This window comes from Papaver somniferum, unplaced genomic scaffold, assembly GCF_003573695.1.
Source record: "Papaver somniferum cultivar HN1 unplaced genomic scaffold, ASM357369v1 unplaced-scaffold_107, whole genome shotgun sequence".
NCBI classification, from domain to species: Eukaryota; Viridiplantae; Streptophyta; class Magnoliopsida; order Ranunculales; family Papaveraceae; genus Papaver; species Papaver somniferum.
In genome coordinates, this window is record NW_020619603.1 from 2,255,180 (window position 1) to 2,327,268 (window position 72,089).

Sequence of the window (72,089 nt, forward strand, 5' to 3'; positions counted from 1 at the left end):
TATACATATAACGGCTCAATAGAAACCTTACAGATCCTAGAACAATATCATGTGTGAAAATCAACAAAATGTTTCAGGCCATTTTTACAAAAACATAGCGGGAACCGCCTACGCTTTTCATCAAAAATTCGTTTTTGCTCTTTAAACCTTCAATTCCAATCAGAAATAGACAAATAACGGCTCAACAGAAACCTTAACGATCATATAACAATATCATGTGATAAAATCAATGAAATATTTCAGTCCATTTTTACGAAAACAAAGCGTATACCGCTGCCTACGTTTTTCGTCAAAAATTCATTTTTGCTCTTAAACCTTCAATTCCAATCAGAACTAGACAAATAACGACTCAATAGAAACCTAACAGATCCTAGAAAAATATCATGTGTGAAAATCAACAAAATATTTCAGGCCATTTTTGCAAAAACAAAGCGTGTACTGCTGCCTAAGCTTTTCGTCTAAAATTCTTTTTTTCTCTTTAAACCTTCAATTCCAATCATAACTAGACAAATAACGGCTTAATAGAAACCTTACAGATCAAAGAAAAATGTCAAGTGTGAAAATTACCAAAATATTTCAGGCGAATTTTACGAAAACAAAGCGTGTACCGCTGCCTACGCTTTTCGTTATAAATTCGTTTTGCTCTTTAAACCGTTAATTCCAATCAAAACTATACAAATAACGGCTCAATACAAACCTTACAGATCCTAGAAAAATATCATGTGTGAAAACCAACAAAATATTTCATGCCATTTTTACAAAAACATAGCGCGAACCGCTGCCTAAGCTTTTCGTCAAAAATTCGTTTTTGTTCTTTAAACCTTTAATTCCAATCAAAACTAGAAAAATAACGGCTCAATAAAAACCTTATAGATCCTAGAACAATATCATGTGTGAAAATCAACAAAATATTTCAGGCCCATTTTACAAAAGAAAAAAAAAAGCGTATACCGCTGCCTACGTTTTTCGTCAAAAAATCGTTTTTGCTCTAAAACCTTCAATTCCAATCAGAACTAGACAAATAACGGCTCAATAGAAACCTTACAGATCCTAGAAAAATATCATGTGTGAAAATCAACAAAATATTTCAGGTCATTTTTGCAAAAACAAAGTGTGTACTGCTGCCTAAGTTTTTTGTCTAAAATTCTTTTTTTCTCTTTAAACCTTCAATTCCAATCAGAACTAGACAAGTAACGGCTTAATAGAAACCTTACAGATCAAAGAAAAATATCAAATGTGAAAATTACCAAAATTTTTCAGGCGAATTTTACGAAAACAAAGCGTGTACCGCTGCCTACGCTTTTCGTTATAAATTCGTTTTGCTCTTTAAACCGTCAATTCCAATCAAAACTATACAAATAACGTCTCAATAGAAACCTTACAGATCCTAGAACAATATCATGTGTGAAATTCAACAAAATATTTCAGGCCAATTTTACAAAAAAAAAAAAAAGCGTGTACCGCTGCCTACGTTTTTCGTCAAAAATTCGTTTTTGCTCTTTAAACCTTCAATTCCAATCAGAACTAGATAATAAACGGCTCAATAGAAACCTTACAGATCATCGAACAATATCATGTGTGAAAATCACAAAAATATTTCAGGCTAATTTTACAAAAACAAAGCGTGTACCTAGCGGCCTACGCTTTTAGTTATAAATTCGTTTTGCTATTTAAATCGTCAATTCCAATCAAAACTATACATATAACGGCTCAATTGAAACCTTACAGATCCTTGAACAATATCATGTGTGAAAATCAACAAAATGTTTCAGGCCATTTTTACAAAAACATAGCGTGAACCGCCTACGCTTTTCATCAAAAATTCGTTTTTGCTCTTTAAACCTTCAATTCCAATCAGAAATAGAAAAATAACGGCTCAATAGAAACCTTACAGATCCTAGAACAATATCATGGGTGAAAATCAACAAAATATTTCAGGCCATTTTTACAAAAAAAATAAATAAATCGTGTACCGCTACCTACGTTTTTCGTCAAAAATTCGTTTTTGATCTTAAACCTTCAGTTCCAATCAGAACTAGAAAAATAACGGCTCAATAGAAACCTTACAGATCCTAGAAAAATATCAAGTGTGAAAATTACCAAAATATTTCAGGCGAATTTTACGAAAACATAGCGTGTACCGCAACTGCCTACGCTTTTCGTTATAAATTCGTTTTGCTCTTTAAACCGTCAATTCCAATCAAAACTATACAAATAACGGCTCAATAGAAACCTTACAGATCCTAGAAAAATATCATGTGTGAAAACCAACAAAACATTTCATGCCATTTTTACAAAAACATAGCGCGAACCGCTGCCTAAGCTTTTCGTCAAAAATTCGTTTTTGCTCTTTAAACCTTTAATTCCAATCAAAACTAGAAAAATAACGGCTCAATAAAAACCTTATAGATCCTAGAACAATATCATGTGTGAAAATCAACAAAATATTTCAGGCCCATTTTACAAAAGAAAAAAAAAGCGTATACCGCTGCCTACGTTTTTCGTCAAAAATTCGTTTTTGCTCTAAAACCTTCAATTCCAATCAGAACTAGACAAATAACGGCTTAATAGAAACCTTACAGATCAAAGAAAAATATCAAGCGTGAAAATTACCAAAATATTTCAGGCGAATTTTACGAAAACAAAGCGTGTACCGCTGCCTACGCTTTTCGTCAAAAGTTCGTTTTTCTCTTTAAACCTTCAAATCCAATCAGAAATAGACAAATAACGGCTCAACAGAAACCTTAAAGATCATATAACAATATCATGTGATAAAATCAATGAAATATTTCAGTCCATTTTTACGAAAACAAAGCGTATACCGCTGCCTAAGCTTTTCGTCAAAAGTTCGTTTTTCTCTTTAAACCTTCAAATCCAATCAGAACTAGACAAATAACGTCTCAAAAGAAACCTTAAAGATCATATAACAATATCATGTGATAAAATCAATGAAATATTTCAGGCTATTTTTACGAAAACAAAGCGTGTACCGCTGCCTACGTTTTTCGTCAAAAATTCATTTTTGCTCTTAAACCTTCAATTCCAATCAGAACTAGACAAATAACGGCTCAATAGAAACCTAACAGATCCTAGAAAAATTCATGTGTGAAATAACAAAATTCAGGCCATTTTTGCAAAAACAAAGCGTGTACTGCTGCCTAAGCTTTTCGTCTAAAATTCTTTTTTTCTCTTTAAACCTTCAATTCCAATCATAACTAGACAAATAACGGCTTAATAGAAACCTTACATCAAAGAAAAATGTCAGTGTGAAAATTACCAAATATTTCAGGCGAATTTTACGAAAACAAAGCGTGTACCGCTGCCTACGCTTTTCGTTATAAATTCGTTTTGCTCTTTAAACCGTCAATTCCAATCAAAACTATACAAATAACGGCTCAATAGAAACCTTACAGATCCTAGAAAAATATCATGTGTGAAACCAACAAATATTTCATGCCATTTTTACAAAACATAGCGCGAACCGCTGCCTAAGCTTTTCGTCAAAATTCGTTTTGCTCTTTCAACCTTTAATTCCAATCAAAACTAGAAAAATAACGGCTCAATAAAACCTTATAGATCCTAGAACAATATCAGTGTGAAAATCAACAAAATATTTCAGGCCCATTTTACAAAGAAAAAAAAAGCGTATACCGCTGCCTACGTTTTTCGTCAAAAATTCGTTTTTGCTCTAAAACCTTCAATTCCAATCAGAACTAGACAAATAACGGCTTAATAGAAACCTTACAGATCAAAGAAAAATATCAAGCGTGAAAATTACCAAAATATTTCAGGCGAATTTTACGAAAACAAAGCGTGTACCGCTGCCTACGCTTTTCGTTATAAATTCGTTTTGCTCTTTAAACCGTCAATTCCAATCAAAACTATACAAATAACGGCTCAATAGAAACCTTACAGATCCTAGAACAATATCATGTGTGAAATTTAACAAAATATTTCAGGCCAATTTTACAAAAAAAAGGTGTACCGATGCCTTCGTTTTTCGTCAAATATTCGTTTTGCTCTTTAAACCTTCAATTCCAATCAGAACTAGATAAAAAACGGCTCAATAGAAACTATGGGTGCACAGGAACCGAGCCGGACCGACGGACCGAACCGGAACCGATGGAATCGTACCTGATTTTGGACCGAACCGAGGTACAAGGTACAAGTACCGGTCCCAAAAATAGGAACCGAGCTCTGGGGGTACAGGTACACGGTCCAACACATGAACCGTCTCGTACCGGACCGAAGTCCCGAATAATTCTGACCGTTAGATATAGGGGATAAGGGATCTGTCTCAGCCATTGGATTAATATGGGGTATATAAGCTCACATTATTAGATTAGGGTTTCAGTTACCTTAGTTTTTTCTCGCCTCTTCTCAGTACTTCTCTCTGAGAAGTAGAAGAAATTCTCCCCTTCTTCTGATCTTCATCTTCTATGTTAACCTTCAATCAAACGATTAAAAGTTCAAACCGTATTACTTCGTCTGTCTCTTCGTTTTTAATTCCGGTGTGAAGAAAATTAGAAGAACAATTCCGGTGGTAAGTAATTTTTAATTTTTGATTTTAATTTTTGTATGCATGTCTGTGAATCTGTGATTGAGATTAACGGATTTTTGTTTTCTCTAGCGAGTAGCGGCTTAAAGGATTTTCTTCATCTTCCACCAAACCTTCATAGCGAGTAGCGGCTTAAAGGATTCACTGCAATCACCGTAAGATCTTTTTCTTCTTCATATGGATGTTGTTTCTTTTACACTTCTGAAACTAAATCTAGGCTTTTAGTGTTCTGTCACATTTTTGGATGATTTTTTTCTTTTAGAACTTTGATTCATGAGCAGTAGTTTAGCCGTGAAGATGGAAATGCTATTCTAAATCTAGGGTTACCTAAAAATTTCTGTAATAGACTAATAGTTGTTTTTTAGTTTTGTGAATGATGATAAAATGTTAACATGGGTGTTGAATTTGACTCTGAGTATTTAGTTTACCATTCTTTTGATTGAGTTAGTTTAAAGGCTATTGATGAATGTTTTTGAACAGTTATTATGAATCATACTTGAAATAGAAAGCTAAATTGTTCACTTCCAGAGGTATTTGTATGGATTTTCACAAGTAATTAGATAACCAGTTCACAGAACCTTGTGTAGCCCAGTTCACAGAACCTTGTGCACACAAAGCTGGCTAAGGAAGCCAATACAACTTGATCTTCTATCTGATTACATACCAGATGATGATGTTGAAATTGAAGAAGGTAACATATTACATTATTACTTGTGTTTGGCAGTAATAGATATAGTCTAATGGTTACTAACTGCTATTATTATTTTTTTGCAGGGTTACTTGGTCCTATCAACAATGATGACACCACAAGTGCTGCTGACATGGATTAGAAGATCAATATTCAAGGCTACTGCAGCACTGCTAGACTGCTAGTTGTTCTTTTATCAGATTTTCTCATTTTCAAGACTTAGTGTGTGTCTGTGACTACTGCTACTTCTTTTTTAAGATTTTCAAGACATTGTTTGTTTGGTTTGCTAATAATATTGCTACTTATTAGTTATTGCTTTGAGATATTGAAAAATAGGTCAAAAAAAAAGGTAAAAAAGTAAAAAACAGGGCAGTAGATTTCTGTTTTTTTTTCCCTGAAATGGAACCGGAACCGAGGTACTCGGTACCGGGACCGGTCCATTTTTTTGGTACCGAAGGGTGTAAGGTACAGGTACTCGGTCTCGTCAAGAACCGAGCCGAACCGTACCGTGTGCACCCTTAATAGAAACCTTACATATCATAGAACAATATCATGTGTGAAAATCACAAAAAAATTTCAGGCTAATTTTACAAAAAAAAAAAGCGCGTACCTAGCGGCCTACGCTTTTGGTTATAAATTCGTTTTGTTCTTTAAATGGTCAATTCCAATCATAACTATACATATAACGGCTCAATAGAAACCTTACAGATCCTAGAACAATATCATGTGTGAAAATCAACAAAATGTTTCAGGCCATTTTTACAAAAACATAGCGGGAACCGCCTACGCTTTTCATCAAAAATTCGTTTTTGCTCTTTAAACCTTCAATTCCAATCAGAAATAGACAAATAACGGCTCAACAGAAACCTTAACGATCATATAACAATATCATGTGATAAAATCAATGAAATATTTCAGTCCATTTTTACGAAAACAAAGCGTATACCGCTGCCTAAGCTTTTCGTCAAAAGTTCGTTTTTCTCTTTAAACCTTCAAATCCAATCAGAACTAGACAAATAACGGCTCAAAAGAAACCTTAAAGATCATATAACAATATCATGTGATAAAATCAATGAAATATTTCAGGCTATTTTTACGAAAACAAAGTGTGTACCGCTGCCTACGTTTTTCGTCAAAAATTCATTTTTGCTCTTAAACCTTCAATTCCAATCAGAACTAGACAAATAACGACTCAGTAGAAACCTAACAGATCCTAGAAAAATATCATGTGTGAAAATCAACAAAATATTTCAGGCCATTTTTGCAAAAACAAAGCGTGTACTGCTGCCTAAGCTTTTCGTCTAAAATTCTTTTTTTCTCTTTAAACCTTCAATTCCAATCATAACTAGACAAATAACGGCTTAATAGAAACCTTACAGATCAAAGAAAAATGTCAAGTGTGAAAATTACCAAAATATTTCAGGCGAATTTTACGAAAACAAAGCGTGTACCGCTGCCTACGCTTTTCGTTATAAATTCGTTTTGCTCTTTAAACCGTTAATTCCAATCAAAACTATACAAATAACGGCTCAATACAAACCTTACAGATCCTAGAAAAATATCATGTGTGAAAACCAACAAAATATTTCATGCCATTTTTACAAAAACATAGCGCGAACCGCTGCCTAAGCTTTTCGTCAAAAATTCGTTTTTGCTCTTTAAACCTTTAATTCCAATCAAAACTAGAAAAATAACGGCTCAATAAAAACCTTATAGATCCTAGAACAATATCATGTGTGAAAATCAACAAAATATTTCAGGCCCATTTTACAAAAGAAAAAAAAAAGCGTATACCGCTGCCTACTTTTTTCGTCAAAAAATCGTTTTTGCTCTAAAACCTTCAATTCCAATCAGAACTAGACAAATAACGGCTCAATAGAAACCTTACAGATCCTAGAAAAATATCATGTGTGAAAATCAACAAAATATTTCAGGTCATTTTTGCAAAAACAAAGTGTGTACTGCTGCCTAAGTTTTTTGTCTAAAATTCTTTTTTTCTCTTTAAACCTTCAATTCCAATCAGAACTAGACAAGTAACGGCTTAATAGAAACCTTACAGATCAAAGAAAAATATCAAATGTGAAAATTACCAAAATTTTTCAGGCGAATTTTACGAAAACAAAGCGTGTACCGCTGCCTACGCTTTTCGTTATAAATTCGTTTTGCTCTTTAAACCGTCAATTCCAATCAAAACTATACAAATAACGTCTCAATAGAAACCTTACAGATCCTAGAACAATATCATGTGTGAAATTCAACAAAATATTTCAGGCCAATTTTACAAAAAAAAAAAAAAGCGTGTACCGCTGCCTACGTTTTTCGTCAAAAATTCGTTTTTGCTCTTTAAACCTTCAATTCCAATCAGAACTAGATAATAAACGGCTCAATAGAAACCTTACAGATCATCGAACAATATCATGTGTGAAAATCACAAAAATATTTCAGGCTAATTTTACAAAAACAAAGCGTGTACCTAGCGGCCTACGCTTTTAGTTATAAATTCGTTTTGCTATTTAAATCGTCAATTCAAATCAAAACTATACATATAACGGCTCAATAGAAACCTTACAGATCCTTGAACAATATCATGTGTGAAAATCAACAAAATGTTTCAGGCCATTTTTACAAAAACATAGCGTGAACCGCCTACGCTTTTCATCAAAAATTCGTTTTTGCTCTTTAAACCTTCAATTCCAATCAGAAATAGAAAAATAACGGCTCAATAGAAACCTTACAGATCCTAGAACAATATCATGGGTGAAAATCAACAAAATATTTCAGGCCATTTTTACAAAAAAAATAAATAAATCGTGTACCGCTACCTACGTTTTTCGTCAAAAATTCGTTTTTGCTCTTAAACCTTCAGTTCCAATCAGAACTAGAAAAATAACGGCTCAATAGAAACCTTACAGATCCTAGAAAAATATCAAGTGTGAAAATTACCAAAATATTTCAGGCGAATTTTACGAAAACAAAGCGTGTACCGCAACTGCCTACGCTTTTCGTTATAAATTCGTTTTGCTCTTTAAACCGTCAATTCCAATCAAAACTATACAAATAACGGCTCAATAGAAACCTTACAGATCCTAGAACAATATCATGTTTGAAATTTAACAAAATATTTCAGGCCAATTTTACAAAAAATAAGCGTGTACCGCTGCCTACGTTTTTCGTCAAAAATTCGTTTTTGCTCTTTAAACCTTCAATTCCAATCAGAACTAGATAAAAAACGGCTCAATAGAAACCTTACAGATCATAGAACAATATCATGTGTGAAAATCACAAAAAAAATTCAGGCTAATTTTACAAAAACAAAGCGTGTACCTAGCGGCATACGCTTTTAGTTATAAATTCGTTTTGTTCTTTAAATCGTCAATTCCAATCAGAACTATACATATAACGGCTCAATAGAAACCTGAAAGATCCTAGAACAATATCATGTGTGAAAATCAACAAAATGTTTCAGACCATTTTTACAAAAACATAGCGTGAACCGCCTATGCTTTTCATCAAAAATTCGTTTTTGCTCTTTAGGCCTTCAATTCCAATCAGAAATAGACAAATAACGGCTCAACAGAAACCTTAAAGATCATAGAACAATATCATGTGATAAAATCAATGAAATATTTCAGTCCATTTTTACGAAAACAAAGCGTGTACTGCTGCCTACGCTTTTCGTCAAAAGTTCGTTTTTTCTCTTTAAACCTTCAATTCCAATCAGAACTAGACAAATAACGGCTCAACAGAAACCTTAAAGATCATATAACAATATCATGTGATAAAATCAATGAAATATTTCAGGCTATTTTTACGAAAACAAAGCGTGTACCGCTGCCTACGTTTTTCGTCAAAAATTCATTTTTGCTCTTAAACCTTCAATTCCAATCAGAACTAGACAAATAACGGCTCAATAGAAACCTTACAGATCCTAGAACAATATCATGTGTGAAATTTAACAAAATATTTCAGGCCAATTTTACAAAAAAAAAGCGTGTACCGATGCCTACGTTTTTCGTCAAAAATTCGTTTTTGCTCTTTAAACTTTCAATTCCAATCAGAACTAGATAAAAAACGGCTCAATAGAAACCTTACATATCATAGAACAATATCATGTGTGAAAATCACAAAAAAATTTCAGGTTAATTTTACAAAAAAAAAGCGCGTACCTAGCGGCCTACGCTTTTAGTTATAAATTCGTTTTGTTCTTTAAATCGTCAATTCCAATAAGAACTATACATATAACGGCTCAATAGAAACCTTACCGATCCTAGAACAATATAATGTGTGAAAATCAACAAAATGTTTCAGGCCATTTTTACAAAAACATAGCGTGAACCGCCTACGCTTTTCATCAAAAATTCGTTTTTGCTCTTTAAACCTTCAATTTCAATCAGAACTAGACAAATAACGGCTTAATAGAAACCTTACAGATAAAAGAAAAATATCAAGTGTGAAAATTACCAAAATATTTCAGGAGAATTTTACGAAAACAAAGCGTGTACCGCTACCTACGCTTTTCGTTATACATTCGTTTTGCTCTTTAAACCTTAAATTCCAATCAAAACTATACAAATAACGGCTCAATAGAAACCTTACAGATCCTAGAAAAATATCATGTGTGAAAACCAACAAAATATTTCATGCCATTTTTACAAAAACATAGCGCGAACCGCTGCCTACGCTTTTCGTCAAAAATTAGTTTTTGCTCTTTAAACCTTTAATTCCAATCAAAACTAGAAAAATAACGGCTCAATAAAACCCTTATAGATCCTAGAACAATATCATGTGTGAAAATTAACAAAATATTTCAGGCCCATTTTACAAAAGAAAAAAAAAAGCGTATACCGCTGCCTACGTTTTTCGTCAAAAATTCGTTATTGCTCTTAAACCTTCAATTCCAATCAGAACTAGACAAATAACGGCTCAATAGAAACCCTACAGATCCTAGAAAAATATCATGTGTGAAAATCAACAAAATATTTCAGGGCATTTTTGCAAAAACAAAGCGTGTACTGCTGCCTAAGCTTTTCGTCTAAAATTCTTTTTTTCTCTTTAAACCTTCAATTCCAATCAGAACTAGACAAGTAACGGCTTAATAGAAACCTTACAGATCAGAGAAAAATATCAAATGTGAAAATTACCAAAATATTTCAGGCGAATTTTACGAAAACAAAGCGTGTACCGCTGCCTACGCTTTTCGTTATAAATTCGTTTTGCTCTTTAAACCGTCAATTCCAATCAAAACTATACAAATAACGACTCAATAGAAACCTTACAGATTCTAGAAAAATATCATGTTTGAAATTTAACAAAATATTTCAGGCCAATTTTACAAAAAATAAGCGTGTACCGCTGCCTACGTTTTTCGTCCAAAATTCGTTTTTGCTCTTTAAACCTTCAATTCCAATCAGAACTAGATAATAAACGTCTCAATAGAAACCTTACAGATCATAGAATAATATCATGTGTGAAAATCACAAAAAAATTTCAGGCTAATTTTACAAAAACAAATCGTGTACCTAGTGGCCTACGCTTTTAGTTATAAATTCGTTTTGCTATTTAAATCGTCAATTCCAATAAGAACTATACATATAACGGCTCAATAGAAACCTTACAGATCCTAGAACGATATCATGTATGAAAATCAACAAAATGTTTCAGGCCATTTTTACAAAAACATAGCGTGAACCGCCTACGCTTTTCATCAAAAATTCGTTTTTTGCTCTTTAAACCTTCAATTCCAATCAGAAATAGAAAAATAACGGCTCAATAGAAACCTTACAGATCCTAGAACAATATCATGGGTGAAAATCAACAAAATATTTCAGGCCATTTTTACAAAAAAATAAATAAATCGTGTACCGCTACCTACGTTTTTCGTCAAAAATTCGTTTTTGCTCTTAAACCTTTAGTTCCAATCAGAACTAGACAAATAACGTCTCAATAGAAACCTTACAGATCCTAGAAAAATATCAAGTGTGAAAATTACCAAAATATTTCAGGCGAATTTTACGAAAACAAAGCGTGTACCGCTACTGCCTACGCTTTTTGTTATAAATTCGTTTTGCTCTTTAAACCGTCAATTCCAATCAAAACTATACAAATAACGTCTCAATAGAAACCTTACATATCCTAGAATAATATAATGTGTGAAATTCAACAAAATATTTCAGGCCAATTTTACAAAAAAAAAGCGTGTACCGCTGCCTAAGTTTTTCGTCCAAAATTCGTTTTTGCTCTTTAAACCTTCAATTCCAATCAGAACTAGATAATAAACGGCTCAATAGAAACCTTACAGATCATAGAACAATATCATGTGTGAAAATCACAAAAATATTTCAGGCTAATTTTACAAAAACAAAGCGTGTACCTAGCGGCCTACGCTTTTAGTTATAAATTCGTTTTGCTATTTAAATCGTCAATTCCAATCAGAACTATACATATAACGGCTCAATAGAAACCTTACAGATCCTAGAACAATATCATGTGTGAAAATCAACAAAATGTTTCAGGCCATTTTTACAAAAACATAGCGTGAACCGCCTACGCTTTTCATCAAAAATTCGTTTTTGCTCTTTAAACCTTCAATTCCAATCAGAAATAGAAAAATAACGGCTCAATAGAAACCTTACAGATCCTAGAACAATATCATGGGTGAAAATCAACAAAATATTTCAGGCCATTTTTACAAAAAAATAAATAAATCGTGTACCGCTACCTACGTTTTTCGTCAAAAATTCGTTTTTGCTCTTTAAACCTTCAATTCCAATCAGAACTAGATAAAACACGGCTCAATAGAAACCTTACAGATCATAGAACAATATCATGTGTGAAAATCACAAAAAAAATTCACGCTAATTTTACAAAAACAAAGCGTGTACCTAGCGGCCTACGCTTTTAGTTATAAATTCGTTTTTGCTCTTTAAACCTTCAATTTCAATCAGAACTAGACAAATAACGGCTTAATAGAAACCTTACAGATAAAAGAAAAATATCAAGTGTGAAAATTACCAAAATATTTCAGGAGAATTTTACGAAAACAAAGCGTGTACCGCTACCTACGCTTTTCGTTATACATTCGTTTTGCTCTTTAAACCTTAAATTCCAATCAAAACTATACAAATAACGGCTCAATAGAAACCTTACAGATCCTAGAAAAATATCATGTGTGAAAACCAACAAAATATTTCATGCCATTTTTACAAAAACATAGCGCGAACCGCTGCCTACGCTTTTCGTCAAAAATTAGTTTTTGCTCTTTAAACCTTTAATTCCAATCAAAACTAGAAAAATAACGGCTCAATAAAACCCTTATAGATCCTAGAACAATATCATGTGTGAAAATTAACAAAATATTTCAGGCCCATTTTACAAAAGAAAAAAAAAAGCGTATACCGCTGCCTACGTTTTTCGTCAAAAATTCGTTATTGCTCTTAAACCTTCAATTCCAATCAGAACTAGACAAATAACGGCTCAATAGAAACCCTACAGATCCTAGAAAAATATCATGTGTGAAAATCAACAAAATATTTCAGGGCATTTTTGCAAAAACAAAGCGTGTACTGCTGCCTAAGCTTTTCGTCTAAAATTCTTTTTTTCTCTTTAAACCTTCAATTCCAATCAGAACTAGACAAGTAACGGCTTAATAGAAACCTTACAGATCAGAGAAAAATATCAAATGTGAAAATTACCAAAATATTTCAGGCGAATTTTACGAAAACAAAGCGTGTACCGCTGCCTACGCTTTTCGTTATAAATTCGTTTTGCTCTTTAAACCGTCAATTCCAATCAAAACTATACAAATAACGACTCAATAGAAACCTTACAGATTCTAGAAAAATATCATGTTTGAAATTTAACAAAATATTTCAGGCCAATTTTACAAAAAATAAGCGTGTACCGCTGCCTACGTTTTTCGTCCAAAATTCGTTTTTGCTCTTTAAACCTTCAATTCCAATCAGAACTAGATAATAAACGTCTCAATAGAAACCTTACAGATCATAGAATAATATCATGTGTGAAAATCACAAAAAAATTTCAGGCTAATTTTACAAAAACAAATCGTGTACCTAGTGGCCTACGCTTTTAGTTATAAATTCGTTTTGCTATTTAAATCGTCAATTCCAATAAGAACTATACATATAACGGCTCAATAGAAACCTTACAGATCCTAGAACGATATCATGTATGAAAATCAACAAAATGTTTCAGGCCATTTTTACAAAAACATAGCGTGAACCGCCTACGCTTTTCATCAAAAATTCGTTTTTTGCTCTTTAAACCTTCAATTCCAATCAGAAATAGAAAAATAACGGCTCAATAGAAACCTTACAGATCCTAGAACAATATCATGGGTGAAAATCAACAAAATATTTCAGGCCATTTTTACAAAAAAATAAATAAATCGTGTACCGCTACCTACGTTTTTCGTCAAAAATTCGTTTTTGCTCTTAAACCTTTAGTTCCAATCAGAACTAGACAAATAACGTCTCAATAGAAACCTTACAGATCCTAGAAAAATATCAAGTGTGAAAATTACCAAAATATTTCAGGCGAATTTTACGAAAACAAAGCGTGTACCGCTACTGCCTACGCTTTTTGTTATAAATTCGTTTTGCTCTTTAAACCGTCAATTCCAATCAAAAATATACAAATAACGTCTCAATAGAAACCTTACATATCCTAGAATAATATAATGTGTGAAATTCAACAAAATATTTCAGGCCAATTTTACAAAAAAAAAGCGTGTACCGCTGCCTAAGTTTTTCGTCCAAAATTCGTTTTTGCTCTTTAAACCTTCAATTCCAATCAGAACTAGATAATAAACGGCTCAATAGAAACCTTACAGATCATAGAACAATATCATGTGTGAAAATCACAAAAATATTTCAGGCTAATTTTACAAAAACAAAGCGTGTACCTAGCGGCCTACGCTTTTAGTTATAAATTCGTTTTGCTATTTAAATCGTCAATTCCAATCAGAACTATACATATAACGGCTCAATAGAAACCTTACAGATCCTAGAACAATATCATGTGTGAAAATCAACAAAATGTTTCAGGCCATTTTTACAAAAACATAGCGTGAACCGCCTACGCTTTTCATCAAAAATTCGTTTTTGCTCTTTAAACCTTCAATTCCAATCAGAAATAGAAAAATAACGGCTCAATAGAAACCTTACAGATCCTAGAACAATATCATGGGTGAAAATCAACAAAATATTTCAGGCCATTTTTACAAAAAAATAAATAAATCGTGTACCGCTACCTACGTTTTTCGTCAAAAATTCGTTTTTGCTCTTTAAACCTTCAATTCCAATCAGAACTAGATAAAACACGGCTCAATAGAAACCTTACAGATCATAGAACAATATCATGTGTGAAAATCACAAAAAAAATTCACGCTAATTTTACAAAAACAAAGCGTGTACCTAGCGGCCTACGCTTTTAGTTATAAATTCGTTTTGTTCTTTAAATCGTCAATTCCAATCATAACTATACATATAATGGCTCAATATAAACCTTACAGATCCTAGAACAATATCATGTGTGAAAATCAACAAAATGTTTCAGTCCATTTTTACAAAAACATAGCGGGAACCGCCTACGCTTTTCATCAAAAATTCGTTTTTGCTCTTTAAACCTTCAATTCCAATCAGAAATAGACAAATAACGGCTCAACAGAAACCTTAAAGATCATATAACAATATCATGTGATAAAATCAATGAAATATTTCAGTCCATTTTTACGAAAACAAAGCGTATACCGCTGCCTAAGCTTTTCTTCAAAAGTTCGTTTTTCTCTTTAAACCTTCAAATCCAATCAGAACTAGACAAATAACGGCTCAAAAGAAACCTTAAAGATCATATAACAATATCATGTGATAAAATCAATGAAATATTTCAGGCTATTTTTACGAAAACAAAGCGTGTACCGCTGCCTAAGCTTTTCGTCTAAAATTCTTTTTTTCTCTTTAAACCTTCAATTCCAATCATAACTAGACAAATAACGGCTTAATAGAAACCTTACAGATCAAAGAAAAATGTCAAGTGTGAAAATTACCAAAATATTTCAGGCGAATTTTACGAAAACAAAGCGTGTACCGCTGCCTACGCTTTTCGTTATAAATTCTTTTTGCTCTTTAAACCGTCAATTCCAATCAAAACTATACAAATAACGGCTCAATAGAAACCGTACAGATCCTAGAACAATAACATGTGTGAAATTTAACAAAATATTTCAGGCCAATTTTACACAAAAAAAGCGTGTACCGATGCCTACGTTTTTCGTCAAAAATTCGTTTTTGCTCTTTAAACCTTCAATTCCAATCAGAACTAGATAAAAAACGGCTCAATAGAAACCTTACATATCATAGAACAATATCATATGTGAAAATCACAAAAACATTTCAGGATAATTTTACAAAAAAAAAAGCGTGTACCTAGCGGCCTACGCTTTTAGTTATAAATTCGTTTTGTTCTTTAAATCGTCAATTCCAATCAGAACTATACATATAACGGCTCAATAGAAACCTTACAGATCCTAGAACAATATCATGTGTGAAAATCAACAAAATGTTTCAGGCCATTTTACAAAAACATAGCGTGAACCGCCTACGCTTTTCATCAAAAATTCGTTTTTGCTCTTTAAACCTTCAATTTCAATCAGAACTAGACAAATAACGGCTCAACAGAAACCTTAAAGATCATATAACAATATCATATGATAAAATCAATGAAATATTTTAGGCCATTTTTACGAAAACAAAGCGTGTACCGCTGCCTACGCTTTTCGTCAAAAATTTATTTTTTTCTCTTTAAACCTTCAATTCCAATCATAACTAGACAAATAACGGCTCAATAGAAACCTTACAGATCCTAGAAAAATATCATGTGTGAAAATCAACAAAATATTTCAGGCCATTTTTGCAAAAACAAAGCGTGTACTGTTGCCTACGTTTTTCGTCAAAAATTCGTTTTTGCTCTTTAAACCTTCAATTCCAATCAGAGCTAGACAAATAACGGCTTAATATAAACTTTACAGATCAAAGAAAAATATCAAGTGTGAAAATTACCAAAATATTTCAGGCGAATTTTACGAAAACAAAGCGTGTACCGCTGCCTACGCTTTTCGTTATAAATTCGTTTAGCTCTTTAAACCTTCAATTCCAATCAGAAATAGACAAATAACGGCTCAACAGAAACCTTAAAGATCATATAACAATATCGTGTGATAAAATCAATGAAATATTTCAGTCCATTTTTACGAAAACAAAGCGTGTACCGCTGCCTAAGCTTTTCGTCAAAAGTTCGTTTTTCTCTTTAAACCTTCAATTCCAATCAGAACTAGACAAATAACGACTCAACAGACACCTTAAAGATCATATAACAATATCATGTGATAAAATCAATGAAATATTTCAGGCTATTTTTACGAAAACAAAGCGTGTACCGCTGCCTACGTTTTTCGTCAAAAATTTATTTTTGCTCTTAAACCTTCAATTCCAATCATAACTAGACAAATAACGGCTCAATAGAAACCTAACAGATCCTAGAAAAATATCATGTGTGAAAATCAACAAAATATTTCAGGCCATTTTTGCAAAAACAAAGCGTGTAATGCTGCCTAAGCTTTTCGTCGAAAATTCTTTTTTTCTCTTTAAACCTTCAATTCCAATCAGAACTAGACAAATAACGGCTTAATAGAAACCTTACAGATCAAAGAAAAATATCAAGTGTGAAAATTACCAAAATATTTTAGGCAAATTTTACGAAAACAAAGCGTGTACCGCTGCCTACGCTTTTCGTTATAAATTCGTTTTGCTCTTTAAACCGTCAATTCCAATCAAAACTATACAAATAACGGCTCAATAGAAACCTTACAGATCCTAGAACAATATCATGTGTGAAATTTAACAAAATATTTCAGGCCAATTTTACAAAAAAAAAGCGTGTACCGATGCCTATGTTTTTCATCAAGAATTCGTTTTTGCTCTTTAAACCTTCAATTCCAATCAGAACTAGATAAAAAATGGCTCAATAGAAACCTTTCATATCATAGAACAATATCATGTGTGAAAATCACAAAAAAAAATTAGGATAATTTTACAAAAAAAAAGCGTGTACCTAGCGGCCTACGCTTTTAGTTATAAATTCGTTTTGTTCTTTAAATCGTCAATTCCAATCAGAACTATACATATAACGGCTCAATAGAAACCTTACAGATCCTAGAACAATATCATGTGTGAAAATCAACAAAATGTTTCAGGCCATTTTTACAAAAACATAGCGAGAACCGCCTACGCTTTTCATCAAAAATTCGTTTTTGCTCTTTAAACCTTCAATTTCAATCAGAACTAGACAAATAACATCTCAACAGAAACCTTAAAGATCGTATAACTATATCATGTGATAAAATCAATGAAATATTTCAGGCCATTTTTACGAAAACAAAGCATGTACCGCTGCCTACGCTTTTCGTCAAAAATTCGTTTTTTTCTCTTTAAACCTTCAATTCCAATCATAACTAGACAAATAACGGCTCAATAGAAACCTTACAGATCCTAGAAAAATATCATGTGTGAAAATCAACAAAATATTTCAAGCCATTTTTGCAAAAACAAAGCGTGTACTGTTGCCTACGCTTTTCGTCAAAAATTCGTTTTGGCTCTTTAAACCTTCAATTCCAATCAGAACTAGACAAATAAAGGCTTAATAGAAACTTTACAGATCAAAGAAAAATATCAAGTGTGAAAATTACCAAAATATTTCAAGCGAATTTTACGAAAACAAAGCGTGTACCGCTGCCTACGCTTTTCGTTATAAATTCGTTTAGCTCTTTAAACCTTCAATTCCAATCAAAACTATACATATAATGTCTCAATATAAACCTTACAGATCCTAGAACAATATCATGTGTGAAATTCAACAAAATATTTCAGGCCAATTTTACAAAAAAAAAAAGCGTGTACCGCTGCCTACGTTTTTCGTCAAAAATTCGTTTTTGCTCTTTAAACCTTCAATTCTAATCAGAACTAGATAAAAAATGGCTCAATGTAACCTTACATATCATAGAACAATATCATGTGTGAAAATCACAAAAATATTTCAGGCTAATTTTACAAAAAAAAAAAAAATCGTGTACCGCTACCTACGTTTTTCGTCAAAAATTCGTTTTTGCTCTTAAACCTTCAATTCCAATCAGAACTAGACAAATAACGGCTCAATAGAAACCTTACAGATCCTAGAAAAATATCATGTGTGAAAATCAACAAAATATTTTAGGCCATTTTTGCAAAAACAAAGCGTGTACTGCTAGACAAATGAAGGCTCATTAGAAAGTTTACAGATCATAGAACAATATCACATATAAAAATCAAAAAAATATTTCGGTTCATTTTAACGGAAACAAAGCGTGAACCGCTACCTAATCTTTTCGGAAAAAAATTGTTTTTTCTTTTTGAACCTTCAATTCAGGTCAGAACTGAACAAATGAAGGCTCATTAGAAATCTTACAGATCATAGAACAATATCACATATAAAAATCAAAAAATATTTCGGTTCATTTTAACGGATACAAAGCGTGAACCGCTATCTACGCTTTTCGGCAAAAAATTGTTTTTGCTTTTTGAACCTTCAATTGAGGTCAAAACTAGACAAATGATGGCTCATTAGAAACTTACAGATCATAGAACAATATCACATATAAAAATCAAAAAAATATTTTGGTTCATTTTAACAGAAACTAAGCGTGAACCGCTACCTACGCTTTTCGGCAAAAAATTGTTTTTTCTTTTTGAACCTTCAATTCAGGTCAGAACTGAACAAATGAAGGATCATTAGAAATCTTACAGATCATAGAACAATATCACATATAAAAATCAAAAAATATTTAGGTTCATTTTAACGGAAACAAAGCGTGAACCGCTACCTACGCTTTTCGGCAAAAAACTGTTTTTGCTTTTTGAACCTTCAATTCAGGTCAAAACTAGACAAATGATGGCTCATTAGAAAGCTTACAGATCACAGAACAATATCACATATAAAAATCAAAAAAATATTTCGGTTCATTTTAATGGAAACAAAGCGTGAACCGCTACCTACGCTTTTCGGCAAAAAAGTGTTTTTGCTTTTTGAACCTTCAATTCAGGTCAGAACTGGACAAATGATGGCTCATTAGAAATCTTACAGATCATAGAACAATATCACGTGTAAAATGGAACAAATTATTTCAGGTCATTTTACACGTGATATTGTTCTATGATCTGTAAGATTTCTAATGAGCCATCATTTGTCCAGTTCTGACCTGAATGAAGGTTCAAAAAAGCAAAAACACTTTTTTGCCGAAAAGCGTAGGTAGCGGTTCACGCTTGTTTCCGTTAAAATGAACCGAAATATTTTTTTGATTTTTATATGTGATATTGTTCTGTGATCTGTAAGCTTTCTAATGAGCCATTCATTTGTCTAGTTTTGACTGAATTGAAGGTTCAAAAAGCAAAAAAACAGTTTTTTGCCGAAAAGCGTAGGTAGCGTTCACGCTTTGTTTCCGTTTAAAATGAACCTAAATATTTTTGATTTTATATGTGATATTGTTCTATGATCTGTAAGATTTCTAATGATCCTTCATTTGTTCAGTTCTGACCTGAATTGAAGGTTCAAAAAGAAAAAACAATTTTTTGCCGAAAAGCGTAGGTAGCGGTTCACGCTTAGTTTCTGTTAAAATGAACCAAAATATTTTTTTGATTTTTATATGTGATATTGTTCTATGATCTGTAAGTTTCTAATGAGCCATCATTTGTCTAGTTTTGACCTCAATTGAAGGTTCAAAAAGCAAAAACAATTTTTTGCCGAAAAGCGTAGATAGCGGTTCACGCTTTGTATCCGTTAAAATGAACCGAAATATTTTTTGATTTTTATATGTGATATTGTTCTATGATCTGTAAGATTTCTAATGAGCCTTCATTTGTTCAGTTCTGACCTGAATTGAAGGTTCAAAAAGAAAAAACAATTTTTTTCCGAAAAGATTAGGTAGCGGTTCACGCTTTGTTTCCGTTAAAATGAACCGAAATATTTTTTTGATTTTTATATGTGATATTGTTCTATGATCTGTAAACTTTCTAATGAGCCTTCATTTGTCTAGCAGTACACGCTTCGTTTTTGCAAAAATGGCCTGAAATATTTTGTTGATTTTCACACATGATATTTTTCTAGGATCTGTAAGGTTTCTATTGAGCCGTTATTTGTCTAGTTCTGATTGGAATTGAAGGTTTAAGAGAAAAAACGAATTTTTGACGAAAAACGTAGGTAGCGGTACACGATTTTTTTTTTTTTTTTGTAAAATTAGCCTGAAATATTTTTGTGATTTTCACACATGATATTGTTCTATGATATGTAAGGTTACATTGAGCCATTTTTTATCTAGTTCTGATTAGAATTGAAGGTTTAAAGAGCAAAAACGAATTTTTGACGAAAAACGTAGGCAGCGGTACACGCTTTTTTTTTGTAAAATTGGCCTGAAATATTTTGTTGAATTTCACACATGATATTGTTCTAGGATCTGTAAGGTTTATATTGAGACATTATATGTATAGTTTTGATTGGAATTGAAGGTTTAAAGAGCTAAACGAATTTATAACGAAAAGCGTAGGCAGCGGTACACGCTTTGTTTTCGTAAAATTCGCTTGAAATATTTTGGTAATTTTCACACTTGATATTTTTCTTTGATCTGTAAAGTTTCTATTAAGCCTTTATTTGTCTAGTTCTGATTGGAATTGAAGGTTTAAAGAGCCAAAACGAATTTTTGACGAAAAGCGTAGGCAACAGTACACGCTTTGTTTTTGCAAAAATGGCTTGAAATATTTTGTTGATTTTCACACATGATATTTTTCTAGGATCTGTAAGGTTTCTATTGAGCCGTTATTTGTCTAGTTATGATTGGAATTGAAGGTTTAAAGAGAAAAAACGAATTTTTGACGAAAAGCGTAGGCAGCGGTACATGCTTTGTTTTCGTAAAAATGGCCTGAAATATTTCATTGATTTTATCACATGATATAGTTATACGATCTTTAAGGTTTCTGTTGAGATGTTATTTGTCTAGTTCTGATTGAAATTGAAGGTTTAAAGAGAAAAAACGAATTTTTGACTGGAATTGAAGGTCCAAAGAGCAAAACCGAATTTTTAACGAAAAGCGTAGGCAGTTGTACACGCTTTGCTTTCGTAAAAATGACATGAAATAATTTGCTTTCGTAAAAATGACATGAAATAATTTGTTCCATTTTACACTTGATATTGTTCTATGATATGTAAGCTTTCTAGTGAGCCATTATTTGTCTAGTTCTGACTGTAATTGAAGGTCCAAAGAGAAAAACCGAATTTTTAACGAAAAACATAGGCAGCTGTACATGCTTTGCTTTCGTAAAAATGACCTGAAATATTTTGTTCCTTTTTACACTTGATATTGTTCTATGATATGTAAGCTTTATAATGAGCCATTATTTGTCTAGTTCTAACTGAAATTGAAGGTCCAAAGAGCAAAACCGAATTTTTAACGAAAAGCATAGGCAGCTGTACACGCTTTGATTTCGTAAAAATGACCTGAAATATTTTGTTCCTTTTACACTTGATATTGTTCTATGATATGTAAGCTTTCTAATGAGCCATTATTTTTATAGTTCTGACTGGAATTGAAGGTCCAAAGAGCAAAACCGAATTTTTAACAAAAAGCATAGGCAGTTGTACACGCTTTCCTTTCGTAAAAATGACCTGAAATAGTTTGTTCCTTTTTACACTTGATATTTTTCTATGATACGAATCTTTCTAATGAGCTATTATTTTTCTATTTCTGACTGGAATTGAAAGTACAATGAGCAAAACCGAATTTTTAACAAAAAGCATAGGCAGTTGTACAGCTTTCGTAAAAATGACCTGAAATATTCTGTTCCTTTTTACACTTGATATTGTTGTATGATATGTAAGCTTTATAATGATCCATTATTTGTCTAGTTCTCACTGGAATTGAAGGTCTAAAGAGCAAAACCGAATTTTTAACGAAAAGCATAGGCAGTACACGCTTTGCTTTCGTAAAAAATGACCTGAAATATTTTGTTCCTTTTTACACATGATATTGTTCTATGATATGTAAGCTTTCTAATGAGCCATTATTTTTATAGTTCTGACTGGAATTGAAGGTCCAAAGAGCAAAACCGAATTTTTAAAAAAAAAAAAGCATAGGCAGTTGTACACGCTTTGCTTTCGTAAAAATGACCTGAAATAGTTTGTTCCTTGTTACACTTGATATTGTTCTATGATATGTTATCTTTCTAATGATCCATTATTTGTCTAGTTCTGACTGAAATTGAAGGTCCAAAGAGAAAAACCGAATTTTTAACGAAAAGCATAGGCAGCTGTACACGCTTTGCTTTCGTAAAAATGACCTGAAATATTTTGTTCCTTTTTACACTTGATATTGTTCTATGATATGTAAGCTTTCTAATGATCCATTATTTTTCTATTTCTGATTGGAATTGAAGGTACAAAGAGCAAAACCGAATTTTTAACGAAAAGCATAGGCAGTTGTACACGTTTTGCTTTCGTAAAAAATGACCTGAAATATTTTGTTCCTTTTTACACATGATATTGTTCTATGATATGTAAGCTTTCTAATGAGCCATTATTTGTACACGCTTTTCTTTCGTAAAAATGACCTGAAATATTTTGTTCCTTTTACACTTGATATTGTTCTATGATATGTAAGCTTTCTAATGAGCCATTATTTGTCTAATTCTGACTGAAATTGAAGGTCCAAAAAGAAAAACCGAATTTTTAATGAAAAGCATAGGCAGTTGTACACGCTTTGCATTCGTAAAAGTGACCTGAAATAATTTGTTCCATTTTACAATTTATATTTTTTTATGATATGTAATCTTTCTAATGAGCCATTATTTGTCTAGTTCTGACTGGAATTGAAGGTCCAAAGAGCAAAACCGAATTTTTAACGAAAAGCATAGGCAGTTGTACACGCTTTGCTTTCGTAAAAATGACATGAAATAATTTGTTCCATTTTACACTTGATATTGTTCTATGATATGTAAGCTTTCTAGTGAGCCATTATTTGTCTAGTTCTGACTGAAATTGAAGGTCCAAAGAGAAAAAACGAATTTTTAACGAAAAACATAGGCAGCTGTACACGCTTTGCTTTCGTAAAAATGACCTGAAATAATTTTTTCCATTTTACACTTGATACTTTTTTATGATATGTAAGTTTATAATGAGCCATTATTTGTCTAGTTCTGACTGGAATTTAAGGTCCAAAGAACAAAACCGAATTTTTAATGAAAAGCATAGGCAGTTGTACACGCTTTGCTTTCGTAAAAGTGACCTGAAATAATTTGTTCCATTTAACACTTTATATTGTTTTATGATATGTAATCTTTCTAATGAGCCTTTTTCTAGTTTTGACTGGAATTGAAGGTCCAAAGATTAAAACCGAATTTTTAACGAAAAGCATAGTCAGCTGTACACGCTTTGCTTTCGTAAAAAATGACCTGAAATATTTTGTTCCTTTTTACACATGATATTGTTCTATGATATGTAATATTTCTAATGAGCCATTATTTTTCTAGTTCTGACTGGAATTGAAGGTCTAAAAAGCAAAACCGAATTTTTAACGAAAAGCATAGGCAGTTGTACACGCTTTGCTTTCGTAAAAATGACATGAAATAATTTGTTCCATTTTACACTTGATATTGTTCTATGATATGTAAGCTTTCTAGTGAGCCATTATTTGTCTAGTTCTGACTGAAATTGAAGGTCCAAAGAGAAAAACCGAATTTTTAACGAAAAACATAGGCAGCTGTACACGCTTTGCTTTCGTAAAAATGACCTGAAATATTTTGTTCCTTTTTACACTTGATATTGTTCTATGATATGTAATCTTTATAATGAGCCATTATTTGTCTAGTTCTAACTGAAATTGAAGGTCCAAAGAGCAAAACCGAATTTTTAACGAAAAGCATAGGCAGCTGTACACGCTTTGATTTCGTAAAAATGACCTGAAATATTTTGTTCCTTTTACACTTGATATTGTTCTATGATATGTAAGCTTTCTAATGAGCCATTATTTTTCTAGTTCTGACTGGAATTGAAGGTCCAAAGAGCAAAACCGAATTTTTAACAAAAAGCATAGGCAGTTGTACACGCTTTCCTTTCGTAAAAATGACCTGAAATAGTTTGTTCCTTTTTACACTTGATATTTTTCTATGATACGAAGCTTTCTAATGAGCTATTATTTTCTATTTCTGACTGGAATTGAAAGTACAATGAGCAAAACCGAATTTTTAACAAAAAGCATAGGCAGCTGTACAGCTTTCGTAAAAATGACCTAAAATATTTTGTTCCTTTTACACTTTATATTGTTATATGATATGTAAGCTTTCTAATGAGCCATCATTTGTCTAGTTCTGACTGGAATTGAAGGTCCAAAGAGCAAAACCGAATTTTTAACGAAAAGCATAGGCAGCTGTACACGCTTTGCTTTCGTAAAAATGACCTGAAATATTTGTCTAGTTCCTTTTTACACTTTATATTGTTCTATGATATGTTATCTTTCTAATGATCAGTTATTTTTATATTTCTGATTGAAATTGAAGGTCCAAAGAGAAAAACCGAATTTTTAACGAAAAGCATAGGCAACTGTACACGCTTTGCTTTCGTAAAAATGACCTGAAATATTTTGTTCCTTTTACACTTGATATTGTTATATGATATGTAAGCTTTCTAATGAGCCATCATTTGTCTAGTTCTGACTAAAATTGAAGGTCCAAAGAGCAAAACCGAATTTTTAACGAAAAGCATAGGCAGCTGTACACGCTTTGCTTTCGTAAAAATGACCTGAAATATTTGTCTAGTTCCTTTTTACACTTTATATTGTTCTATGATATGTTATCTTTCTAATGATCCGTTATTTTTCTATTTCTGATTGAAATTGAAGGTCCAAAGAGAAAAACCGAATTTTTAACGAAAAGCATAGGCAGCTGTACACGCTTTGCTTTCGTAAAAATGACCTGAAATATGTTGTTCCTTTTTACACTTGATATTGTTCTATGATATGTAAGCTTTCTAATGAGCCATTATTTTTCTATTTCTGATTGGAATTGAAGGTACAAAGAGCAAAACCGAATTTTTAACGAAAAGCATAGGCAACACGCTTTGCTTTCGTAAAAAATGACCTGAAATATTTTGTTCCTTTTTACACATGATATTGTTATATGATATGTAAGCTTTCTAATGAGACATTATTTGTACATGCTTTGCTTGCGTAAAATGACCTGAAATATTTTGTTCCATTTTACACTTGATATTGTTCTATGATATGTAAGCCTTCTAATGAGCCATCATTTGTCTAGTTCAGACTGGAATTGAAGCTGTACACGACTTGCTTTCGTAAAAATGACATGAAATAATTTGTTCCATTTTACACTTCATATTTCTATGATATGTAAGCTTTCTAATGAGCCATTATTTGTCTAGTTCTGACTGAAATTGAAGGTCCAAAGAGAAAAACCGAATTTTTAACGAAAAGCATAGGCAGCTATACACGCTTTGCTTTCGTAAAAATGACCTGAAATAATTTGTTCCATTTTACACTTTATATTGTTTTATGATATGTAAGCTTTAAAATGAGCCATTATTTGTCTAGTTCTGACTGGAAATGAAGGTCCAGTCACTTTATACACGCTTTGCTTTCGTAAATGTGACCTGAAATAATTATTTCCTTTTACACTTGATATTGTTCTATGATATGTAAGCTTTCTAATGAGCCATCATTTGTCTAATTCTAACTGGAATTGAAGGTCCAAAGAGCAAAATCGAATTTTTAACGAAAAGCGTACACGCTTTGCTTTCGTAAAAATGACCTGAAATAATTTGTCCCATTTTACACTTTATATTTTTTTATGATATGTAAGCTTTATAATGAGCCATTATTTTTATAGTTCTGACTGGAATTGAAGGTCCAAAGAGCAAAACCGAATTTTTAACGAAAAGCATAGGCAGCTGTACACGCTTTGCTTTCGTAAAAATGACCTGAAATATTTGTCTAGTTCCTTTTTACACTTTATATTGTTCTATGATATGTTATCTTTCTAATGATCAGTTATTTTTATATTTCTGATTGAAATTGAAGGTCCAAAGAGAAAAACCGAATTTTTAACGAAAAGCATAGGCAGCTGTACACGCTTTGCTTTCGTAAAAATGACCTGAAATATTTTGTTCCTTTTACACTTGATATTGTTATATGATAGGTAAGCTTTCTAATGAGCCATCATTTGTCTAGTTCTGACTAAAATTGAAGGTCCAAAGAGCAAAACCGAATTTTTAACGAAAAGCATAGGCAGCTGTACACGCTTTGCTTTCGTAAAAATGACCTCAAATATTTTTCTAGTTCCATTTTACACTTTATATTGTTCTATGATATGTTATCTTTCTAATGATCCGTTATTTTTCTATTTCTGATTGAAATTGAAGGTCCAAAGAGAAAAACCGAATTTTTAACGAAAAGCATAGGTTGTACACGCTTTGCTTTCGTAAAAATGACCTGATATATGTTGTTCCTTTTTACACTTGATATTGTTCTATGATATGTAAGCTTTCTAATGAGCCATTATTTTTCTATTTCTGATTGGAATTGAAGGTACAAAGAGCAAAACCGAATTTTTAACGAAAAGCATAGGCAACACGCTTTGCTTTCGTAAAAAATGACCTGAAATATTTTGTTCCTTTTTACACATGATATTGTTCTATGATATGTAAGCTTTCTAATGAGCCATTATTTGTACATGCTTTGCTTGCGTAAAAATGACCTGAAATATTTTGTTCCATTTTACACTTGATATTGTTCTATGATATGTAAGCCTTCTAATGAGCCATCATTTGTTTAGTTCAGACTGGAATTGAAGCTGTACACGACTTGCTTTCGTAAAAATGACATGAAATAATTTGTTCCATTTTACACTTCATATTTCTATGATATGTAAGCTTTCTAATGAGCCATTATTTGTCTAGTTCTGACTGAAATTGAAGGTCCAAAGAGAAAAACCGAATTTTTAACGAAAAGCATAGGCAGCTATACACGCTTTGCTTTCGTAAAAATGACCTGAAATAATTTGTTCCATTTTACACTTTATATTGTTTTATGATATGTAAGCTTTAAAATGAGCCATTATTTGTCTAGTTCTGACTGGAATTGAAGGTCCAGTCACTTTATACACGCTTTGCTTTCGTAAATGTGACCTGAAATAATTTTTTCCTTTTACACTTGATATTGTTCTATGATATGTAAGCTTTCTAATGAGCCATCATTTGTCTAGTTCTGACTGGAATTGAAGGTCCAAAGAGCAAAATCGAATTTTTAACGAAAAGCGTACACGCTTTGCTTTCGTAAAAATGACCTGAAATATTTTTTTCCTTTTTACACTTTATATTGTTCTATGATATGTTATCTTTCTAATGATCCATTTTTTTCTATTTCTGATTGAAATTGAAGGTCCAAAGAGAAAAACCGAATTTTTAACGAAAAGCATAGGCAGCTGTACACGCTTTGCTTTCGCTAAAATGACCTGAAATATTTTGTTCCTTTTTACACAGGATTTTTTTCTATGATTTGTACGCTTTCTAATGAGCCATTATTTGTCTAATTCTGACTGAAATTGAAGATCCAAAGAGCAAAACCGAATTTTTAACGAAAAGCATAGGCAGCTGTACACGCTTTGCTTTCGTCAAAATGACCTGAAATTTTTGTTCCATTTTACACTTGATATTGTTCTATGATATGTAACCTTTCTAATGAGCCATCATTTGTCTAGTTCTGACTAGAATTGAAGGTCCAAAGAGCAAAACCGAATTTTTAACGAAAAGCATAGGCAGCTGTACACTCTTTGCTTTTGTAAAAATGACCTGAAATATTTTGTTCCTTTTTACACTTGATATTGTTTTATGATATGTAAGCTTTATAATGAGCCATTATTTGTCTAGTTCTACTGGAATTGAAGGTCCAGTCACTTTATACATGCTTTGCTTTCGTAAGTGTGACCTGAAATAATTTGTTTCATTTTACAATTTATATTGTTCTATGATATGTAATCTTTCTAATGAGACATTATTTGTCGAGTTCTGACTGGAATTGAAGGTCTAAAGAGCAAAACCGAATCTTTAACGAAAAACATAGGCAGTTGTACACGCTTTGCTTTCGTAAAAATGACCTGAAATATTTTGTTCCTTTTTATACTGGATATTTTTCTATGATTTGTACGCTTTCTAATGAGCCATTATTTGTCTAGTTCTGAGTGAAATTGAAGGTCCAAAGAGAAAAACCGAATTTTTAACGAAAAGCATAGGCAGCTGTACACGCTTTGCTTTCGTAAAAATGACCTGAAATAATATGTCCCATTTTACACTTTATATTTTTTTATGATATGTAAGCTTTATAATGAGCCATTATTTGTCTAGTTCTGACTGGAATTGAAGGTCCAGTCACTTTATACACGCTTTGCTTTCGTAAATGTGACCTGAAATAATTTGTTTCATTTTATAATTTATATTTTTCTATGATATGTAATCTTTCTAATGAGACATTATTTGTCGAGTTCTGACTGGAATTGAAGGTCTAAAGAGCAAAACCGAATCTTTAACGAAAAACATAGGCAGTTGACACGCTTTGCTTTCGTAAAAATGACCTGAAATATTTTTTTCCTTTTTACACTGGATATTTTTCTATGATTTGTACGCTTTCTAATGAGCCATTATTTGTCTAATTCTGACTGAAATTGAAGGTCCAGAGAGCAAAACCGAATTTTTAACGAAAAGCATAGGCAGCTGTACACGCTTTGCTTTCGTAAAAATGACCTGAAATATTTTGTTCCTTTTACACTTGATATTTTTCTATGATTTGTACGCTTTCTAATGAGCCATTATTTGTCATGTTCTGACTGAAATTGAAGGTCGAAAGAGAAAAACCGAATTTTTAACGAAAAGCATAGGCAGCTGTACACGCTTTGCTTTCGTAAAGATGACCTAAAATAATTTGTTCCATTTTACACTTGATATTGTTTTATGATATGTAAGCTTTATAATGAGCCATCATTTGTCTAGTTCTGACTGGAATTGAAGGTCCAAAGAGCAAAACCGAATTTTTAATGAAAAGCATAGGCAGATACACGCTTTGCATTCGTAAAAATGAACTGAAATATTTTGTTATTTTTTACACTTGATATTATTCTATAATTTGTAAGCTTTCTAATGAACCATTATTTGTCTAGTTCTGACTGGAATTGAAGGGTCAAAGAGAAAAACCGTATTTTTAACGAAAAGCATAGGCATGTTGTACACCCTTTGCGTTCGTAAAAATGAACTGAAATATTTTGTTCCTTTTTACACTTGTTATATTTCTATGATTTTTAAGTTTTCTAATGAACCATTATTTGTCTAATTCTGACTGGAATTGAAGGTCCAAAGAGTAAAACTAATTTTTAACGAAAAGCATAGGCAGTTGTACACGCTTTGCTTTCGTATAATTAACATGAAATATTTTGTTCCTTTTTACACTTGATATTGTTCTATTATATGTAAGATTTTCAACGAGCCATTATTTGTCTAGTTCTAACTAGAATTGAAGGTCCAAAGAGCAAAACCATATTTTTAACGAAAAGCATATGCAGCTGTACACGATTTGCTTTCGTAAAAATGACCTAAAATATTTTGTTCCTTTTTACACTTGATATTCTTGTATGATATGTAAGCTTTTTAGCGAGACATTATTTGTGTAGTTCTGACTGGAATTGAATGTCCAAAGAGCAAACAGAATTTTTAACGAAAAGCATAGGCAACTGTGTACGTTTTGCGTTCGTAAAAATGAACTGAAATATTTTGTTCTTTTTTACACTTGACATTTTTATATGAGTTGTAAGCTTTCTAATGAGCCATTATTTGTCTAGTTCATACTAGAATTGATGGTCCAAAGCGCAAAACCGAATTTTTAACGAATAGCATAGGCAGCTGTACACGCTTTGCTTTGCTAAAAATGAACTGAAATATTTTGTTACTTATTAAACTTCATATGGTTTAATGATATTAAAGCTTTATAATGAGCCATTATTTGTCTAGTTCTGACTGGAATTGAAGGTCCAAAGAGCAAAAACGAATTTTTAGCGAAAAGCATAGGCAGTTGTACACGCTTTGCGTTCGTAAAATGAACATGAAATATTTTGTTCCTTTTTACACTTCATATTGTTCTATTATATGTAAGATTTTCAACGAGCCATTATTTGTCTAGTTCTAACTGGAATTGAAGGTCCAAAGAGCAAAACCATATTTTTAACGAAAAGCATACGCAGCTGTACACGATTTGCTTTCGTAAAAATGACCTAAAATATTTTGTTCCTTTTTACACTTGATATTGTTGTATGATATGTAAGCTTTTTAGCGAGACATTATTTGTGTAGTTCTGACTGGAATTCAATGTCCAAAGAGAAAACAGAATTTTTAACGAAAAGCATAGGCAACTGTATACGTTTTGCGTTCGTAAAAATGAACTGAAATATTTTGTTCTTTTTTACACGTGACATTTTTATATGATTTGTAAGCTTTCTAATGAGCCATTATTTGACTAGTTCATACTAGAATTGATGGTCCAAAGAGCAAAACCGAATTTTTAACGAAAAGCATAGGCAGCTGTACACGCTTTGCTTTGCTAAAAATGAACTGAAATATTTTGATACTTAGTAAACTTCATATGGTTTAATGATATTAAAGCTTTCCAATGAGACACTATTTGTCTAGTTCTGTCCGGAATTGAAGGTCCAAAGAGCAAAACCGTATTTTTAACGAAAAGCATAGGCAGCTGTACACGCTTTTCTTTCGTAAAATTAACCTGAAATATTTTGTTCCGTTTTACACTTGATATTATTCTATGATATGTAAGCTTTCTAATGACACATTCTTTGTGTAGTTCTGTCCGGAATTGAAGGTCCAAAGAGCAAAACTGAATTTTTAACGAAAAGCATAGGCAACTGGATATTGTACTATGATCTGTACACGCATTGCGTTCGTAAAAATGAACTGAAATATTTTGTACTTTTTTACACTGGATATTTTACTATGATTTGTAAGATTTCTAATGAGCCATTATTTTTCTAGTTCTGGCTGGAATTGAAGGTCCAAAAAGCAAAACCGAATTTTTAACGAAAAGCATAGGCAGTTGTACACGCTTTGCTTTCGTAAAATTAACCTGAAATATTTTGTTCCTTTTTACACTTAATATTTTTCTATGATATGTAAGATTTCTAACGAGCCATTATTTGGCTAGTTCTGACAGGAATTGATGGTCCAAAGAGCAAAACCGTATTTTTAACGAAAAGCATAGGTTGTACACGCTTTGTTTTCGTAAAAATGACCTGAAATATTTTGTTCCTCTTTACACTTCATATTTTTATATGATCTGTAAGCTTTCTAACGAGACACTATTTGTCTAGTTCTAACTGGAATTGAAGGTCCAAAGAGCAAAACCGAATTTTAACAAAAAGCATAGACGCTCTGTACACGCTTTGCGGTCGTACAAATGAACTGAATATTTTGTTCCTTTTTACCCTTGATATTTTTCTATGATTTTTAAGCTTTATAATGAGCCATTATTTGTCTAGTTCTGACTGGAATTGAAGGTCCAAAGAGCAAAACGAATTTTTAACGAAAAGCATAGGCTTGTACACGTTTTTCTTTCGTAAAATTAACATGAAATATTTTGTTCCTTTTTACACTTGATATTGTTCTATTATATGTAAGATTTTCAACGAGCCATTATTTGTCTAGTTCTGACTGGAATTGAAGGTCCAAAGAGCAAAACCATATTTTTAACGAAAAGCATACGCAGCTGTACACGATTTGCTTTCGTAAAAATGACCTAAAATATTTTGTTCCTTTTTACACTTGATATTTTCGTATTATATGTAAGCTTTTTAGCGAGACATTATTTGTGTAGTTCTAACTGGAATTGAATGTCCAAAGAGCAAACCGAATTTTTAACGAAAAGCATAGGCAGTTGTACACGCTTTGCTTTGCTAAAAATGAACTGAAATATTTTGTTACTTCTTAAACTTTATATGGTTTAATGATATTAAAGCTTTCTAATGAGCCATTATTTGTCTAGTTCTGACTGGAATTGAAGGTCCAAAGAGCAAAACCGAATTTTTAACGAAAAGCATAGGCAACTGTACACGCTTTGCTTTGCTAAAAATGAGCTGAAATATTTTATTCCTTTTTACACTTGATATTGTTCTATGATATGTAAGCTTTCTAATGAGCCATTATTTGTATAGTTCTAACTGGAATTGAAGGTCCAAAGAGCAAAACCGAATTTTTAACGAAAAGCATAGGCAGTTGTCCACACTTTGCTTTTCTAAAACTGAACTGAAATATTTTGTTACTTCTTAAACTTTATATGGTTTTATGATATGTAACCTTTCTAATGAGCCATTATTTTTCTAGTTCTGACTGGTATTGAATGTCCAAAGAGCAAAACCAAATTAACGAAAAGCATAGGCAGTTGTACACGCTTTGCTTTCGTAAAATTAACCTGAAATATTTTGTTCCTTTTTACACTTGATATTGTTCTGTGATATGTAAGCTTCCTAACGAGACATTATTTGTCTAGTTCTGTCCGGAATTGAAGGTCCAAAGAGCAAAATCGTATTTTTAACGAAAAGCATAGGCAGTTGTACACGCTTTGCTTTCGTAAAAATGACCTGAAATATTTTGTTCCTTTTTCCACTTCATATTGTTCTATAATTTTTAAGATTTTTAGCGAGACATTATTTGTGTAGTTCTGACTGGAATTGAAGGTCTAAAGAGCAAAACCGAATTTTTAACGAAAAGGCATAGGTCGTACACGCTTTGTTTTCGTAATATTGACCTGAAATATTTTGTTTTCTCTTTACACTTCATATTGTTCTATGATCTGTAAGTTTTCTAACAAGACATTATTTGTCTAGTTCAAACTGGAATTGAAGGTCCAAAGAGCAAAACCGAATTTTAAGAAAAAGCATAGGCGCAATGTACACGCTTTGCGTTCGTACAAATGAACTGAATATTTTGTTCCTTTTTACACTTGATATTTTTCTATGATTTGTAAGCTTTTTAATGAGCCATTATTTTTCTAGTTCTGACTGGAATTGAAGGTCCAAAGAGCAAAACCGAATTTTTAACGAAAAGCATAAGCAGTACACGCTTTGCTTTCGTGAAAATTAACATTAAATATTTTGTTCCTTTTTACACTTGATATTTTATTATGATTTGTAAGCTTTCTAATGAGCCATTATTTGTCTAGTTCTGACTGGAATTGAAGGTCCAAAGAGCAAAACCGAATTTTTAACGAAAAGCATAAGCAGTACACGCTTTGCTTTCGTAAAAATGACCTGAAATATTTTGTTCCTATTTACACTTCATATTGTTCTATGATCTGTAAGCTTTCTAACGAGACATAATTTGTCTAGTTCTGACTGGAATTGAAGGTCCAAAAAGCAAAACCGAATTTTTAAAAAAAGCATAGGCGGAGCTCTTTGTCTAGTACACGCTTTGTTCGTAAAATTAACCTGAAATATTTTGTTCCTTTTTACACTTAATATTGTTCTATGATATGTAAGCTTTCTAACGAGCCATTATTTGGCTAGTTCTGACATGAATTGATGGTCCAAAGAGCAAAAACCGTATATTTAACGAAAAGCATAGGTTGTACACGCTTTGTTTTCGTAAAAATGACCTGAAATATTTTGTTCCTCTTTACACTTCATGTTGTTCTATGATCTGTAAGATTTCTAACGAGACATTATTTGTCTAGTTCTGACTGGAATTGAAGGTCCAAAGAGCAAAACCGAATTTTAACAAAAAGCATGGACGCTCTGTACACGCTTTGCGTTCGTACAAATGAACTGAATATTTTGTTCCTTTTTACCCTTAATATTTTTCTATGAGTTGTAAGCTTTATAATGAGCCATTATTTGTCTAGTTCTGACTGGAATTGAATGTCCAAAGAGCAAAACCGAATTTTTAACGAAAAGCATAAGCAGTACACGCTTTGCTTTCGTAAAATTAACTTGAAATATTTTGTTCCTTTTTACACTTAATATTGTTCTATGATATGTAAGCTTTCTAACGAGCCATTATTTGGCTAGTTCTGACAGGAATTGATGGTCCAAAGAGCAAAACCGTATTTTTAACGAAAAGTATATGTTGTACACGCTTTGTTTTCGTAAAAATGACCTGATATATTTTGTTCCTATTTACACTTAATATTGTTCTATGATCTGTAAGCTTTCTAACCAGACATTATTTGTCTAGTTCTGACTGGAATTTAAGGTCCAAAGAGCAAAACCGAATTTTAACAAAAAGCATAGACGCTCTGTACACGCTTTGCGTTCGTACAAATGAACTGAATATTTTGTTCCTTTTTACCCTTGATATTTTTCTTTGATTTGTAAGCTTTATAATGAGACATTATTTGTCTAGTTCTGACTGGAATTGAATGTCCAAAGAGAAAAACCGAATTTTTAACGAAAAGCATAAGCAGTACACGCTTTGCTTTCGTAAAAATGACCTGAAATATTTTGTTCCTTTTTACACTTGATATTGTTCTATGATCTGTAAGCTTTTTAGCGAGACATTATTTGTGTAGATATGACTGGAATTGAAGGTCCAAAGAGCAAAACCGAATTTTTAACGAAAAGCATAGGCTGTTGTACACGCTTTGCGTTCGTAAAAATGAACTGAAATATTTTGTTCCTTTTTACACTTGTTATATTTCTATGATTTTAAAACTTTCTAATGAACCATTATTTGTCTAATTCTGACTGGAATTAAAGGTCCAAAGAGAAAAACGAATTTTTAACGAAAAGCATAGGCAGTTGTACACGCTTTTCTTTCGTAAAATTAACATGAAATATTTTTTTTCCTTTTTACACTTGATATTGTTGTATTATATGTAAGATTTTCAACGAGCCATTATTTGTCTAGTTCTGACTGGAACTGAAGGTCCAAATAGCAAAACCATATTTTTAACGAAAAGCATAAGCAGTACACGCTTTGCTTTCGTAAAAATGACCTGAAATATTTTGTTCATTTTTACACTTGATATTGTTCTATGATCTGTAAGCTTTTTAGCGAGACATTATTTGTTTAGATATGACTGGAATTGAAGGTCCAAAGAGCAAAACCGAATTTTTAACGAAAAGCATAGGCAGTTGTACACGCTTTGCGTTCGTAAAAATGAACTGAAATATTTTGTTCCTTTTTACACTTGTTATATTTCTATGATTTTTAAACTTTCTAATGAACCATTATTTGTCTAATTCTGACTGGAATTAAAGGTCCAAAGAGAAAAACGAATTTTTAACGAAAAGCATAGGCAGTTGTGCACGATTTTCTTTCGTAAAATTAACATGAAATATTTTGTTCCTTTTTACACTTGATATTGTTGTATTATATGTAAGATTTTCAACGAGCCATTATTTGTCTAGTTCTGACTGGAATAGAAGGTCCAAATAGCAAAACCATATTTTTAACGAAAACCATATGCAGCTTTCGTAAAAATGACCTAAAATATTTTGTTCCTTTTTACACTTGATATTTTTGTATGATATGTAAGCTTTTTAGCGAGACATTATTTGGTTAGTTCTGACTGGAATTGAATGTCCAAAGAGCAAACCTAATTTTTAACGAAAAGCATAGGCAGCTGTTTACGTTTTGCGTTCGTAAAAATGAACTGAAATATTTTGTTCTTTTTTACACTTGACATTTTTATATGATTTGTAAGTTTTATAATGAGCCATTATTTATTTAGTTCATACTAGAATTGATGGTCCAAAGAGCAAAACCGAATTTTTAATGAAAAGCATAGGCAGCTGTACACGCTTTGCTTTGCTAAAAATGAACTGAAATATTTTATTACTTCTTAAACTTCATATGCTTTAATGATATTAAATCTTTCTAATGAGCCATTATTTGTCTAGTTCTGACTGGAATTGAAGGTCCAAAGAGCAAAACCGAATTTTTAACGAAAAGCATAGGCAGCTGTACACGCTTTGCTTTGCTAAAAATGAGCTGAAATATTTTGTTCCTTTTAACACTTGATATTGTTCTATGATATGTAAGCTTTATACTGAGCCATTATTTGTCTAGTTATGACTGGAATTGAAGGTCCAAAGAGCAAAACCGAATTTTTGACGAAAAGCATGGGCAGTTGTACACGCTTTGCTTTCGTAAAATTAACCTGAAATATTTTGTTCCTTTTTACACTTGATATTGTTCTATGATATGTAAGCTTTCTAACGAGACATTATTTGTCTAGTTCTGTCCGGAATTGAAGGTCCAAAGAGCAAAACCGTATTTTTAACGAAAAGCATAGGCAGTTGTACACGCTTTGCTTTCGTAAAAATGACCTGAAATATTTTGTTACTTTTTACACATGATATTGTTCTATGATATGTAAGCTTTCTAACGAGCCATTATTTGTCTAGTTCTGACTGGAATTGAAGGTCCAAAGAGCAAAACCGTATTTTTAACGAAAAGCATAGGTCGTACACGCTTTGTTTTCGTAAAAATGACCTGAAATATTTTGTTCCTATTTACACTTCATATTGTTCTATGATCTGTAAGATTTCTAACAAGACATTATTTGTCTAGTTCTAACTGGAATTGAAGGTCCAAAGAGCAAAACCGAATTTTAACAAAAAGCATAGGCGCTCTGTACACGCTTTGCGTTCGTACAAATGAACTGAATATTTTGTTCCTTTTTACACTTGATATTTTTCTATGATTTGTAAGCTTTCTAATGAGCCATTATTTGTCTAGTTCTGACTTGAATTGAAGGTCCAAAGAGCAAAACCGAATTTTTAACGAAAAGCATAAGCAGTACACGCTTTTCTTTCGTAAAATTAACATGAAATATTTTCAACGAGCCATTATTTGTCTAGTTATGACTTGAATTGAAGGTCCAAAGAGCAAAACCATATTTCTAACGAAAAGCATAGGCAGCTGTACACGATTTGCTTTCGTAAAAATGACCTAAAATATTTTGTTCCTTTTTACACTTGATATTGTTGTATGATATGTAAGCTTTTTAGCGAGACATTATTTGTGTAGTTCTAACTGGAATTGAATGTCCAAAGAGCAAACCGAATTTTTAACGAAAAGCATAGGCAGCTGTACACGCTTTGCTTTGCTAAAAATGAACTGAAATATTTTGTTACTTCTTAAACTTCATATGGTTTAATGATATTAAAGCTTTCTAATGAGCCATTATTTGTCTAGTTCTGACTGAATTGAAGTTCCAAAGAGCAAAACCGAATTTTTAACGAAAAGCATAGGCAGCTGTACACGCTTTGCTTTGCTAAAAATGAGCTGAAGTATTTTGTTCCTTTTTACACTTGATATTGTTCTATGATATGTAAGCTTTCTAATGAGCCATTATTTGTATAGTTCTAACTGGAATTGAAGGTCCAAAGAGCAAAATCGAATTTTTAACGAAAAGCATAAGCAGTTGTCCACACTTTACTTTTCTAAAAATGAACTGAAATATTTTGTTACTTCTTAAACTTTATATGGTTTTATGATATGTAATCTTTCTAATGAGCCATTATTTGTCTAGTTCTGACTGGAATTGAAGGTCTAAAGAGCAAAACCGAATTTTTAACGAAAAGCATAGGCAGTTGTACGCGCTTTGCTTTCGTAAAATTAACCTGAAATATTTTGTTCCTTTTTACACTTGATATTGTTCTATGATATGTAAGTTTTATAACGAGAAATTATTTGTCTAGTTCTGACTGGAATTGAAGGTCTAAAGAGCAAAACCCTATTTTTAACGAAAAGCATAGGCAGAGTTGTACACGCTTTGTTTTCGTAAAAATGACCTGAACTATTTTGTTCCTTTTTACACTTGTTATTGTTCTATGATATGTAAGCTTTCTAACGAGCCATTATTTGTCTAGTTCTGACTGGAATTGAAGGTCCAAAGAGCAAAACCGTATTTTTAACGAAAAGCATAGGTCGTACACGCTTTGTTTTCGTAAAAATGACCTGAAATATTTTGTTCCTCTTTACACTTCATATTGTTCTATGATCTGTAAGCTTTCTAACAAGACATTATTTGTCTAGTTCTAACTGGAATTGAAGGTCCAAAGAGCAAAACCGAATTTTAACAAAAAGCATAGGCGCTCTGTACACGCTTTGCGTTCGTACAAATGAACTGAATATTTTGTTCCTTTTTACACTTGATATTTTCCTATGATTTGTAAGCTTTCTAATGAGCCATTATTTTTCTAGTTCTGACTGGAATTGAAGGTCCAAAGAGCAAAACCGAATTTTTAACGGAAAGCATAAGAAGTACACGCTTTGCTTTCGTAAATATGACCTGAAATATTTTGTTCCTTTTTACACTTGATATTGTTCTATGATCTGTAGGCTTTTTTGCAAGACATTATTTGTGTAGTTCTGATTGGAATTGAAGGTCCAAAGAGCAAAACCGAATTTTTAACGAAAAGCATTGACAGTTGTACACGCTTTGCGTTCGTAAAAATGAACTGAAATATTTTTTTCCTTTTTACACTTGTTATATTTCTATGATTTTCAAGCTTTCTAATGAACCATTATTTATCTAATTCTGACTGGAATTGAAGGTCCAAAGAGCAAAACGAATTTTTAACGAAAAGCATAGGCAGTTGTACACGCTTTGCTTTCGTAAAATTAACATGAAATATTTTTTTTCCTTTTTACACTTTATATTGTTCTATTATATGTAAGATTTCCAACGAGACATTATTTATGTAGTTCTGACTGGAATTGAAGGTCCAAAGAGCAAAACCGAATTTTTAACGAAAAGCATAGGCAACTGTACACGCTTTGTTTTCGCAAAAATGACCTGAAATATTTTGTTCCTCTTTACACTTCATATTGTTCTATGATTTGTAAGATTTATAACGAGCCATTATTTGTCTAGTTCTGACTGGAATTGAAGGTCCAAAGAGAAAATTCGAATTTTTAACGAAAAGCATAGGTACACGCTTTGCTTTCGTAAAAATGACCTGAAATATTTTGGTCTTTTTTACACTTGATATTGTTCTATAATATGTAAGATTTCTAACGAGTCATTATTTGTCTAATTCTGACTGGAATTGAAGGTCCAAAGAGCAAAATCGTATTTTTAACGAAAAGCATAGGTTGTACACGCTTTGTTTTCGTAAAAATGACCTGAAATATTTTTTTCTTCTTTAAAATTCATATTGTTCTATGATCTGTAAGCTTTCTAAAGAGACATTATTTGTCTAGTTCTAACTGGAATTGAAGGTCCAAAGAGCAAAACCGAATTTTAACAAAAAGCATAGGCGCTCTGTACACGCTTTGCGTTCGTACAAATGAACTGAATATTTTATTCCTTTTTACACTTGATATTGTTCTATGATCTTTAATATTTTTAGTGAGACATTATTTATGTAGTTCTGACTGGAATTGAAGATCCAAAGAGCAAAACCGAATTTTTAACGAAAAGCATAGGTAGATGTACACGCTTTGTTTTCGCAAAAATGACCTGAAATATTTTGTTCCTCTTTACACTTCATATTTTTCTATGATTTTTAAGATTTATAACGAGCCATTATTTGTCTAGTTCTTACTGGAATTGAAGGTCCAAAGAGAAAATCCGAATTTTTAACGAAAAGCATAGGCAGTTGTACACGCTTTGCTTTCGTAAAAATGACCTGAAATATTTTGTTCTTTTTTACACTTGATATTGTTCTATAATATGTAAACTTTCTAACGAGCCATTATTTGTCTAATTCTGACTGGAATTGAAGGTCCAAAGAGAAAATCCGAATTTTTAACGAAAAGCATAGGCAGTTGTACACGCTTTGCTTTCGTAAAAATGACCTGAAATATTTTGTTCTTTTTTACACTTGATATTGTTCTATAATATGTAAGCTTTCTAACGAGCCATTATTTGTCTAATTCTGACTTGAATTGAAGGTCCAAAGAGCAAAACCGTATTTTTAACGAAAAGCATAGGTTGTACACGCTTTGTTTTCGTAAAAATGACCTGAAATATTTTTTTCCTTTTTACACTTGATATTTTTGTATGATATGTAAGATTTTTAGCGAGACATTATTTGTGTAGTTCTGACTGGAATTGAATGTCCAAAGAGCAAACCGAATTTTTAACGAAAAGCATTGGCAGCTGTATACGTTTTGCGTTCGTAAAAATGAACTGAAATATTTTGTTCTTTTTTACACTTGATATTTTTCTATAATTTGCAAGCTTTCTAATGAGCCATTATTTTCCTAGTTCTGATTGGAATTGAAGGTCCAAAGAGCAAAACCGAATTTTTAACGAAAAGCATAGGCAGGAGAACACGTCGAATTCCGTGAAACACTTCTCCCGTTGATGTGCTGCCCTGTTTTTTTCTTGCGAGTTATCTAGACAAATTTAACCGAAACAATCAACCATACCATGTATGTTATGCTCAATCAAGTCTTCCCATAAAATTTTAGCCATTGAATCACACTATAACCCCTCCAAATCACGAACTGAAAATCTGTTTTCTAAAAATATCTTTTCCCACCAAAAACAAGTTTCAAACGGAGAAGATGGGTGATGTATTGTTTGCGTGCCCCTTATCCAAAGTGGGGGTCCGTATAGCAATTGTCCTCCGGGGGTGCTCCGAGCAACTTTTCGCGCCGAATTTTCCAACAATATTTATTTCCAAAAAATACCTACAATCATACAAAATAACATAATAAATACGAAATCGAATACTAACAATACGAAACATTGAGGACAAATTAGACACATAAATGCGTCTATCAAAAATTTCAAATCAAGGATCTTCGAAAAGATAATCATCTCTCCGTTGATGCTGAGAAGGCTGCAGATCACAAGCTTATTGACTTCATGTCTCGTGAGGATCCTGAACCTCCTGTGTTTCTGTTCGCTGTTGAGGATACACCGGATTCCGTTTAAGCTTGTCATCTTTTTTTGTCGCCTAGGATGTCTTCTTTTTGGATTAGTTGGAAGAATAAATAGTGCTTTGAATAGAGATGATTGTGACTACACATAGCTATTTTTGTTTTCATCTTCTTATGTTATTTTTTAGGTCTATTGGTTTTAAATTCTAAAAATATTCGGAGGATGATAATTATTGCAGTATTTTCTTGGTTTGTTATATTGCAATATTTTTATGGGATATGTATTGTTTGCGTGCGTGAACTTGAAGGTCTCATATTGCGGTCAAAAGTAAAGTCATTCATGAATTGATATTCGTATTGATGAAAGGACGAATGGACTTTTGACATATACAAAAGTCATGCCTATGCAATCATGTATTTGATGGAAAATAGGATTAAATCTTTTGTATGACAAGGATAAAGTCTATTATGTTGTTATGCATATAATGATGCAAAGATAGAATAGATCCTTGTATGTTATCCACGGTATTGATCTTCATTGATCCATTTTATTATGTTTTACCGTAAAGGCTCCATTATATGTCTTATGTTGAGCACCTTACAACTAAGTCGATTAACCTTGGCTTTGTTGGTTGTTTTGTAAGATTCTATATGTTGAGCGTTATGAACTAAATTAATCATCCTTGGTTATTTAGTTTTGTACTCCATAAGTTTTCCTTCTTATGTTGAGTACATGTGAGGTTAAGATGGTCATGTTTCATGATAATCTTAGTCGGGGTTCCATAATCTCTTATGTTGAGCCCAAAATAATTAAATTCATTACCTCGGTGATTAGTTTGGTTATTTGTATTCCGATTGGATTAATTATAGGTTCTCTTGTAGTTAATCTAATTGAGTTTTCATATATTCCACAAGTTCTTGTGTTGAGTATATGAACGGATACACTATCATGTTTTATTGGTTAATGTAGTCACGTATTTCGTAAGGTTTTCCTTATGTTGAGTACTTGAACGGTTAAGTTAGTCACCTCCATATGATTAACTTATTCGTAGCCTGTTGCTCCGTGAGTTTACTTATGTTGAGCACTTTCAATTAAATTGATCACTTTTGTGGTTTTGATTTAATTGCGTATTCCAATTAGAATATTCATGGGTTTACTTGTGAGTATTTTGGCTTAGTTTTGGATATAAAAAATCATTCACATGGTTTTTGGTGTCCAAATAAAAATCCTTCTTTTCTTTCGAAATTAAGGTCGCTCTTGTTGTTCCTTTGGGAATGACATCAAATGGGGGAGAGTTCTTTTGAACTTGTGCTTAATGGTAATATCTTTCGGGGAGTGCGGTTGTGGAATTTTATAGGGGTTATCTTGCATCTTAAAACTCCTTGATGAATGTTGTTAGCTTCGGCTATAAGATTGCATCTAAATTAAGATGATATGTTGTCTTTCTTTCGGTCATGAAATGTCTCTTGTGGAAATTTCATTATGGACCCGTTCTTGTACCTTTGCCAATTTTATTGACAAAAAGGGAGAGAAATATTGTAGGTCACACTACAAATACATATGGTTTTCGGATCATTGTGTAAGGGGGGGTGGTTTCCATGATCGAGATGGAGTATTGACTAAGGGGGAGTGATACATATCACCATAGTATTATTGTTAAAGTCATGATGCAATTGGACTCTGATGTTCATAATAATAATATGACAATGTATAATAATGATCGATAATCTCGATTTCTCTCATTGTTATAGCTATGGATCTTCAAAAACAGTGATACTAAACTTACAACCTTTGGGATCATTGGAGTACTTGGAAGGACGAATATTTCAAGGAACGTTGAAGATTGGACTATGGAATAGGAGCCACTAAAGTTTATCTTTTTTGTATTTCCATATGTATTAATAGTTTTGTCACTAAAATTGACAAAGGGGGAGATTGTTAGAGCATAGCTCGGTCAACCTCGCATGCGTTGCTATATCAAGTATGTTTGTCAATGTTAGTGATCAAAACTGTAAAGTCTTGATTTCTAGCCTATTAGCTAAGTCTCAGACTAGGATAGGAAAAGTGTAGTTGAGCTCAAGGACTTCATGGTGATTCAACGACAACGACGAAGATCTACACCAAGGAACCGTGGAACTTCATCAACAAAAAGGTATGTGAAGACTTGAACTTATATATCACTCGAAAGTCTATCTATTCTTCTCCTACTTTTTATGACACAAAAGTCGTATGCTACATAGACTAGATCATATACACTTGATATTTCGAACTGAGTATTCATTGCTTATCTTTTACTCGAAATCTTGTGTTGGTAAAGCGTTTTCTCTTTGATCAGGTTTATCTTCACCTAGTGACGAAAGTCATGAAAGTTTCAATCACTTTGGAAATTGCTCTGACGAGAAAGTTTTGTTGTTCTTCACGACTGAATATCGCCCTCTGAGAATGTTTCAATGATTGAAGTGAGAGTTTAGATTACATAACCATGTATTCCTTGAACCAAAGTTTTTGAACTATATTGATCAAGAGAAATCGGTAGGATTGTGGAATTGGGTTTCCAAGTCCGCGAACTGACGGAAGTTCTCGACCGAGAATTTCTGCTGGGATTTCCAAAACTCGTTTGTGTGCTAAGTCCGCGAACTGGCGGAAGTTCTCGACCCGAGAATTTCTGCTGAGTTTGGAAAACTCAACCGATTAACTTAAGTTCGCGAACTTGTTTGTGAGCTTAAGAGGTTATGATCTAAAGATGTGCTCTGAACATGAAACATTAATTATTAAGGAATGCTTTATGCAAACCGTGGCTATAATGTTCATGAGCCGATTCTAATCGAATCGAATCATCTTTGTTTCAATTGTGTCTTGTGTAGTTACATAAGATCTCATAGCAATTGAACAACTCTTAACTAGTTCATTTGAGTCAATTGAACTAGTTATGGTGAAGAAGAACATGATTAATATGAGATGCTCATATGGTTGACCTTTTGGGTTATCATGTTGAACCAACATACGTGTACTCGTTTGGGCATGGTTTTTCTCAAACCCAGTAAACGTGTACCAAAGTGTGTATGACAAGCTATGTCTTTCGATCTAACGGTTGAGAGATATTGGCTTGAATCTAAATCAGGTTTTCATCTAACGGTGAATAGAGTTTTCTTTGTACCTAAGGCAAAACCCTGATTTGAAGGTTATATAAAGGAGACTTCTAGCATTGAGCAAACCTAATCCCCATACGTCTGTGTTCTACTAGTGCTCTCGCTAGAGTCGATCTCCATTAACTCTTGATTTTCTTCTCTAAAATCGAGTTAACGACTTAAAGACTTCATTGGGATTGTGAAGCCAGACCGATACTACTATTATCGTAGTTGTGTGATCTGATCTTGTATCTTCTATCGTACGAGTACAATCGATTGATTGTCTTGAGATCGTGAAAGTTCTCCGATAGGCAAGATAAAGAAGTCACAAACATCTTTGTCTCATTGTTTGTGATTCCTCGACAATCCGCTTGTGTAGTCAGGAAGGATTGTAGAGAGGTGATTGATTAATCTAGGCTGTTCTTCAGGAATATAAGTCCGGATTATCAATTGGTTCATGTTACCTTGATTTCATATCTAAAGACGGAACAAAACCTAGGGTTTATCTGTGGGAGACAGATTTATCCTTTCGATAGACTTTTCTGTGTGAGACAGATTCATTTATTATCAAGTCTGTGATTTTGTGTTGCAGCAACTCTTTGTTGTGGGTGAGATCAGCAAAGGGAATCAAGTACGCAGTGTCCTGCTGGGATCAGAGGCGTAGGAGTACAACTGTACCTTGTATCAGTGGGAGATTTGTAGGGGTTCAACTATAGATCAGTCCGAAGTTAGCTTGGAGTAGGCTAGTTTTTGTAGCGGCTTAATACAGTGTGTATTCAATCTGGACTAGGTCCCGGGGTTTTTCTGCATTTGCGGTTTCCTCGTTAACAAAACTTCTGGTGTCTGTATTATTTATTTTCCGCATTATATTTTATATAATAGAAATAATACAGGTTGTGCGTTCGTGATCATCAACTTCTCTAATCCAACTTTTGGTTATTGATTGTAGTTGATTGATCCTTGGACATTGGTCTTTGGTACCGTCCAAGTTATCTCTCTTTGATAAAGACTCGCTATTGATTTTAGCTTGAGTAGAAATCAAATCGAGAGATTGAGATAATAACTCTTTGAGATATTTTTTATCTAGATTGATTCTGACTGTCTAATTAATTCTCTAGCAAATTATTTCAGAGTTAGTCCATACAGATTGTTGAGCGAAATATTGGGTGGTGTTGTTAGAACCCCGCTTTTTCAGCAGGGAGCAAAGTGGGCAGTTGAAATTGGCCTATCAAACTTTACTCTAGAAGGAGATTGCAAGAACCTTTTTGATTACCTTAATGGAAAGGAATCATTGTTAGAATGGCAAAACATTCCTATTTTAGATGAAGCTGTCAACGAATTAAAGTCTTGTAACAATTTTTTGGGTTTTCATTTTGTACCAAGATCAGCTAATTTTGTAGCTGACTTAATGGCCAAAGAAGCCAAAAACATCAGTTCTTCCTTTAACTGGAGAAAGAAAATTCCGGAATGTATTAAGGTAACTTTGGAAATAGATAAATCAAATATTAGGGTCGATTCTTTCGGCCCGGCATTAGATGGCTCTACTCAACTCGATGTAAGGGTGACTAACTCCCTAAGTTAGTCTTTTCTATGCATTTTAACTTACAAAAAAAAAAAAAAAAAAGCATTGACACACAGTTTTTTGTCTCTAACTAACAGCAGGTGAGCCCATTTAAGAATTGATTTTAACAAATATCATAGACATGTGTTTTCCCTATAGCCTTTTAACGGTTGAGATGATGATATCAAAACTTCTGTTTCAGTATCTTTGGATTACTTCCACGTACATATCACATCTGCATAATGGGCTAATTCACATTTACACCTGGGCTAAATTTTACAAATGCTAAAAATTACACGCACAAAATAGAAATTTTGGGGTGGGCTTCAGCCTAGGTAAGCCACCCCTAATACCGTCCATGATAGAACCTAAGAAATGTTAGAAATCTTCGGGCCTAACTAAGATATGGAGTGGTACGGAAACCACGGTTAGAAATCCTCGGGCCTAAGCTGTTAAGAACCTAAGAATGTTAGAAATCCTCGGGCCTAACTAAGATGTGGAGTGGTATGGAAACCACGGTTAGAAATTCTCGGGCCTAACTAAGATATGGAGTGGTACAGAAACCACGGTTAGAAATCCTCGGACCTAACTAAGATATGGAGTGGGACGGAAACCACGGTTAGCGTTGAGAGGGGTCTGGCTATCACGGGTAGCGTTGAGAGGGGTCTGGCAAGATTAGAATTGCCCATGTTAGAAATCTTCGAGCCTAACTAACCTCGAAAACCAGCTTGTAAGGTTAGGATTGCCTAAGGCTTATTAAGCGCGAGACCAAGAATGCCCTAGTCGATGTGATATTATTTAACAGATGTATTAGATTTGTCTACTTAGCTCGTTTTTTGATTTCCTCTTGCTGTTCTGAGACTGAAGTCGACAGTGGCTATAAATAAGGTTAGCTAGCTAATTAATGGGTTCACCTACATGATGCATGATCTTATCTTATAGGTTTATTCTGGGACTGACATAACTTTTGATCTCCAAATCAATACAGATATGATATGAGAGAAAAAGAGAATTAAAATTGGAGACATAAAGACATGGGGGTGATGGTGTGAACATATAAAAAACGAGAGGTTTCCAAAATGTTATAGCGCTTTTGAGTTTCTAATATAGAGGTGGCACATCCAGTCCTTGACCATAAAGACGTACATGCATGATACCTTTCTTTCTTCTTTTTTTTTTTGATGGAATTATATACTTTTCTTTATCTAAGAGTATAAAACAGTACTAGTCAACTAGTCATTGTTGTTGTGCATTATGCTGCAGAATTCATCTTGTTTCTTCAATTCAACCTACTTACAGAAAGATACAAATCCCTCAAACCCAGATCAGAAGCGATGCCCTTCACTCACGTAATTTATAACATCACTTTCCATTTATTTATTTTTCGCTTTCTACTATCTTATTTATTTATGTTTGGCTTTGAGAGGATTACTAATTTAATGCTAACAGGATTTGAAAACGATGTTACGACTCTCATTGCTTGCCAAGTTATAGTGTCGGTGATAAAATTCTGTCGGAAAATGATTGAAGAAAAAATTAAATATCAAATGTGAATAAGAAGGTAGTAGTATTTATCGCATGACAAACTCTCGTGGTTTCATGTGTGAATTGTTCATCTGTATGTGTCCGCACAAATGGCTTATTATCCATATGGGCAAACAATAAATACACATCTTATTGCTGTTTATATCAACAACGATCATCAGATTCAGTGCCATTTATTTATTTTTTTGTTACTGTGGATGACGATAGGATATGTCACTGTCGGTAATCACCACATCCGGTCCATGCAAGGTTTATTACCGCTGCTTGCCCATGTAGATTGGGGCGTAGCCTTTATTACTATGGCATGGCCGTATAGGGGCGGTGCTGCATCATCTGCATTTAACGTAGGAGGAGGTGGTAAAATTAAAAACAGATATGGAAACCGTGTCATGGCTTTAATCCCTCTGTCTCTGTCTTTCTTTTTCTCTTTTGCATTTTTATAGATTGATGAATTTTTTTCACTTTGAATTGCTGCTTTATTCACTTCTTTTTCTTTTTCTTTTTCTTTCTTTTGTGACTCCAAAGCCAAATCTGGTCGCCATAAAATCAGCTAGCTAGCTAGCTCGCCACGTATATCGATCCATGAACAGGCGCGCCGACACTCATCAACCTCGTCCTCGTCCAAAGCATTCTCTCAGACTCAGACACCTAACGAGCTTCAATAAATTCCATCACCTGCCCCGGCCCCTATTAATTGATACACGCAACTTAAATGTTCACAGAGAAATCAACAACTTCGTCAAAAACATACATCTTCTTCAGTTACTGAACTTAATTTCGCCGTTTCATATATAACGGCAATGTATCTTCTTCCCGGAAGCTGATCAACCGAGTTAACTGATATACATGGCTTCCTCCTCATCTTGCTCGTTGTTGTCATTCCGGTTATTGTTGTTAATGTTCTTCTGCATTTCCGTTATTGCTCTTGGCTCATCACCAGATGAAGAGAATTACAATGATTCTGATATAATTGACGACGGATTTCTGCAGAAAGAGTGCTTAACAACACCAACATCAGTGTTTTTGAAGTCGGTACGGTTAGCGATTGAGGAAGTAGAGAAGGTTACCTCTATTGTTTCGAAATTTACAGGTGCTTTCTCTCACAATTTCAGATTATCACATGCTGTAACCGATTGTCTTGATCTGCTTGATTTCACCGCCGAAGAGTTGAGCTGGACACTGAACTCTGCTCAACAACACCTTCTACACCATCATCCTCAGAACAACACTCCTGGTAAGTTGTTCATTAATTAGTACTCGTTTTAATTCATATTTAAGATGATAATTAATTAATTAAGCATATATTTGTTGATACCGACAGTGTTAAGTTTGGCTCAATTAAGTTCTTGTCAGAACATTTCTCCGAAACAATGTGATGTAACATCTTATCCATATGCCTACTTACTTTAAATAGGTGTACAGTGTACTAGTAAAATGTGTCAATGGGTATCGATTTTATCATAACGGGTTTGTATGCGCATCCAGAAGTTACATACATATATCACGATACGGAGGAAATTCGATAAAGTTAAAAGAACAAGAAATCAGTTTGGGTATATAATTTTAAATCTTTCTTATTCAGATTTTGGTGTTCCAGAGAAAAATCGGTTATTATTACAAAAAATCAAAACAACTTCCTGTCAAAAACTTAGGTTTTGTGAAGCAATAATAATTTTACTTCGGACTATTTGTGGTATCCAAACGCGTGGTAAAATGTGGGGCTTAAATTCATCTCAAAATGGGTTCAAAATAAATGGGTACATTTCTTTTTTTTTTTTTTTTTTTTTTTTTTTTTTTTTTTTTTTTTTTTTTGAAGAATAATGGGTTCATAAACTAGCATGAATAATCTTGGTATTACTTTGTATAGATGCAGGGACATGGTGGCAACCTACTTGGAACAAGGGAAGAAAGAATGGGCACTGTAACGAGAGACCATCATCGTTGCCGTCGAAATCAAGATCATCCAGCAGACTACTAGCAGATGATCTAAGGTCATGGTTGAGTGCGGCACTCGGAAATCAAGACACCTGCATTGAAGGATTTGAGAAGACTAGTAGCATTTTTGTTCAGCAGATGATTGCAGGAGGACTCAAGCATGTTACATCACTTGTTTCGGATGTTCTTTCCATGGTACGTCATGAAGAGCATCCTCAACGTCACCGGAACCGGACGTCGTCTAACGGACAAACGATTAATAAGGTGGCGAAAAAGGAAAGAAGGCGTAATTTCCCTTCATGGATGCATATTAGAGACAGGAGACTATTGCAGCTAAATCCTCCTCCACCACCAGCGATCAGCAATAACGGTACTGCTAATGCAACCAATTACGGAAATATGACCATTAATGTGGTTGTTGCTGCCGATGGATCCGGGAACTTCACTAAGATCATGGACGCAGTAGCGGCAGCTCCTGACAAGAGTACCAACAGGTTTATCATCTACATTAAAAGAGGAATTTACAATGAGAATGTGGATATTAAGAAGAAGAAATGGAATCTTATGATGATTGGTGACGGCATGAACGCAACTGTTATTACAGGCAATCGGAGCTTCATTGATGGCTGGACCACATTCAGGACGGCGACTTTCGGTAAGTCGTATGCCACCTAATGTAAACTAGTGCCTTCCTGCTAGAGATGATTTTATATAGCTTGCTGGGGTTTTTCATATGTGCTGCAGCTGTATCTGGAAGAGGGTTCATCGCGAAAGACTTAACAATAGAGAATACAGCAGGAGCAGTGAAGCACCAGGCAGTTGCACTTCGATCTGATTCAGACCTATCCGTCTTCTACAGATGCGGGATCACGGGATACCAAGACACACTGTACGCGCACTCCCTCCGTCAGTTCTACAGGGAGTGTCTAATCACCGGAACGATTGATTTCATATTTGGTAACGGAGCCGTTGTCTTCCAGAAATGCGATATACTAGCGAGAAAACCCCTTCCAGATCAGAAGAACTCCATTACTGCTCAAGGCCGCAAAGACCCGAATCAGAACACCGGATTTTCCATTCAGTTTTCGAACATCTCCGCAGATTCAGACCTGGCTGCTGCTGCATCTGTCCCTAGTTATAACGCTTCTACAAATACTACGACGCGACCCACTCAGACATATCTGGGGAGACCCTGGAAGCTGTATTCAAGAACAGTTATCATGAAATGTTACATGGGAGATTTGATAAGGCCAGAAGGATGGCTGGAATGGAATGCGACTTTTGCACTGGATACACTTTTTTACGCGGAGTACATGAATTACGGACCGGGTGCAGGATTAGGGAAAAGAGTGAACTGGCCTGGATATCTATTGATGAATGATTCGTCACAGGCGATTAACTACACGGTGGCTCGGTTTATTGATGGCAATTCTTGGTTGCCGTCAACTGGAGTTACGTACACTGCCGGTCTGGACATGTAGTGTGCATTGGCAACAACAACGGCGTCTGTTTTAAGATGAGATTTTGCCTTGAACTGATTGTCGAGGCGCGATATGCAAGAAGATAATTCTTTTGATGAACATTGATCAATTCAGATATATATTTATGTGCACCATAACTGTATTTTGTTCTTCTAGTACCCACAACCTGTTCAAGACGACTACTTCTATCTTTAAATGAAGCTAGTCATATTTATAGTTTTACATTATTATCTGTAGCGATATTTAGAGGCTTCGTCTACAAAAAATTACCATGGAAAGTGCCAGATTGTTGTATATTGGGACAAAAAAAAAAGAAAAAAAAAAGGATGACAGCTGTGGGATTTGAACCCACGCCCTTTCGGACCAGAGCCTAAATCTGGCGCCTTAGACCACTCGGCCAAACTGTCTTGTTGTGCTAGTTTTGAGCCAATTAAAAAGTAATGAAAGATGTCTTGTAGGAGTTGGAACTTGTAAAATTGCGCCAGGAGCTGAAGTGAAAATCACAGCAATTACACAAACAAGAGAATGGAGCCAAAGTAAAAATCATATTGATGATACGGGTTTCACATTAGTTCTTTTATTTACATTTCCAGATCTGGTCCGTGATGCCTGGTGTTTAATCAGAAATGCTATGTTAAACGGAAACCCTGTATTGATTTAACAGAACCATATGGTCCACTTCTGAACCAGGGATGTTCTACACAACTTTGGCCATCCAAAATTTGGTTGTTTATGTATGAGGAGAGGCTGTTGATTGTACTACTGTGATATAACTGATGAAACTAGTTGCTGCTCTACTTCATCCCAGTTATGAACCTTGGTCACCATGGGATGCAGAATGGCAGACTCAGACTTTGACCAAGGATACGAGTTTTCGTAATCAAAAAGTAGAACCCGAATCCCAGCTTCAGCGCACTCAAGAGCATATCGAGGGTTGTCGTCGATCAGGACATGCGCTCCTAGAGACCTGCCAAATTCCCCGAAAAAATCAGGCAAAACTCATTCAAAATCTATATCACATTCCTTTTTCTAACGTATTACAATATGTGACTTACGACATATGGTTTGTATTGTTAAACACTTGAGAATCGAAAGGCTTCGTGTGAGAGTTACCACTAAGTAAAGGAGATATACCTGCAGATTTCAGATTTTGGTCGTGATATCCCATCCAATGCAAAGTGATTGCCAAAGTGAATCTCTTGAAATAATCCAGGGAAGTGCTTTTCGAGCCACTCAATTGTGTGATCTTTAATTGCATTCTGACGAGACCTTCAAAGCACATAAACTAATGAAACCACACAAAATCACAAGCTCGGGCTTCATATTGGGATCAAAAACATTTCTTAAAGGAGCATATTACTCTGAGATGAATACTTACGTCACAACAGATAGATTGCAAAACTTAGATAGCTTGTGGAGAGTGACCTGAGCACCCGGAAGAGGATGGATTCCTGTTTTGAAGTACGGAGTCTTGAAGAACTCGTGAACACGGATATCAGCTGCCTCAAAATAAGAAGGGTGTTTTAGATGAATGACATAGTAAGTAAGTTGAGCACTCGAGCTATAAGTAGAGATTCCCACTACTGCCAAACATGTTGATGGAGTAGAGAAGCTACTACAAATTCTCAGAAGAATATAGTGTTTGCTGATTAAATACTGATCGAATCAACTTGGATTCCTAAACTTAACCTTGAGAAATTCAGTTAACACAGGTTAAGTTTTGGTGTTTTAACCATTAGCCAACAAAAGGAAGAGCAAAACTAGTTGAGCAAATTCAAATAAAAATTGCTATCATGCATATGCAAGTGGCACACACCTTCATCTCGAGAACAATTCCAGATCTGTTAAACAAAAAGAAAAACACAGCAAATAGTACACTAGTTAGGTAGCAGTACATTAGTTAGGTAGCACTGCAGTACATGCTAAAATTCAGAAACAAAGGCGTAGTATCTGAGCCTAGCAATGACAGAGCATAAGGTCATTTCGTGCACATTCTTTTTCCGGGACTATGAGCCTTCTTGTTCGTAGACCTAAAGCAAGCATTTCTTTCGTTTTGTTTTGGGGAATTCTTATTTTCTCCAAGGCTCGTAGCATGTTTTGACTACTCTAATAGTTTCATCGCTTTCACAGGGCAGATGCTCCAGTTCAAAATTCTTTTCAAAATACTCCTGTGACTGTGTTTTCAGACCAGTTTAAAACTTCTAATTTGGATTATGTCACACTCACACTCAAGAGGTGGTTATGAAGTTGGGCATGGAGAAACAGGATCATGTTATTTTGTTCATTCTAGAATATGCACCAATATGTATGATCAAAATGCACCTTCCGATTTAGATATTTTACCCTGAAAAACTCGTAGACGTGGTACTCCGAAACCGAGTGGCTGGAAGAGTATCGATCAGCTATAAATCTGTTAAGGGCTGAAACGAAGTTTCCAAGAACTACGGATCACATAAAAAAGAGAGAAGAAGTCAGGGCATCAACCAAAAATCCTCATATTTTAGCCACAACAACTAGGCCAAACCAAAATCAAAAAGTGGTTGTTGATAAACCTACCCTCGTCCACATCAACAGCCACAACCAGCTTATCAGGCAATGCGCAGTCAAATAACCCAAGAGGGCTTCCACGTTCAAACATCTCACCATGACCATTCATCTTCAACGGCCGCTTAGTGGCTGTAGTATCCTTGGTATCTTCAAGCCTCTTACCATCATCCGAATAATAACGAAAAAGCTGTGGATATGGCAATGGAGACAATTTGCGAGTAGGCTGCTTTCTGATAAATTTATCGTCAACTCGTCTATTATGAAGGCCATGCCCATCAGGCACGCTGTGGTCAGCACAGCATTTCAAGCAAACCTCCTTTCTGCCCCGCACATTTATCCTACTAATACTACTACCGCTGCTACTTCGACTACTACTAGTACTACAACTACCAACACCATCAACTGCAATGCAGTTTGCAATTCGATCCCCATGGAGCACATTGGCTCGACCAGGACCGACCACCTGACTACTAAAACCATGGACACCCGCGGAGAAGAAGTTCCCGTCTAGTCTGGCGGCCATCCCACCCCAAGAATTGATCTTATTAAGATGGCACAGCAAACTTTGCCCCTTTAACATAATAATTAGGTATTTCAATTTTATCACATTCCACCAACTTCAATCAACCAAATCAAAATTTAAACAATGGCCAATAAAGAGAATGAAATTGAAAAAATGAACCCCAAACCCACCCAATCAGATGAAATGGAATATGGAATGACTTATGGCCTGCAAGAAAAAAAAAATCAATTTAAAAACTGGAAATGAAGAACACCCAAAGGGGGGAATAATGAATAGAACAGATTTATGAAATCAGATCATCAAATATTATTAGTGTAAGCTCCAGATGAAACCCTAAATTAAAATAGTAAAAGATTGCAATAGAAACAGATGAATCAAAGAAAGAAATGAGAATTACCCAGATTCCTGATTCTTGGTGATGAGAGAAAGAGATGATTTTTATTCTTGGTACACAGAAATTGGGAGGAAACTCTCAGAAAAAAGAAAAAGGCTTTTTGCCTTTACTTTTTGGTTTTCTACATTAATAGCCAGGAAGAAGGAGGAGAAGTGGGGTTTTGGTTTCTGGTATTATGTCCTCCTCCTCTCCTCTTCTTCTTGAATCTCAATCAATGGTTTTATTAGGCGATTGTTAAGCCATAATTTTCGTTATTTGTGGGAGTAATTAGGGGTTAAGAGATGATTAATGATTTTTGTGGGATCGTCTTAAACGGTCTTAATCAAATCTAAATTTTGTGTGAAAAGCATAGAGTCCACACAAAAAGAACTACACTAAAATAAACATTATTATGCGGACCATCATGAGTCAATAGGAAAATGGAATTTTGAGAAGTGAGCCGACAGCCATAAACAACCTAGCTTAATTGGGGGTCATACCTTCCGATTGGGGGTCATGCACTATGGGCCAAAAAAGGTCACCCAATCCTAATTTGGGTCACCCCTTAAAAAAATATTTTCTAAATGATAAAACTGCCCTTATATGATTAGTATTAGGAATTAATTAGTTTGATTAGTGTGGTAAGTGTATTTAGATTAAAATCTGATTTTAGGAAAAAAATTATGGAAAATGTGTTTTATGTGTTGAGAAGAAGAGGAGGAGTTTTGAGAGGAAAATCTAGGGTTTTTACAAATGGATGATTCAAGTGGAGGGAATGAGATTGGTAAAGCTTCAAATAACAACAATGATTGTGTTGATGGTAAGATTGTCTCAACTAATGATATGGGTTGGATGTTTGATGATGAGATGTTGATAGAGGAAGGCATGAACAATGGTTGGAATGAAGATCCCATTGCTCAAGATGAAGGAACCAACACTCAAATGAGGAACCCCAAGGCCACAACAATCAGGTAAACTTCCTATACTCTTCAAATTGTCGGAATGGTGCTCCAAGTGGTCGAATCATCCACACTATGGAACAACTCAGAGAAAGGGTCGTCATAGTCGGGGGGTGTATACCCAAACGACTCTCTAAGGTCGTCAGTATATTGACACTACCAATAACGACTCAAACCTGCAACTTTTCCAGGTTATGAAAAATCGTTAGGATAGTGTGTTAAACATTGACGACCCTTTTTAACTAGGTCACTTAGAGTCGTTTTGTTGTTTTGTTTACACATTGACGACTCTAAAACCAAAACTCTCTGTAAAAAGTAACACTTAGGGTCGTCATACATGTAGTCATATGAAATGACGATCCTAGCTATCAATTACTAATTTCTTTTAGAGTCGTTAGTTTGATTAGTTATATAAAATAACGACCCTTGCACTAGATTCTCATAATTTTTGATTTCATAGAATCATTTCATTGAATCGTAAAAGGCATACATCTCGCATAGCGTTGCATTGAAGGAAATGAAATACAATAGATAATAAAGGTGCACTTTACACTTAATCATATATGGCGTAATTATATCTAGTGCCTTCCAAGATAAAGTAGCAATCGTGGAGCTCAAATTTTTCCCCACGAAGCTCCTCATAATAGCGATACGCCTTCCCCAACTGAAAATGCAAATATACTTAGTTAGTATTGATCAAAGCTTTTATAAGTTTTACCTCTTGTTCAAATACTTACTCTTACAACACTCAACATATCCGGAAAGGCTTCCCTAACAGCCTTAAGTTCTCTTTTCAAAACATCACACTCGAATTGTATCTTCTGGGAGCGTTCCTTGACTTGTTTCAAAGACCTTGAGTTGCAATTTCCGTCCAACGCCACAAAAACGATGAATACGCGGTTCCACCAAGCATCCGATGTTTCATCAATGTCTTTGTCTAGACTTTCAAAGTGGTTAGTGACTGTTTTCCAAGCTCTTGTAATGGAACATTTCTCTTCGTTAGTGAATGGAGTCATGATGTTTCTCTTTTTTTTTGCTCTTAAATGGTAATTAAATGAGAAGGAGAAGAAGAGGTTGATAATTAGGGTTTTGATATGGAATAGGTGAGATATGGGCCTTTATATGTAGAATGGAGCGACCAAACTGCCTCAACCACATTTGGTTGAGTTAAATTAAAAAATAAATGCAATCACTAACATGAATCGTTAATCTGTAATGATTAAAACCAAACGACTCTTCATATGTACCAGAGAACGACTCGTAGATTCGTTATTTTATATGTATACAAGGTGACGATTCAAGGTGAAAACTGGGCAGAGTTGGTTATATCTATCAATGTAGAGTCGTCACTTTATAAAAAAGAGTCGTCATACATCGAGAAAAGGGTCGTTGGTCTACAGAAAATCTGGGTGACGACTTAAAGAGTCGTTCACCTGTAAATTATGCTGACGACTGTCTGGGTCGTCATATTAACATCTTACAGAGTGACGACCCTATACTGATTTTGTTGTTCTTTTTTTTTGTAGTTGGTTGTACGGGTGAGCTCTCAACCTGAACCCCTCGACACTGTCGTCCCGGATACCTCCCAAGCATATATGACCGATTTGGTACGTTTTTATTGTTTGAGTCAATGTATATCCATACGAAAATTGTATAATTAGTGTTTTATAATGAATGTGTTATTTGTTTAATGTAGACGTGGAAAACAAAGGTTGAGGTCAAGGAGTGGATTATTTCCAAGGCAAAAGAGAATATGTGCGTAATTGTTCAAAGCAAACACGTTGATTGTAAGCAAATAGAGATGGTATGAGAGAGAGCGGGGGATAAGGAAGAAAGTCACAAAGGGAAGAACTACAAGTATGTGAAGAAGACGATGAGGGTCTACAAAACTTCGTCGAAGAAGATAAAATGCCCATTCAGGATTGTTTTCAAAAGGCATCCCGAAACTCTATTATGGTGGATGTATAGTATTCCGGATGGTCGTCACAACCATCCTCCACCTAGTACTCTTTTAGTGCACCCAGCATATGCCCGATTGAAACCACATCAAATGGAAAAGGTTCGGAAGATGAAGCGATGTATGGCCCTTAAGATTTTAAATGCAATAAAGGCGGAAGATAAGTCAAACTTGTCTATTCTTTCCACAATCTATGCTGCCAAAGCAACGATCAAGAGAACTGAATGGGATGGTAGATTAATTATGCAACAATCAGAGTGGTTGGCAGAAAAACATAACTATGCCATGCAAACAAGGGTCGGTCCGGGCGTTTCGATGGGTTATGGACAATACGTAATGGGGAAACTAAGTTCCATTCACCATAAAGAATATACAACGTTGACGACCATTTGATGCATCAACTTCAAGAATACCCATGTTAACTCTTATGCAATACGAGATAGACGTAATGTTATTTTCCTAATGAAATCAAAATGAGAGTCGTCACAGGTATCCATAGCAGAGTAACGACTCCTAAATCCAACAAACAGTCGTCATTGACATGAAAAATCTAACGACTCTAGCCAAATGAATTCAAACCTTCTGGATATATTTTGTTAACCAAGGGTCGTCATTGATTTCATTATAAACACTGACGACTCTGTCCAGAAATATTCTTTCCATCTCCTGGATGTTTTGGGAAAAATGGTCGTTAGATCTCTATTTGAGGATATTAACGACTTTGTGTGTTGAAGTGGTAAATACAATTAGGATCGTCAAAGTACTATGAAGCGAAGATGACGACCCTTGGTATGAGGAAGGGAAATCTTGTCTTCATTGGATTACTACATGGTTCTAACGAGCATACTTGAAAACATAGTATTTGCAACAAACACGGGAGTTACCAAACATAAAAGTACTCGAAACAAAGACTCCAAACCAAACACATAAGTTGTTTCAACACACCCTTAAGTTCAATTCATAAAGTAAAATTAGCATAAGTTGAAGTTGACCATCTCGACCTCGACCACCACCTTATTGCCTCCCTGACCTGCTAACTCTCCGGCTTTTCTTAGGAGGAGCACCCTCTGGGGAACCAGCATCTTCTCTAGTAATTTCTTGTACCTCTGAGGGATGTTCATCATGATGTTGGATACTTTGGCCATGCTCATCAACTTCTTGTGCTCTTTGGCTACGTGATTTCCGGCTCTTCTTACCTTCCTTAGCCAGCTCCTTGAACATCTTCTTTGCATTGGGATTTTCAATGTGCGTGCAGTAATCTGCGTACCGACGTTGCTTCGCAGGATCCATCACTTCCCCTTTGTCAGCCGAGCAACAAAAAACCTTGACAAAAAGCTTCATTCGCTCCCTCTATATGTATTCAAAAACAATTTCACATTAACTCTCTTATATGTAGATGAATAACACAATTACAAAATTAAATACTCACCACTAGTGTCAGAATGGAAGTAGCATCTCTATTGTCGACTTGAGAAGAAGAAGAGGTGGATGCTCTGTTGGTCCTCCTACCCGGAGTCGGATCTACCCATATCACCCTACCATGGGAGAAGCCTTCATACCATTCGACGTAATCCGGTGTTGCCTCATGACCTTCATCCGCATGCACCCACCATGAGATGTCTACAAGCCTAGAGTGTCTATCATTTCAATGCTTGCCATCAACTTCAGGTTCATAAGCCACCTTTATACCCGCTTCGTCAGCCTCGCACTTTTCCAACTTGTGCTTGAACGGAGGTACATAATCCTCATCGGGTGAATCTTGAATAAAACCAAGTTGACGCATGATTCTTATCGTATTGTACATTGAAAAACCGTTAGGGTGAAACAAAGGGCCATGGTAATACACGACATCTTCCATTGCGCCAACTCTATTATTCTTGTAAGGATTGAAGACTACCTCTTTAGCCGTGATGTTGTCAAGTTTTTGACGCATTTGTATCAACGCATCATTTTGTTCCCTATCTTGAGAACCAGTGAACAAGTATTTGGTTCCCGTTGGACTACCTTTTCTCCATTGTGGGTTGAGTACCACATCTTCATTATCTTTGATCAGTGATGGGAAATGATCATAAATCCACACCTATAGAAACCAATGAAATAAACATAAATAATTCAATTTTTAAAATGTACAAAAACAAGAAAACTTTCATCAATCCAAATACCTGGATTAGAGCCAAATTCCCATTAATTTTAGAAGTTAGTTTGCGAGATCCCTGAGAAAGCTGACCATTCAGGTGTGCAATTATGGCAGTCCCCCAAGAGTACTTGCTCACATCTTCCAAAGGATCCAAAAGCTGAAGAAGGTTGGCGCTCACCCGGTTACCTTTGCTGTCAGGAAATATAACTGACGCAAGGACATACAACAAATACCCAGCCGCCGCATAGCGACATTCCATATCAGAGAGACCTCCTTCTTTTTCCTTCTTTTCTGTCCCATAAAACATGTTCCTAATATCTACAAGTTTGAACTCTTTCTTCGGGTACTTATGTCCCTTCTCGAAAAGCCCATTAGTCTTCTCGGAATCCCAGATAAACAAGTTCTTGGTCCATGTATAGATGTCTTCCCAACTAGGCCTTCTCTTGAACTTCTCACCGGTTGATTTGCCTTCGACCTGCAACCCTAATATCTGTTCTGTGTCATCAGGAGTTATCGCCGTCTCACCAAAAGGAAGTTGGAATGTGTCGACTTCAGCGTGATACCTTTCACAGAAACTAGATACTGCGACCTTGTCATACGCAATCACAGAGTTCAGAACGGCATTGTACAAACCTGAGTTTTCAACCAAATCTCTAACTCTTTCACATTCACCTTCTAGCGGCCACAACTCCATTTTCTTGAAAGAAGATTGGTGCCGGAAAAGACGTGCGGCATCCTTATGATCCTACAAAACATAAACAAACACGTATTTAAAAAACAAAACATAAACAAGTTAACACCAACTAATCAAATAGCAAGCAAATTTGGGATTCTTACGATTGTCTCACTAATGCAATGAGCCCACGATCCAGGATATCCAAATAGAACTTTGTCCCAATCTCTAGGTTCTCCTCTAAGTTTACCACCTCGAAGAGGAGGCAACATCAAATGAGTAGCGGGAACGTGTCTCGCACTGGGTGCAATATCTGTTCCATCCTTCTTAACCCTCTTTACCGGCTTTTTCTCCTTTGCATTCTCTTCCTCATCCTCAACAGTGGTTTTACCATCATCACCACCTTCATCCTTTTCATCATCATTACCTTCATTCTCTTCCTCCTCATCATCATTATCATCACCGCCATTATTACCTTTATGTTGTTCCTCCTCATTACCATCATCCTCATCATCACCACTACCATTACCTTCACCCTCTTCCTCCTCTTCTTGCTCTTCTTCTTGTTCCTCTTCTTCTTCTTGTATCTCATGTTCGACACCCTGTTCCTCCTCTACTTGCTCTTCTTCTTGTTCATCTTCTTCTTCAGCACTAGTGTTAGCTGAAACAACAGGAGTGTCTGATTCTGACGAATCGGACAACTCATTACCTTAGTCTCTTGGTTCGGTGATAGAAAATGATACCTCACTCGGCCTTCTTCCGCGCAATGGACCGGCAAGTAAGTATTTATCGTTGCGGGGAGGTTTCGAAGGAGGAGTTATCGTGATTTCAACCTTGTCTTTCGTTTTCTTGTCACTACATTCCAAACACGAAAAAAAAAATTATAAGACATCAACTTTATCTCTATCAGTTAAAGAGTCGTCAATGATATGCTCTAACAAAATAAAGACTTTTCATTACAAAGTAACAATTGTAATTTATAAGGTAACGACTCTTTGCGAAAATTGGACAGTGAGGATGATTTTGGTCCTTAAAGGGTCGTTAAAGATTAAACTTGGGTCGTCAAACAAGTAACTGCCGACCCTTTAAAAGAGATGACGACTCTAGGGATTATAGATTACTAACGACTCTAGTCTAGGGATTATATACTACTGACGACTCTATCGTTCTCTCCAACAGAAGGCAGTTCAAGTTCAACCCAGAGTCGTTACGCACTAATTTGGGGTCGTCAAACTACAGTCGTCATCTTCAACCTAATATGGCGACGACTCTATTCTAGGGCACAAAAGGTCGAAGTAGCAGAACAAGGGTCGTCATATTTACACTAACAGGTTAACGATTTTTCATAGAAAAAGCATGCAATGTAAGAGTCGTTAGGGTATTATTTCTTCGATGCTAACGACTCTCACTCTGTAACTTATATTTTTCAGTTACCAATCTCGATTACACAATCAAAAAACAACCAAAACATCAAATAGGAGGTGGGTTTAAGTTCACATACCCTCTAATTGGAGCCATTCCCTTTTTGGGTTTCGATTTGCTTGCTTCAGGATCTCTTCGCACGTACACCTTTGCATTCACCGTATCTACAAGGTTAGGAATTTGAAGTGCTTTGCGAGCGGTTTGGTTTGTTTTAGCCATATTTGTAGAAGAAGTTAATCGTCGATTAAAGTTTTATCATCGACGATTACGCGATTAATCGGTTCGAAGAATTTTCTTCGGTGGAGGTGGAGTCGTTAATGGTGGAGGTGGAGAAGAGGAAGGGAGGAGAGGAAGATGAAGATAAAAGAGAAACTGATTTTCTCTTTGATTTAATTAGGATATATAGATTAGGGGCCTTAACTAGGGTAGTTAATTAGTGAAACTGATTTTCAATTAGTGAAGAGTAAAATAGTATATTCATATTGCGATATTTACACCCCTGAAAATTTTGGGGGTAAAAAAAATTTCATGGCCCCAATCGGAAGTTATGGCCCCCAATTAAACTAGGATAAACAAATGAAGTGCAGGATCAGAAAAATATTAAGTCCAAAAGTAAAAATAAAGTGTCAAAATTTGAATTGGTATTTTTACTTCTATTCGGCAAAAGTACAAATGTTTGGATAACTTTTTCTTTTTTGGCTTCGAGTAGTTCTGAAATTTTATAACGTGTTTGGATACTATTTCAGAAGTTGTTTTTCGATTTCTAGAAGCAAAAAAAAAATCAAAATCAAGTGTGAGTCCTTAATTTCATAAGAACTTCTAGAAACAAGCTTCTCGAAAAACTAAATTCTCGCTTTCTGATTTCTAGACATCGAAAAACAAACGAATTCTAAATGTGTATCCAACCAGGCTATAAAAAATGTAGGGCACTGGAAGTGGTGTGCACCCTATCATAATAGAGAAGAATATAAACTTCCAAAAAGAAAAAGGAATAAAGAAATGTAATATAGGAACTTCAAAAGTTGAGTCTTTGCAGTCCAGAAAGAGTTGGAGTAAGCTAAAGGCATATAAATTCATAGGAGAGTGACATTATAACCTGCAAAATAATCTTCCACGCAACTTCGACAAATAGTAGCTTTTTCAAGCCCAACTCATTGCAGAGTAACAGTCTATGAACATTTGACCCACTTATAGTAGAAAACTTACTGTGAAAGATGCAACATATTTTTACAGCCAAATGAACACCCTATATGACATGTATGCAGCCCAATCAAAATATAAATGCAAACCTAGATGAACACACATTGTAAAATGGGAAAATATTCCGACATCCTACCGGTGTAAACTTTCCAAGTCACCAGGCAGGATGATGATTTCTTACAATTAGTCTTTCTCAAGGCTCAAGACTATAGCAATTCAAGAGGGACAAAATATACTCATTTAAAACTGCACATCCAATCAAACACCGGGAGCACAAAAAATTGCTATCCAAGAAAACCTGCGCAACAAAAAAACACGGTTCATACTTCAACAACAAGAAGAAGAAAAGCAGGTTCAAATGTAAAATCATATTGCAACAAACTTTAATCTACCCAAGCCAAAGTTAACTTCTTTTCTAATTGCTTTCTTTTATCTTAATTCCTGTATCTAGAAGCAAGTATGTTTACTTCTTTCTTTCAGCACATTAATGGCAAGAGCACCGGGTGAGGATTATCTATCTACTCAACATGTCCTATAGTTAGTCTTCAACCAACTTCGGAAGGGGATAAAAAGTTTTAAAATGGGGAACATCCTTGGTATGAAGGATCATCTCCAAGTGACAGCACAGCAATACAGTGGGTGTATTATAAATATTTGCATTACTGCAGTTCCACCAAAAACATTTGATGCTGACGCTAATTCGCAACAACATCAAAACTTACCAGGTAGACTGGTGGATGTAAGGTAATGATGTGTTGCCAAACGAACTCGGACAGTTTAGTGTTACTGCAAAAGATGCCATTGCCAAAATTAAGTAGCAGTAGAACAGAAAAAATCATATGTGCAGGTGAAGTAAATATCGTTTCGATATCTCAGATAGTGGAAACGAAGCAGCGGGCAATAGGTTATTTATAACAGTGTATTCTCTCAAGCCAAACTGTATATTACCATGAACAGAAAGGAGTAGGATTATGAATTTGGTTACCTTTGTATATCAGTTGGAAGCATCAGAAATTACTGGTCCTGTGTGAATAATCAGAGTTATTAGCACAGACAATCCCGCAAACCAAGGAATCAAAAGAAGACAAAGGAAGAATGCTTTTAAAATAACCTGGTTCGAAATACATGCAGTAAGAAGTGTCCCACGAAATCCTCCCTCAGTTCGCTTGACATCCGAATGCTGTCCGGAGATTTCATCTGGAGTTAAAATAGAAGGAATGGTCAAACTGTTACTTAAGAGATACTTAAGCTAAAGCAAGAAAAGACAGAAAACGAAAAAGGAAAAAAAAAAAAAAAAAAAAAAAAAAAAAAAATGAATCCGAGATGAGAGCTGAAACTAATTTTTATTCTCATGGACCTCACAAATAACACAGCATATCAGTTGGCAATCAGCTGAAAGACTAGAATTTATGACCAAAACATCTTCCGGAAGATGGCCTTTATGATCTGGGAAGATATCAAACAAGGCCTTTCACCAGCAAACAAATCTTTACAGTGATGATAATGTTAAATTACCTGCGATATCACGATTCTCGTAGATTCCCGAATCTCTGACCCAGAGCACATCTCCTGGGAATATATTCATGTCAGCTAGAGTAACAGACTCCTCATCAATTTGCCTGGTACGTTTATGTAGCATCTGATTCTCCTTGATGACCTGCAAGATCAGTTTCCCAGATATGAGAGCCATGTATGCTAAAAGTAATTACTTAGCTACGAAACAGCATCGAACATAATTCTATGTCCTTACTGATTTCAAAAAGAACCACCATGAACTATGAGAACAGTGAGAGTATTTGGGCAAAATAGACCTTAAAACTACCGAGTCAAAGTACTTGGGTTGAAAAACTTTTGCTTTCTGAGAAGGAAGAAAGCAGTCAAAAACTTGAGGGAATTCATAGTTTTTACACATGACAACTAGGAAAACACCTAGGAGCATGGTGCAGCATTAGCTACATCTTTGTGATTTTAGTTTCTTTCTCATTTATGCGTTTCAGACAGCAAAACAAAACACTATATTCCTACTAGCTTACCAGAACAGATTCTTACAAACGTGAAATAGACAAAATCTTACCCCAAATGATTCCCAAATCATCATTTTCAACTGATAGATTGACATGGAACCAGACACTTTCAAGTTTACTGTGTTGCCATCTGAAGTCTTGCGGGAGCGCTTGGAAACGCGCCTATCTGGGTCAGAAACTGCACAAGAAGCATCAAGAACAGATCTTGGAGCTTCCTTTCCACGTACGAGAACTACAGAAATCTCTTTATCGAAATAGCTTAATTTCTGTGTTAGCTCTCTGCTTTCTCTTTCTCCTATGCATTCTTCGCATATCTAATCAAATAATACTGAAGTTAGAATAACCATGAAAAAGTGTAACACTAAGAGATGTATATTTTTTTTTAACTTTCACTTTCAAAAGAGCACAACCTCATCTTACCATCGGATAAGTCTTAATAGTAGGTTGCCTTGGCTCAAGCTCATCATTTGAAGGATTCAGGTTTGCTTCTGAAATTGGCATCTCTTCAGAAGATCCAACTAATTTCTTCACATCACCATTAGAGAACTCAATTTCAGCAGATACACATTTCGAGTTGGCAACTTGCCAATCTTCGCAAAAGAACTTCCAGTCATTCTCTGAGATTAAAGTCAATCCATCTGTCTGGAATTGAAAACGAAAAGCTAAATTAGAAAAATAGTGACAGACCTTCAAGTAGAGTTGACTTTAGTACTGGGAAACAATAGTGGTTCTGTGGAAGCGGTAGACACTATAATAATCTCTCAGTTATTGTCGCAGAGAGAGAAAGCGGTGTTCTAGATAGCTGATAGGAAAAATCAAACTCCTAACAATGAACACAAATAGGAATTAGAAAAACCAAAACCTTCGCAGTATGCGACCTCGAGCACATGAGGGATTGTTCAAGATGAAAAACTATTCACCAATATAGATGCACATATGGTACATCTATTGATATCAGAAGAATAGGTAGAATGAGCAACAAGCATCATACATGACGAATGCTTGTCAAAAGCTTGCTTTAAGATCAAATCACAATTAAAATAATGCAACAATTTTATACACTTACGGTAGATGGCTTCTGAAGAATAAGACCACGTTTGCAGTAAAGATCCAGAGGCCTTTCTAACAGCCGCGAATGCTGGTGTGCAAAAATAAAATAAAAAAATAAAGAGACTCATCATATCGAACAAAAAAACAAGTTACAGCAGCCAAATAAGCTAACTTAGAACCTACGCCACATTTTAGCAAATATAGCTAACTAGCTACCATTTATATTACAAACTTGTGACATTTAATAACACCGAACGGCTGTCATTTCAAAATCTCAAACTGTGTCACTTGATATATTAATAGGTACTAGGTGTTTCCATTTTTTGTTGTTCATGTAAAGTTGAAGTTACTCAAAAAACATTAACTGAGAGGAGATAGGTTCATAGTGTCCAACAAAAATAAAATAAAAATTCTACAATATCCATGTAAGATTACCACTTACTTTCCCACATATCAGAGAATCGATAACGCCCTCTAAAGGGTCAGGTCTGGCAGCCACAGGTGACGACACCATCTTCCCACTTGCTGTAATGTAACTTCTCCACTTAGCAAGCCATGATGAAGGCAACAAGTAATACTTGCTGCCTGGATTAAGCGCATCATTCTTTCCCAGAAGTAACTTCTCATGGTTCTGGCGTTCTTTGAGCTTTGCTGCTCTGTAAATTTAACAAAGATATTAAATCAATAAAGTGCAATAAAAACTTTATGCTACTGCAAATATCAATATCAGCATATCTACCTCAGAGTATCTTCAAAGCATGCCGCTTCATTAAGTTCGACACTGCATATAGCACATGATTCTGCCTCCGACGGAAATTTTGAACAACCCAAAACATCTCCAGGTTTCACCTTGTTGGAATCTTCATAAAGAAAGAGCCAGAGATCCTCCGGAATCAACACACGCTTCGCCCCAGCCGCTTGTTCCGGCATAAGCTCTCCATGGGGACACCTAATTGAAGCTGTTGGGCCAATGTCAGCTTCACCAGGAAAATCCACATTTTTTCTCCGTGACCACTGTTGCAACCTGTGCAACAAAGCAAACTAACATCATTCGAGAACCTTCAATAACAAAACCTACAAGAGCAAATGCAATACAACTGGAAGTGTAGACGTTCGTTTTACAATATTTGATCTCGACAGACAGCATATACATGACAAACCGTGGTTTTTTATACCCTAACATGTCATTAAAGCCACCCCTTTAGCAGTTTAGCTAAAGAGAGAGTTTGTCATCCCAATGGATTTTGAATGGCTACACTCCGACATGTCTCTTCGGGTACGATTCATTAAAGCCTTCAGTTTATCCCGTCGGGACAATAAATTCTTCGGTAACTTTTCTCCAGCTGATAAAGGATTTACCTGCTTCTGGATTCTGGTTTCCTCTTATACTAAATTATAGTAGAATATCTTCAAGGGAATAAAACAAAATGGTCTAAAATACAGCCAAAACTATAGTATTTAGTGACACCACATTCCTAAAAGTATATAAAGAGACTAACTGAGAGGACAGTGGAATCCGTACCAAGGCCTAGATACATAGTACAACGTCCCATCCAGAGATTTTCCAGCAAGTGAGGCATCTGCAATCTCCTTGAAAGAGGATCTTTGATCCCTATAGTCATTCGCACGAACCATCGTCTTCGCCCCATCCCTTAGGCATTCGATACAGAGGTCATCATTGGATAGTGTTGGCCCACCACCATACTAGAGTCAAAAGTTCCATTATCAGAGCTAACATGTGAGCAAATAAACAGATGAAATGGCCAAGAAAAAAAATACATTTGCTAAATATTTAACAGAAATCAATGGAATTTCTAATCCAAATGGCTGAAGTGGCCAATCCAGGCCTTCGTTCCACTAAAAACCCTCAAAGATGCCCAAGTAAGGAGCATACGTGGAAAAAAAAAAACTGTTCCTAGAACTAAAGTAAATGTTATGTGCCTACTCTCAATTTAGATTGAAATACAACAGAAGAGCCATGCAATGCTTCCACAAGGAACCAAACTATTTGGGTGAACTACCTAATTGAGCAAGTTGAGATAAAGCATAGAACAAGCAGCTCGAAGAGACGAGCTTGCTTTGTCAGATTTCACTGCAGCTACTGGTTGACGGCATTAGCAGGTCAAGCAGATAATCATATATGTCCACAAAGTTAAAGACAAATAGACGAGAATACCTTGGAAAGCAACCTTGTCCAGGCTGCTTCTGACAAACGCTTCATAGAGCCAACTTTTGAAACTGAAACTCGACCGTGTGAGCACTGAATTGATGTGTTGTCAATGACACTGCAATAGATAGCAAAGTAAACTCCATTTCTCAGTTCTTGCACAATTTAAGTTCCACAATTTATACTAGTAGAGCAAAATTCCTTAAAAGCCTATCGAGATAGTTGCACAGAGAAACGTCTAAATTGCAAAGTAATGACTCAAAAGATTCAAAGAATATATAATAAAAAAGAAAGCGGAATCTAGGACGACGTGACACCTAAAGGGCTAGAACTTATTGGTCACCTACTCGGATGGTAATCTCCATTCAGTTAGTTCCTCAAATCTAAATCTCATCAGCAGCATGTATAAAACTACAAGTTCCACAAATCCCTTCTCTAAAATCTGTAGATGACTAATTCTAGGTAGGAAAGGCATATCTGTAATTTGCTGCTTCACAAGTATAAATAATACTAGTCCAGGCATCTCAATGTTTTCTGTGTTTCTATGAATTCACTGTGCGGATCACCATAACAGGTCACTCAAATTTGCAAATTTACTGTGAGAAGATATTAACAAAATAGAAATAGAGATCAACACAAGTAGACACTTACGGAGGGGAATTGGTATCAGCCCATTGGCGAAGCCAGTCTGTAGTTATCCAGAAGTAAGGCTCTTCAACTGAAGAAGCAGGAGCTTCTGAGAGAATGGATCTCACTTCCTGTCTTCGTTCTACAATTCCTGCCGTCTCTTTCTCCTTTTTCTGCTTGTGACTTTGGCAAAGATAGAGATACGAGTCGTTCAATATCTTCATCTCATCAAGGAGATGAGGTGGGAGACATTTATCATCGCGTTGAGGCTCTGGCTCACTACATCTTTCTGTATCTTTGAAGGCTTTGTTTTTGCTTTCTGTGGTGCTTCGACGACGATACATCAGCATGTATGCATCAGCTGATTCAAAGGTCTTTGCCTGACAACCATTATTAGAAGCTGAAGAATGCATTTGACCAACATCGACATGATTCCCATTAGAAACAACCATTTGTTCAGAACAAGGGGGCTGCAAATTTGGTTCAGTTTCCATTGGTTCTGCAGTGGAGCTAGAAGAGTCTTCTCCAAATGGATGATAACCTTTCTTTGACACGGTCTCATCATCAAATTCCCACCATTCTCCGGTTCGTTCATCCTTAATAATTGATAAATAATGCCCACAATTTACACCAGCTCCTTTATGAACAAGTATTGCTGACAAATCGTATAATAATTCTGACTGGGATGGCTCATTCAATCTGTGATTCATTTGCAGTTCTCCCGGAAAACTAATTGACGAAGTTATTTTCTTCCCTGTGGTACTCTGCAAATACAAATACAATGATATCAATCCAGAAGATATTGACCAGTACACAGACAGCTCAAAATAGTGAAATACAAAGCGAAAAGGAAAGCAATTCGGCTAAATCAGTGACATAAGCATACTATATGGGAACGGGTGATTGCAGCCCAGTTTGTATGGCATGAGATACTTATGAATTTTATTACTTCCAATAAGTTAGTATCAGTGAAATGGTGGAGGGAATCTGTATAAAGATATTTTCCTATTATGGAAAGAATAAATTAGTGGTTCAGCTGCTTTGTTAAATTTTTTATCTAATTCACAAAAAAATTAACAGTAGATTTCTTCTCTATTAGCTCGAATATCCAAAAATGCCAAAATAACTTTGGCCATGAAAATGTACTAAGCATAACTTTCACTAGTTCAAAGAAATTGTGAAAGGTACAGATAACACGATAATGTGTAGAGAGAAATCTGCATTAGATATATATATATATAAGCACCTTTGGAAGGAAAATGCAGCGCTTGAGCTGGAAATTAAGCACATCTGGAAGGGTGCGCAGTTTAATCCATCGAGCAGCATCAACTCGTGTACCACATGGCACGCACGAATACTGGTTGTCCCCACTTAACTTTTCCACGCTAAGATAGTCATCTAAACTCTCATCCAAGTTTTTGAAACCTTGGATGCCTAACTCAAGATGATAAAAGTCTTCCACCTTTGAAGAAGCTTCGGAATCTTGTCCACACTTTGAGCATCTGCAATAGTATAAGTGCGGAACATATAAATCAGTTTATAACATGCAGGAAAATTATACAACTGCTCCATGCAGCAGAATGCCAAGGCGTTTGAACGAAAAGTAAATTGGTCTCTTAAAGGATAACTAGGAACCCATAAATATGCTATTGACAGTGGGTTATGGCATTAATAGTTAACTATGAACCCTTAAACTAAGCTGGTTGAATGCAGTACTGGGAAACTAACTCATTTTTGTGACAGCAACTTGTGGTAAAAGGAAAGTTGGTCCGAGTTCTTTCTTTCTTTTTTGTTATATCAACATATAATTGCGTTAACAACCAAAACATATAGCTACTAGCTTAAACAAGCTAAACATTTCATCTTTACAAATTAATAATGCATAAGGAAATAAGTAAGGTAATCTTACCGAGTCACATTTGAAACACTTCCAACGAAGAGATCTTGTACTATCGTCCTCGAATTCGGAACCTTAGAGTGGCTAAGAGATTGTTCCAGCAAGTTAAGAAGCAAAGTAAGAAACTCATGACTATCCTGCTGAATCTCATTATCCAACTCCAACTTTTTAATAAATGGAGACGAATCAATAAAAGCCTTCACACTCGAATGCAACCCAGCAAACAGCTTTGCTAACTCATCCAGCACAGGATTCTGCCTCAACAACTCCGGCTCCACCGCGAAAACACCAGCCCTAAACTTCAAATTCATATACAAACACTGAAGTATACTATTAGCATAACACGTAGCACCAAGATTAGTTAAACCAGCAGGCCAACCTTCGTCCACACGGAGTTCCTCAGATGGATCATGACCAAGATTAAGTAAAACATCTGGTATCTTCTGCCATAGACCTGCCTTTCTATATCCGTTAGAAGGTGGAACAAGTCCACAGAAACAGTTAGGATTATCTTTCGAATTCACACGACAACCTTGACAAACAGGTTTAGAAATGCAATATAACTGGTCTATATCTTCTTTGGTAACATCACCAGTAGCACATATTCTCCTTAAGATTTCAGAGGCAGATCCAGCTTCTTCCTCATATCTACTCTTTTTGTTCTTGCTGTTTCTTGTAACTCTACTACTCATCTTTCTTAATAATCACTGGATTGTACTAATGAACATCACAATGTGGTAAAATTCCTTGTGAATAATCGTCTTCACCTGCAAGAAAATTCAAGAAAACAATCAGTTGATCCCTAACAAATCAAAAGTCACTCACTCATATTAGCTAAATGAAAGAAGAAATTCATGAAAATTCAAGTCTAATTGAAACAGCTTAATTGACTGCATTGACATAAAGAAAATAGACTGTTTAATCTAGGGTTTTGTACGAATTCTGTGATAGAGTTTTAAAGTATTTACAAGAAAAATTCAAAAAAACAATTATCATGTCTAATTTAATGAGCTAAGTATAAGTTACTGCATTCACATGAAGAGGAGTTTGAAAGTATTAGCAAATAAAATGGACTAGGGTTTTCTTACTATTATTAGTCCGAAGGATCGAGAAATTCAAAGTTTCTTGTGGAACATTAACAAATTAGAGTTCAATTTGAGTTAATAAGAACATATTTGAGTAATTTTGAGTTTAATCATGAATTATTGAGGAGAATCGAGAAAAAACTTACTGAATTCTGGAGAGTTTCTTTCTTTGATTTTGCCCTAATAACTAAGACAGAACAAGTTCTTCTTTCTTTTGGGGGTATAATTAGGGCTTCTTCTTCTTCTCTGAGGAATTCGTTTCTTCGTATTCTTCTGGTTCTTGATTGATTGATTGATTTTTCTTTTGGGTTTTTGATTGATGATGAACAAAAAAAAAAAAAATCGATGATGAAGAAAGAAAGAATGTAGAGGGTTTTTGTTTTTATTTTTATATTTTCTGGTTTGTTTCTATGTGCTTTGGGACCCACACTGGTGAGAGGGTGCGGGGAGAATTAGTAATGAGCGCCAAAATGAAGTTCCTCCCGCCTAAACAAATTCCCAAATCTCATAATTCCCTCCATTTTGTTTTTGGATTTGGTTTATGTTCATTGTTATCATCTAAT

At 34.7% G+C, this 72,089-nt stretch overlaps 3 protein-coding genes and 1 non-coding gene across 4 annotated transcripts; 1 reads left to right on the forward strand and 3 right to left on the reverse strand.

Moving 5' to 3' along the window:
• The first annotated feature begins 48,051 nt into the window (after positions 1–48,051).
• Positions 48,052–51,123, forward strand: LOC113328209 (pectinesterase/pectinesterase inhibitor PPE8B-like). Its single transcript, XM_026575311.1, has 3 exons — positions 48,052–48,703; positions 49,337–50,059; positions 50,149–51,123. Exons 1-3 carry the CDS (start codon positions 48,316–48,318, stop codon positions 50,883–50,885), a joined length of 1,848 nt encoding a protein of 615 aa, XP_026431096.1. The 5' UTR covers positions 48,052–48,315; the 3' UTR covers positions 50,886–51,123.
• An 89-nt stretch (positions 51,124–51,212) lies between these two features.
• On the reverse strand, positions 51,213–51,292 carry TRNAL-UAG. Its single transcript has one exon. It is a non-coding gene; the product is annotated as a tRNA-Leu (tRNA).
• Positions 51,293–51,411: 119 nt separating this feature from the next.
• Positions 51,412–54,614, reverse strand: LOC113328210. Its single transcript, XM_026575312.1, has 7 exons — positions 54,353–54,614; positions 53,442–54,162; positions 53,229–53,326; positions 52,702–52,726; positions 52,264–52,384; positions 52,020–52,154; positions 51,412–51,852 (listed from the first exon to the last, which is right to left on the reverse strand). The coding sequence occupies exons 2-7, from the start codon at positions 54,010–54,012 to the stop codon at positions 51,645–51,647; spliced, it is 1,158 nt and encodes a 385-aa protein (XP_026431097.1). The 5' UTR covers positions 54,013–54,162; positions 54,353–54,614; the 3' UTR covers positions 51,412–51,644.
• Positions 54,615–62,529: 7,915 nt separating this feature from the next.
• LOC113328179 (ubiquitin carboxyl-terminal hydrolase 26-like) lies at positions 62,530–71,843 on the reverse strand. The gene is made up of 16 exons (XM_026575267.1): positions 71,673–71,843; positions 70,454–71,208; positions 69,791–70,046; positions 68,569–69,308; positions 67,927–68,035; positions 67,273–67,454; positions 66,490–66,774; positions 66,193–66,406; positions 65,767–65,838; positions 65,121–65,342; positions 64,751–65,014; positions 64,192–64,333; positions 63,788–63,873; positions 63,662–63,699; positions 63,399–63,462; positions 62,530–62,974 (listed from the first exon to the last, which is right to left on the reverse strand). Exons 2-14 carry the CDS (start codon positions 71,131–71,133, stop codon positions 63,691–63,693), a joined length of 3,261 nt encoding a protein of 1,086 aa, XP_026431052.1. The 5' UTR covers positions 71,134–71,208; positions 71,673–71,843; the 3' UTR covers positions 62,530–62,974; positions 63,399–63,462; positions 63,662–63,690.
• Between the last annotated feature and the right edge of the window lie 246 nt (positions 71,844–72,089).

What these genes read in the sequence shown, in the direction of transcription:
- LOC113328179 (XM_026575267.1), bottom strand. Translation starts at nt 71,133, where the DNA reads ATGAGTAGTAGAGTTACAAGAAACAGCAAGAACAAAAAGAGTAGATAT. An exon ending in ATTCTCTGATATGTGGGAAA is followed by an intron (nt 65,839 to 66,192) that starts GTAAGTGGTAAT and finishes TTTGCACACCAG; the next exon opens with CATTCGCGGCTGTTAGAAAG. An exon ending in TTCTTCAGAAGCCATCTACC is followed by an intron (nt 65,343 to 65,766) that starts GTAAGTGTATAA and finishes TTTCAATTCCAG; the next exon opens with ACAGATGGATTGACTTTAAT.
- LOC113328210 (XM_026575312.1), bottom strand. Translation starts at nt 54,012, where the DNA reads ATGTTAAAGGGGCAAAGTTTGCTGTGCCATCTTAATAAGATCAATTCT. An exon ending in TGCAATCTATCTGTTGTGAC is followed by an intron (nt 52,155 to 52,263) that starts GTAAGTATTCAT and finishes TGTGCTTTGAAG; the next exon opens with GTCTCGTCAGAATGCAATTA. An exon ending in CCAAAATCTGAAATCTGCAG is followed by an intron (nt 51,853 to 52,019) that starts GTATATCTCCTT and finishes GGAATTTGGCAG; the next exon opens with GTCTCTAGGAGCGCATGTCC.
- LOC113328209 (XM_026575311.1), top strand. Translation starts at nt 48,316, where the DNA reads ATGGCTTCCTCCTCATCTTGCTCGTTGTTGTCATTCCGGTTATTGTTG. An exon ending in TCCTCAGAACAACACTCCTG is followed by an intron (nt 48,704 to 49,336) that starts GTAAGTTGTTCA and finishes TACTTTGTATAG; the next exon opens with ATGCAGGGACATGGTGGCAA. An exon ending in ATTCAGGACGGCGACTTTCG is followed by an intron (nt 50,060 to 50,148) that starts GTAAGTCGTATG and finishes TATGTGCTGCAG; the next exon opens with CTGTATCTGGAAGAGGGTTC.